The sequence below is a fragment of the Engystomops pustulosus genome, chromosome 1, assembly GCF_040894005.1.
Source record: "Engystomops pustulosus chromosome 1, aEngPut4.maternal, whole genome shotgun sequence".
Lineage (NCBI taxonomy): Eukaryota > Metazoa > Chordata > Amphibia > Anura > Leptodactylidae > Engystomops > Engystomops pustulosus.
In genome coordinates, this window is record NC_092411.1 from 260144496 (window position 1) to 260216584 (window position 72089).

The 72089-nt window shown below is 44.4% G+C and overlaps 1 protein-coding gene and 1 non-coding gene across 3 annotated transcripts; both read right to left on the reverse strand.

Moving 5' to 3' along the window:
* Positions 1–6142: 6142 nt before the first annotated feature.
* STIM2 (stromal interaction molecule 2) lies at positions 6143–59443 on the reverse strand. 2 transcript variants are annotated; one of them, XM_072125982.1, is made up of 13 exons: positions 58945–59443; positions 37235–37333; positions 35848–35978; positions 25341–25455; positions 17298–17409; positions 15506–15621; positions 15251–15428; positions 14075–14252; positions 12954–13121; positions 11586–11686; positions 10194–10432; positions 8700–8937; positions 6143–6858 (listed from the first exon to the last, which is right to left on the reverse strand). In XM_072125982.1, the coding sequence occupies exons 1-13, from the start codon at positions 59147–59149 to the stop codon at positions 6378–6380; spliced, it is 2361 nt and encodes a 786-aa protein (XP_071982083.1). In that variant the 5' UTR covers positions 59150–59443; the 3' UTR covers positions 6143–6377. The 2 variants fall into 2 exon arrangements, with proteins under 2 accessions (XP_071982083.1, XP_071982084.1); XM_072125983.1 differs by having other exon boundaries at positions 8736–8937; positions 58945–59439.
* LOC140087804 (Z30 small nucleolar RNA) lies at positions 40457–40549 on the reverse strand. Its single transcript, XR_011850035.1, has one exon. It is a non-coding gene; the product is annotated as a Z30 small nucleolar RNA (small nucleolar RNA).
* Positions 59444–72089: the final 12646 nt, after the last annotated feature.

A 72089-nucleotide genomic window follows, 5' to 3' on the forward strand; every position in this document is an offset into this window, starting at 1 on the left:
TTTAATAAGAATGCTTAGAACTAGGGACAGGTCCCGTTTTTGGGGCGATACGTCAATGAAGAGTCTTAGACGCTGGGAGGAATTTAAAAAAAAATTATCTTTTTACCCACCTGTGCTCGGCTATTGGTGCATCATAGAAAGCATTGAGCTGTGATATTTGGACCTTCATTTTGCTGGATCTTAGACATTGGGCAAATGGAAGGAAATCGAGTATCTGTTGAATATTAGGACAATTTTGGTTAGGTGGTTTGTCTTTGCACTGGGAACAAAAATTCTTCCAGACTTTAAGGTATTTGTGTAACAGGTTTTCTACTACACGTTAGCATATTTATTGCCTTGTTAGAAAGGCCTCGGTTCTTCGAAAGTGAGCCTTCTGCATCCAGGCTAAGAGTTTTAGAAATTCTGGGTCCCCATGAAGAATATGTCCCAGAAGAAGGACATTACTGGTAGGTGGAAAGGAGCATCTTGAGCCAATGTGGTATACAGTCATGGCCAAAAGTTTTGAGAATGACACAAATATTATATTGTCACATGATCCGTTGCCCTCTGTTTGTCAGATGTTTTTATCACATACAGAAATACAAGTGCGATCATATTATGAGTAACAAAAGCTTTTATTGACAGTGAGAATGAGTTACTGCAGCGAGTCAGTATTTGCAGTGTTGACCCTTCTTCTTCAGGACCTCTGCAATTCTCCCTGGCAGCTCTCATCAACCTCTGGACCAAATCCTGACTGATAGCCGTCCATTCCTGCACAATCACTGCTGCATTTTGTCACAATTTGTTGGTCTCTTGATGGTTGACCACAAGTTCTCAATGGGATTAAGATCTGGGGATTTTCCAGGCCATGGACCTAAAATCTCTATGCTTTGTTTCCAGATCCATTTAGTTATCACCTTTGCTTTATGGCAAGGTGCTCCATCATGCTGGAAAACGTATTGTTATCACCAAACTGCTCCTGGAGGGTTGGGATAAGTTGCTCTTGGAGGACATTCTGGTCCCATTCTTTATTCATGGATGTGTTTTTAGGCAAGGCTGTGAGAGAGCCGATTCCCTTGGCTGAGAAGCCGCCCCACACATGAATGGTTGCAGGAGGCTTTACAGTTGGCATGAGACAAGACTGGTGATATCACTCACCTTGTCTTCTCCGAACAAGCTGTTTTCCAGATGTTCCAAACAATCGGAAAGTGGATTCATCAGAGAAAATGACTTGACCCCAGTCCTCAGCAGTCCACTCCCTGTACATTTTGCAGAATATCAGTCTGTACCTGATGATTTTTCTTGCCCCAAGAGTCTCCGCCTCACAGTGCGTGCAGATGCCTCACACCTGCCTGCTGCCATTCCTGAGCAAGCTCTGCACTGCTGGGAGCCCCATCCCGAAGCTGAAACACTTTTAAGAGACTGTCCTGGCACTTGCTGGTCCTTCTTGGGTGCCCTGGAGCCGTTTTGACAACAATGGAACCTCTCTCCTTGAATTCCTTGATGATGCGGTAGATTGGTGACTGAGGTGCAATCTTTCTAGCTGCGATACTCTTCCCTCTTAGGCCAGTTTTGTGCAATGCAATGATGACTGCATGTGTTTCTTTAGAGATAACCATGGGTAACAGAAGAGAAACAATGATGCCAAGCACCAGCCTCCTTTTAAAGGGATCTCCAGCCCTGTCCTCATCAACACCCACAACTGTGTTAATGGAGCAATTACTGAAACGAAAAAGTTCATTTTCAAGGCAAATATTGACTTTATTGACTGCAATTAATTGCTGTTAAGCTGATCACTCTTTATAACATTCTGGAGTATATGCAAATTTCCATTATAAAACCTGATGCTGTAGACTTTGTAAAAATTAACATTTGTATCATTCTCAAAAATTTGGGCCATGGCTGTAGTTTGATTTTATGATTCACAAAATGTTATGGCCTCTCTAAAGTAGGCGGAGTTATCACAAAGATGGCCGCCACTGGAAACTACAAGTCCCTTGATCTTTTAGTTCTCAGTAACTCCTCCTCCCTCTTATGCTCTGCTCCCAGTGATGATATAACAGACTGCCCTGCTCTGTTACCATAGTAATGATGTGTAACTGCCATTATGGCACTGCACCAAAACACTGGCCATACTGGATGCACTGCAACCAACCTACTACAGCCAAACTTAGTGAAGATCACATGACCTGCCCAGGCAGGTGCAGGACATGTGATGTGGACATGTGACCAGCAGACTGATTAAAGCATTTTAATTCTTCATTACAGTGTATGTCCACAGCATTTTCTGCTATGGGGAGCAAAATTTTAAATAACTTATTACATATTAGCTTATATTTTACTGACTTATTTGCATATGAATTATCCAGAGACATCACTAACCATATGTCCTGGAGTCTTATGTATGATGTCAATCACAGAGGAGGAGGCGTTCAGAGCTCCCCATCTTGACTTCATTGTTAAACTCTCCACCTCCTTGACTTTATACAATCAACTTACATCTCACTTCAGAGTTGATTTTCAGGCTGATGCCATCATATTGGACAATTAAAGTAACAAAAATTAGAAGGTGTTATGTGTGTGACAATATACTGGTAGTGGTACGAGGCCAATAGCTGATGTCAGGTTCTCTTTATAGAAAATAAGGTTTTAAAAATCATGCAAATTAACCTGAAGGGCTCCAGGCTCCATGAACATCTATGGAGCCTGGAGCCCCTCTAGCTCATTTGCAGAATTTTTAAAGCCTTTTTTTTTTTGTTAAAACCAGGGCATAAAAAGGTAAAATAGCAGATTCTGCCAGTGGGGGCCACACCAGTACCAATGTTCTTGGTTTAAAATTCTTCATCCTGGTGGTAGATTCCTTTAACTTTAGATTTTTAAGAAAAAATCCAATAAGAGTCTAAGTAATTTCCTGCAGTTTACCGAGCAATCAAGCACTTCAAAAAGAATTCATATTGGAGTAAACTTATTACCTCAGATGGATCCCCATACAGATTTTTAGGGACGAGTGATTGTCTAGAAAAGACAAGTGCAACCATAAGTCCTGCATCATGCAAACAGTAATGCACCCGGAGACCATTCAGAGGGGGTGCGGGGGGGGGGGGTTCTGTTATCTAAGGGAGTAAGAGCTCTATCACAATTAGTCCCTAAAACCTGCAATGAATTTACGAATCGTATCTAAACATCCTCCAAGGACAACGATTCCCAACTATCCAGGGGCAATTTGTTATTTGACAAGGCACCATATCACAGACGATAACCAGGGAACTCCTCACATCGCAATCCCATAGAGAACCGTCGGTCAATGCTTTAAAAGGCGTCTCAAGTCTTTGTATAAACCTTATGTATATGGGGTAAGTTACAAAGAAGACAGCGGGAGAGCAGCACTCCGTGGTGATCAGTATTTATTCATACACCAGTGGTAATACAAGGCGACGTTTCGGCTAACTCCATGTAGCCATTCTCAAGCTTGAGAATGGCTACATGGAGTTAGCCGAAACGTCGCCTTGTATTACCACTGGTGTATGAATAAATACTGATCACCACGGAGTGCTGCTCTCCCGCTGTCTTCTTTGGATCTGTCTTGAGCCTTGAGTCGGGCCCACAGAGCTTGCACCCACCTGGATCTTAATCCGACTGCTTCACTGTGCCGCCCTTACCCCTTTCTTTCTGCTGCATTATGGGGTAAGTTATATATAAAAAATCTGATCTATTAGTAATTGTACTAGGCAACAAACTTTGTGAGAACCATGATTTATATCGGTCTCAAAACTTTTGGACATGAAAGTTAAGTGTTCAATTACATTGTGAGGTCTATAATGGTGACAAATCGCCACGTAAGGACATTGGACTATTGTCATACATGTTCCATCACTCATCGTTGTTCCAAAAAAAAAAATCTACCTATCTGTGGCTTTCTCCCTGAATAGTATATGAATAGTACTGTGCACAAATCTGGTTCCAATGTTCAATCTCCAGTGATCCCAATGATCATCCATGAAGAAGGCTACCTACCTTCAGGTCGTAAAGTTGATGGATTCCCTCAGTTCATGGATTTATTATTGAACCTGCTTACTTACATCATATCAGTTATGGCGACCTCTACTATATCAATGCCGGTTCAATAAATTCCCATAAAAAGAAATGGATAGAGGCGCATCAATGCCTTGGTATGCCATGTTTCTGGTGCTTGGGATGTCTTCAGCATACAAATAAGCCTGTTTCCAGCTAACAAGCTTGGTCCGCTTATAGGATTTCCCAGACCGAACGAACGTGCAGAGTTTAGTCCAGTGATTTGAGATTGGAAAATACTGTAAGTATGTGGAGCAAAGTTTCTCAGTCCGAGCTCACTTGTGTCCACTAACCCTAAACTAAACAAATCTTTGAAAACAGCTATTACACAGCAGGACAACTATCCCTATATTGTTATTCCCAATGCATGAAAAAGTTCCATAGTCCGTTTGTAAAGTTGACTCGCCAATTATGCATTTAAACCCACGTGAGTCCAATCAAAGTCTGGAATAATAAATGCCGTTCCTACTCAGCTGCACCTCCAGATCATTCTCCCCTACCTCAGGAATGAAGCAACTGAGAAGTCCTGAGGGAGGGGCGAGTAAGAGAGCCAATAGCTCTTCCACTAGTGACAGCCAGTGTCTCCCTCAACCCCCTCATTCACCCCTTCCTCAGCAATTCTTTTTAAGCGAGTCACACAGCCAGAATCTCTCTCATAGCAGAGTTGACTGACACCTTGTCAATCAGGAAGCCTGTGACTGGAAGAACATCAATATTCATTACAAATGGACTGTGCAACTTTTCAGGCATGGAGAGGAACAATATAGGGATAGTTGTCCTACTGCATAATAACAGTTTACAAGGTTATGTTTTAACTGACAGGTTCCCTATGATAAATGTATCTTTTTTTATAGTCAACTGTCGAATGCGTTTGTCATAAAATAAACTTTTGTCCAGAAATCAAATAAATTAGTTTATTGGAAAATTGTACATTTTGAAATGTAACAGATCTAGTGATTAAGATTTGAACAGGCAAAAAACAAGAGAAAAATATGTCGAAGTCTTGGCAAAAAGAGGGTAAGGGGGGGGATAAAACATACATCGTCTGTAGTAGCAAAAGTATTATTAGTTTTAAAAGTGGCATTGTGTATGTTACAACATGTACAAATCTCTTGTAGCAGAGAAACAAAATAAAATGCGAGTTAGAGCGGTAAAAGGCCCCCACTGCACGTATTAGTCGCCTGGGCGGTGTGAGAGGTTTATGGCATACAGTACATTCTAGCAATACCCATGGTGTCGGAATCGGAGCTATGAAAATGCATGTGTGTCTGTAGCACTCGATACGATAAGAACCATAAACGTTACTCGTTGTTAGCACATCTGCATGCTAATGTAGTCAGTGGGTCAGGCCCCGGGATACAGTAATACCTCCAACTTCAACATAGTAGAAACGTGAGCATATCCAGTCACCCTTTGCCTGTAAACAATCCTCGGCTTATGGGTTAACAGCACCAAATCTTAAGTGCCTTAACTCCCGCAACGATCCACAATCATCGCTTGCATAAAAGATTCAAGAGGGCGCCCTCTTGTTATACAATATCTACATATATCATACAGCTTGCAGCTCTGTGAAATCACAGTGAAAGCCCTGGAGAAAAAAACAAAAAAAAAACAAAAAACACGCACTCTTTACAGCAGGACGTCAATCCGTAACAGTAAGAATAGGTGAATCGAAACCTTCCCCCCCATACAAAAATGTATGAGTGTCTTCTTCTGGAAACCGTGTCGATTAGAAACTCTAGGCTCTACTTAAAAACCCAGTCGATATTAAAAGTGAAAACAGACCCTCTTATCCGCCATTTTACAAACCGTTTAACTTCACTTACAAATTTCCTTCAAATTTTTTTTCATCCCCCCCCCCTCCTCACACCTGGGGGGGGGGGGGAAACTACCCTCAAACCGTAGTGCAATTAGTTACTTAGTCCATAATGTAAAATGTTATAGCTCTGTGGAAAGATAAGAAGATGCTCCAGTAAACAAGAGATTGGGTAAGCCCCCGACGTAGGCTCAAGTAGTCTGCTATAGCGCTCAAGAAGTCCAAAGTGGCTTCTTTAAAAAAAAAAAAATAAAATAAAATAAGAACTTTAAAAAAAAAACCTTAAAAGCAGAAATAAATAGATAAAAGTGACTGTAAACAGATCCACTTTCCGTTGAACTTCAGTGATTGGCATGACCTTCACAGTCGGCAAAAAAAAAAATAAGTAAGACTAACCTCGGAGCATCGCACCCAGAAACATCCAGTCTCGAAAAAAAAAGAAAAAAAAAAAAACTCCACAAGGAGTTACATTCTTAAAAAACGTTAAGACGCTTAAAACCCTTCAAGTCATTCACTTGGAGATTTTCTTCAGCAGGACTTTGATTTTCGATGGCTTCTTCTTCTCGCCATTCTGCGATAGCTCGTGCGGCGTGGTCTTTAGCACGGGAATCCCATGAACCTCTTGGATCGGCTTGTTGTCGTTCAGGGACGGGGGAAATGGAGGGTGGGGAGGTTTGGAGTTGGGTAAAACACTGGAGAGTTGGTGTAAGCTGCAGGATTTCTCCAAAATCCCATTGTACACTTTACTGGCTGGGCTAAAGACCATGCTTTGGCTTTCCGTCAAGCCTGTGGTGTCAGGGGAGGTGGTTTTAGAGACGTCGGGGGTTACGGGAGAGTCTGTAGACAGAGACTCCTCGCCGGAGGTTTCCTCTTTCGAGATCTTCCGTACAGGCTGCTGCTGCTGCTGAACCTCCAGACTTGAAGGTGGGGACTGTCTTCTTCCGATTGAAGAGTTTAAAGAATCACATTCTGAGCTTGTATCTTGAGCTTCCCTGTGAATACACAAAAAAAAATAATTTGTTGAATTTGTAAAAAATTTGAGTAAGGCCCCACTGCCACGACTCTGGAAGGTCCGCCCCCAAACGGTCATAAAACGGAACAGAACTAACAAGGAGAGCACAGTTCCAATCGGACATTCCAGCAAACACACAATGAGAATTGTAAAAAAAATTTTTTTTTTTTAATTATGGATCTAAAAATATGCTCTTATTCAACAATTTAAAAAATTCAACACCTCTGCAGCATCTCACTTCAAAAAGAGAGCCTTTTTTTTTTTTTAAAGTTAGGGGAAGCCATTGCCAGACACAAGTCTCCCGTTTTGGGCATTGGCATCCTCGTGTTTTTAGGTGATGCAAGGTCACCCTCTGGTCAGTGGGAATAAGGGATCGATACCGAAATATCAAGAAGGGCAAGTGATGTTGGACACACATTACATCAACCCCTCTGCCCCTATTCTTAAGGGAAAAGTAAAATTGGTCATGGACTAGTAGATACTTCGGAGTATGAGACCTCAGCGCGGCCTCTTCAGCACCTACTGAAAATAGTCTGATTTACAGCGTCATACGATGCCTCCCTAGACGCGAGTGGGTAATAAAAAATAAAGACGCCGTGCCCAAATTATTATCCAATATATAGAACACAAGGGAGCGTTACTATCCAAATAGTTAGTGATTCTACACTAAATAGAGAGAGGTTAAAAAGGGAGGAAAATATAGAATAAAAGGCTGGTGAAAGCAAGCCTTGTCCATAGGTTGTGTCCAATATAGTAGCTCAGGCCAATGAAGCTGCAATACCGGATGCAACCTGCGGACAACAGTGGCGCTGTTTGCTGAAAATATATAGCAGACTTTTGATTTCTAATGCTTGATAATACATCGGAGTTCCTAATATTCATATACCACGTCTCTGACATCACATCAAAATCTGCCATGATAAACCAGGGACAGTTACTCATAGATCCAGGCACCGTGACTGTGGGCTCTGAGGAGTGCTGTAGCTTCAGACTATGCTACCCTGTGTTGGAGAACTTCCCCCTCCTACCCTGTGAGATTTTATCAGGCAGAGGGAAGCAGAAGTGCTAGGGGAGTGTAATAGCCTGTGAAGCTACAGCACGGAAGGGCTCTGGTAATGCCCCCCGAAGCCCTTGTAGCACATTAGCACATTTTAAAACTAGCTTTTTGAAGGAAGAATGCCATGGATAAGAAATATAAGAAGATTACCACAGTCACAGAGCCCGGATCTATGAGTAAGTGTCCCTGGTTTATCATGATGGATTTTGATGATGGCTTTCCTTTCTAGAGCTGCAGTAATCGGACTCTAGCTACAATGGCCGCCTGGATGTAAACTTCACAGATTTTTTGGCTTTGTTTACCCCCAGCAACTCTAGACGGTTAAAAACGCATCCCCTTGCAGGCTCCATTATTAATCAGATATTTTCAAATTAATTTTATTATATATTTTTTTTTTTATTATTTGTAGATGCCGAATCTCCCAGTTCCTTGTTTGAACCGTATCATGGGGGTCACGATCTGCAGCGCTATTTGCAGTTAGAGAGATTAGAAGTAGTAAAAGTCCACACAAAAGCAAGCAACGGGAAAAAAAGTTATTGCGCCAAACAGATATTTAAAAAATTTGGCCAAAAATCGCTGGAAACATGCAAATTGACCACCACATTTCAAAACGGACCACAAACCCCAATACCAGGTTGTGGTACGCGATGGTCACACACACACACGACTGTCTGATTTGTACTTGCTTGTGTGTAGGGCAGAATCCCAGGTAGGTTATGGAGACTATAGGCTAGAGGTAGGTGCACCTTAGACATACAATCTACCTTTTGGCCATATTAGCGTGACTTAATTTCTCATACCACTGCTTCTCGGCAATGAAATAGATGGCATCCTCCTCCTCCTCGGTGCGGTACAGCGCGGGGCAGCTCGATATGGACAGAATGTCTGGATCAGGTGACTGCAGGACGTGCTGAGACTGGGGGGAAGGTGGAATTACATTACGTCGAGGGCGACACATGCTGCTGCTTCGTGCCAATGTTCCATGAGTTTTCAGAATGGAACCTTCAGGAGACAGGAAGGGAATTTTAATCACACAAAAGAGGGAGAAAAGAAAACGGCTGAATAAACATGAGATCATGTGATTAAAAAATAAAAAAACACCCAGGAAGCTGTTTACAGGAAAGTAATACACGGCGTTCTATAAAAAGAATAAAACTTTACTGCCCCCTCCCCTGTAAACATTGGACATATTAATAACTAAATCATTAGAGCTTCCAATTCATTGCTGGACGCGCTCCAATCCGTGTTCAGGCTGCAGCTTCTGTGCAGCACATGTCATCGGGAAAGATAGACACCAGGGGGCGCTCCAGGAAAATTAAACTGTACTCTGTGTAGTACATGGAAAACCTCCATGACGGAGGGTCCGCATCTTGTATGTGAGTGAATAAGCAGCAGGAATATACATGCAAGTAATACATGGAGTTAGTAATTTTTATTGCAGGGAATCTTTTTCTTATAAAAGTTTTAATCAGAAAACTATTTAGTTGTATTGACAAGCTGCTTCCCATCACGAAATGATATGTGATGATAAGTGACAGGGGGGCGCTACACTAGACCAGATTTACCTTTTCGACTATACTGGAACAGTTCCTGCTTGTTAAAGGAAACGGATTATGATTGTTAAAGGGGTTGTACCGAATTATCTTGCTATCCCCTATTATAGACCAAGTGCCCAAACTACAACAAATATGAACTTATTTATAGCAAAGTGCTAACAAAGCAATTTAAGCAGTAATTTATTGTTCCCTGCTTTGTTACAATTTTCAATCGTATCGGCGTCCTGAGGACATCAAGGGATATCTCCTCATACGTTGTCTGGAGGAATAACAGAGGAACCACGTACTGCAAAATTGTGCACAAAGATGCTAAAACAGACACGTCAGGACTGAACAAGACTGAAGCTCAGAGGAACATTTTTTCTTTTCGAAAAAACCACCCGATCCTTAATCCTGCCTAGAGTTCAGCCAAATCTTTAGTGTACAAGTCTAGCATCAGGAACCAAAGAAAGAGTATTACTAATAATCCCTGTGTCTACAGGTGTCAGCGATCCAGCGGTGGACCCCTCCCTTAGTGTACGTGACAAGGCAGCATTTCCCAGAAGACCAAGTACATATAGCTGGGCTGATAGATACAATGAAAACCCTGAAAATATGACCAGGAGACCCCATATATGTGTCAAATGTAGTGTAGTCAGAGAACCAAATGCAGGGATATCCCCAAATATACAACAGGTTATAGGCTGAAGTCTCATCACCTACCATGGAACTGGGATATGATGGGCGGCGTGTCCTCATCCAGGTCGTCCACCCCACCCGCTATGGGGTAAGGAGGGATGGAGACCCTGGGCATCACCACCCAGCTGTGCTCCGAGTACAGCGTAGATGTCAGGTTGGGTAAACCAGAATTGTGCACAATCTGAAAACCACACATCTTCTCAATCTGCTGCCAACGATAAAGTCGCTCCCGCAGACACGTGGTTAACTCAGAAAGCGCTTTCCTGCAGAGCGAAGAGAAAAAATGGTTAATGCGTCCGACCATTCATGAGTGAAGACCTATAAATGTATCACAACCAATGAATGAAAAAACTTGCTAAAAATTCACGGACATTAAAGCCTTTTCATTAGTCTCAATTTTAGGAGGAAACAGTGTGATCAGTGGAGGTCCGACTACTGGGAACCTCACCAATCACCGGATCAGACCCTGCCTATCACACGATGGATCGGCAGGTCAGGTAATGTGTCCTGCTGCTCCATTCAAAAACAGGGTAGCTTCAGAAATTGCTGACCGAGCACAGCACTCGCCTATCTTGGGCACTCTTATAGACTGTGAATGGGAGTGTAGAGATACCTGGTTGTCAATTTCTGACACTTTCATAGTAATGAATGGTGAGGCGAGATGCCTGACCTGCTGCTTCATTATGTAGTGAGAACAGGCCCCATAATCTGGTGATGGGCAGTGGTGTAATCTCGTGATTGGAGAGGTTCCCAGCCGTCAGATCTCCACTGATCGCACCATTATCCATATAGGATAGGAAATGAGGACAACAGCAAAAAAGAGATTTAACCCCTTAATGACGAGACCTGAAAAAGCTTTAATTGACCGAGAATGTTTTAGCACATTTTTGTGCGTAGTGCTTTTTTCCCTTTTTTTGAGGTTCTTTACATGACACTAAGGGCTAGTTATGAGATATTGGATGTATTGCAGGCAAACGCTATTTTTTTTTTTTTCATATTGTAGCAGGGGTTTTTCTTAAAATTGGAAAATATTAGAGTAAGATTTTTACACATATATACACACACATAACATACTGTATATATGTCATAAATATTGGGCATAAGAGCAACAGTTACAGGGGTAAAGGACCCACTCTGGGGGCAGATGTCTGACTGGAGAATTATAGCAGATGTTTTACATTAATCCCAAGTGAACAGCAGGTACAGATAGTGAGCTTTAGGAAAAGTAGGGTGTCAGAAGCAGCAGCGCAGCCGGCCATGAGCAGGCATTAGAACAGGAAATATGGAAAATGAAGACAAAGATATTATAAATTTCTCAATGCTACACGAAGGAAAGTGTAAAGGTGTCATTGTCTTACTGGTATAATTGAACCCAGGCAGATTTCTAGCTGTTAGCGCTGCGGTGCCAGAACTTACTTTGCTTCTAGAATTTTATGGTCCACCTCATCCAATGAAGAGCTGTGTGCAACATGCAACGTCCCAAATACTGTGCTCCTCTTCTTCTTGATTTTCTCTGCCTGGAACATAAAATGATAGTTTAAAAAGACAATACTGGAATCACTGGCCAAATATCTGGACTACACACGTTTTGCACCACATTGTGTGTTCCGGACTTCTTATTTGCTTTGGATCAGAAGGTGCACGGCTTACTGGAAAGTCAATAGGTGGAGTACACACAGAGACTAGACTGATGTATTGAGCACTAACCCAAGTTTAGATTGTTTCACTATAAGCTGCTATTAGAATATCTGCCCTACTGATGACCGGGGACACTTAAAGGAGCTGACCCCTTATAGTAACCTGTAACAGGGTAAGTACAAGACTGTAAAAGAATGATCTACACTCACCGGCCACTTTATTAGGTACACCATGCTAGTAACGGGTTGGACCCCCTTTTGCCTTCAGAACTGCCTCAATTCTTCGTGGCATAGATTCAACAAGGTGCTGGAAGCTCCTCAAAGATTTTGGTCCATATTGACATGATGGCATCACACAGTTGCCGCAGATTTGTCGGCTGCACATCCATGATGCGAATCTCCCGTTCCACCACATCCCAAAGATGCTCTATTGGATTGAGATCTGGTGACTGTGGAGGCCATTTGAGTACAGTGAACTCATTGTCATGTTCAAGAAACCAGTCTGAGATGATTCCAGCTTTATGACATGGCACATTATCCTGCTGAAAGTAGCCATCAAATGTTGGGTACATTGTGGTCATAAAGGGATGGACATGGTCAGTAACAATACTCAGGTAGGCTGTGGCATTACAACGATGCTCAATTGGTACCAAGGGGCCCAAAGAGTGCCAAGAAAATATTCCCCACACCATGACACCACCACCATCAGCCTGAACCGTTGATACAAGGCAGGATGGATCCATGCTTTCATGTTGTTGACGCCAAATTCTGACCCTACCATCCGAATGTCACAGCAGAAATCGAGACTCATCAGACCAGGCAACGTTTTTCCAATCTTCTACTGTCCAATTTCGATGAGCTTGTGCAAATTGTAGCCTCAGTGTAGCCATGTGATTGGCTGATTAGAAATTAAGTGTTAATGAGCAGTTGGACAGGTGTACCTAATAAAGTGGGCAGTGAGTGTATATTACACCCTATAAAAGTTAGCGGTTGACCAAGAGTCACATTATGCCGGGGGGAACAGGACGCGGGACATCCGCACAACCCTCTGATATGAGAGTGGTTATGATGGAGGAGTCCGTATGGAAATGTGCTGTACTTCACGGAGCCTCATAGAAACCTCTGTGTGCGGTAACATGTGTTTTACCTCCTCTTTGGCGATTGCCAGCTGCATTTCTGCGTTCTGCTTCTTGATGTTGTAGTACTGCACCTCCACCTCATGTGTCAGCTGCAGCCATTTCTGGAGTGTATCGGGGACAGACCAGTTACTCCGAAGTTCAAACTCCTTTTCCGCTTTCTTCAGAGCCATACGAACCTGCAAAGTCAGAGAACAGCAAGAACGTTTATCAGAGCGGCAGACTCTTCCCAATATCGAGGGTGGGAATGGTGAGGCCCACCGATGTCTCCCCACAAGCGCTACAATATATTTATTGCAAAGTTTCACTTTTATGTAAAGTTTTATGCAGACAGCTACTTCTCAATTCCAAAATTAATCCAATCCCATAAATAGAATCCAAATATGCACCCATTCTTCTGGTACACACTGTACGGCCATATTAAGATTATTTACCACTCCACAACTGTTCCCATTATACTTCACTGAGGTGAACCCCAAACACATCCTTTGGTGAGAAAGGAGCAGGGGAAACCATACTTTACCCGGCGTTCTGAGCATGCGCAGAACGCAGGCCTGCGGCTGCGCAAGCGCAGAACGCCAGGTACTCGGACAAGGGCGCGCAGCTCTAAGATGAAATGGTAGGAGGAGAAAATAGGCTACTGGGGTGTGGAGTAGCAGCGACGTGTAGCCTCATGTCCGGCTACTCCACGCCCCAGTAGCCGCTTAAGAAAATACACATATCAGCGCTACAAAGTTTTCTAAAAGATAGCGGGAACGTGAGGATAAACTCTAAAAAGGGCCATCCTCACGTCCCATTCATCCACCTACCACCCCTTCTACGGACTGATTCTGACAAACACTGGTGTGAATTCAGCCCAAAGTTCTGCGGCCCTTGGAATGGTTCAGTGTGACAACGTGGCCAACAGAACAATAAAAGGTTATAGAAGGCCCTTAAAGGGGTTGTCCATAAGTGATAATGTTTGTGTAATGAAAAGTTAAACAACTTTCCAGTTTCTGTAACAATTCCTTAGTTTTCTGGATGTCTGCTTGATGTCATTCTATAGGAGGCGTCATTGTTTACTTCCTGGGAAGACTGAAGCAGACAGAGCAGGAGAGTAACAATACGACCCACCACTATATAATCCACATACCTGGACCAGCTCCTCCTCGGCATACTTCAGTCTGCTCAGCTCACACTCCGCCCCTTCCCTCAGTTCTCGGAGGCGATGAGCTTCCCGCTTGGCATCGCTAATTTCGTCCATGAGCTTCCGCTCCAAGTTTTGTTTCTCTACTGCGACGGTCCGATTTTCTTCTTGAGCTTTTTCTAACCTTTAATGGAGAATAAGGAAACACACGGATATCACTGCTATGTATTTACAGAGGATCGTGATATTAACACAAGGAACATAAGCCATGAACATCTTCGTAGCCCTGGCGCACCATCTACTAATGGACATGCAAATACTTTGCTATGTAGTAAGATGTAGTAAGAGAATCACTCCTGCAACACATCTAAGCCTATACCAGTTTGCAAACTATAAATGGGTTGTCACAGTCATTGATCGGTAAGAATCACAAGAAAGGGACCCTACACCTCTCCAAAGAACTGGGGTCCCATAATTACTAATGGATGGATCGGAAGGACGAGCATGCACCCTGCTGCTCTGTTATACAGAATGTCTGAATTACTGAGTACAGCTCTCAGTTATCTCCGACTGCCCCCGAATAAAGTGAACGGCTCGTGCTCATGCTGCAAATCCACTCATTAGTGAATATGGGATGCCCATTCTCTGGACTGCCGAGGGTCCAATTCTTGTAATTGGAGGGGTTTCCATTATTCAGACCCACACAGATCAGCTACTTATTGCTTCTCCACAATAAAGGGGATAACAAATACTTGTGACAACCCCTTCAAACTAAGCCACGTCATGCACAATGTATGGTCAAATGTGGGCACGATTCTGGAAACGGGTTTCAAACCTCGGACAACATCCCCTGACCGCCTCCTACTTCCTGTGACGCATAGGAAGTGACTGCCCAACCACTGATCGGTCACAGTCGGCACTTGTTGAGAAGGGGCCAAAAAATGATAAAGCATGACCCAAAGTATTTCAATATCAGAGTACTGCTTTTAGATACACCACATGTTACCGCATGTGTATGTCACGCGCCTTAGCTAAAACAAAAAACTAAATTTGCATCAGGATGGAATATTTTTTTTAAACACCATTTCCTCCATGCAAAGTGAAAGCTTAGAGGGCAGCGAGATCAGATACGATGGTGGATTTATTTGCATCCTTCTGATGATGACATTCCCCTTTTCTTACCTTTCCTGAAGCTCCAGGAGACTAAACTCGGCCTTCTGCAGCCCCTCCAAATCTTTCATCATCTGTGCTATGTGCTCCTTCGAGGTCTTGTTCTGTGTGTAAGCAAACCAGCAGCCGCCGACCCCGATCACTATAGAGATGGTCAGTACAAAGTCCTTCACCCAGTTATGAGGAGGGCCTGAAAGACAAGGATTCCCATCGGTCACACGGTACTATGACTACCCCCATCATCTCATAAAGAGATCTTGTACTCACGTGTTAATGGTCCAAACAGAACGACATCCAACGCCTTCAGGTGAAGCTTCTGTCGGTGGCTCCGGTCGGTGACCTTCAGTTGCGAGATCATAAACGCCGGCTCATTCACAGCTATCCTGTTCGTAAAATCGAAGAAAAGCAAAAGAGGAATATTAGTAAGGGATGAAAATGTGTGTGAGGGATCCGTAATCCTTATGGAAATCGATTCACAGGACACCTTTTCAGTTATATGGAGTCTTACAGACCATGCAAGCTCCATTGGGGATTCTGGGTAAGGAATACGTGAATAAAACTTTACCTCCGGTCCTACATTAAATGTCTGTCTTTCAATAAACCTACATGACGATGGTCTCTCACATAGCCAATCCAGCTCTCCATGCTGTACCGCGTGGATGCAATAACATTGAAGCGACCATCTAAAAGTGGGGAGACCATTCGTTTTGGGAAATACTTACTGATTTGGCTATTACCCCGTGTCATCCCAATACACTTCTTTGAAGTCAGCCATTGATGTAGAAGGAGCTGTCAGATTTAAGGTAGAACTGGTGGCATAGGTTTATTTTTCCTGTAAAACTGATTAGCATATTCCTTACCCAGAACACCCAATGCAGCGTGCTTAGGCTTTTACGACTCTGTATCCATTAAAAGTAAAGAATTAAAAGGCCAGTGGGGAGTAAGGAATATTCTCAAAAGTTTTACAGGAAAAATTAAACTATACTTCCAGTGGCACTTCCAATAAGGCAGCTCCCTCTACATCAATATCTGACTATTCACTCCCCTCGTTCCAATACAAGGCCAGCCCATAACCTACTCTATGCTCTGTGGATAGGCGGGATGCGTGTTTGAATGGAGGAGTTAATGAATTAAAAGACAAGGTGGTTCCGGTGACGTAGCCTTCTTAGGACGCATCTACCATCAGTTTTCCTTAAAGTTTGTTGTAAGTGGACAGTGCTGTTTCTGATGTTACTGCATCTCGTCAGTACAGCATAGGTAACTGGTTTGGTTAGATGAAAGACCATCGACGAGAGTCGGGAAGGAATTTATTCTCTGAAATGTGGAGTTGGGAAATCCAAATGCTTTATTTTTGAGAGAAAAAAAAAAAAAAGTCTTAAAATTATTCAAATGAGCCTCAGGATCTTCATTGACTTCCAAATATTCACACCTCTATACGGTGTTTATTTCCACCTCCTTCCACTTCTCCGCAGGCAGAGAGCAATTGAAGTCTGCCGGGTCTGACAATGGAACAGCAAGGGGCTCTTGTGACGTAAATAGTATAATGCACAAAGTACATAAATATTAAAAGACGTTTTTCTGTAGGAAGAAAACCAGACACTCGCTCATATATCCAGGCACCGTGACTGTTATAATCTTATATCTTATACTCTCCTTTCTTCTGAAATCAACTTTTATTATCATGCTTATGGAGTCAGAAGGGCTCTGGGGGAGTTACTGGAGCCCCTAAGTGCTGCAGTTTCACAGGCAGTTACCTGCTCCCAATGTTTGAGATGACATCAGCAGAGGGAGAAGGGAATTGTTAAGGGAGCAGAAGGGGGAGACAGTAACAATATGTGAATCGGCAGCACAAAGGAGGCTCTGGTAACACCACCAGGAGCCCCTTAGGCTCATTAACATCATTTTAAAAAGTTTAAAAATTTAAGGAGGAAGGAGATCATGGAGAAGACATGTAAGAAGATTACCGCAGCCGCAGGGCCTGCTTTATCATGTAGATTTCCATTACAATATCTGACGACTCTTCCCATGTTATGTAATTTCTCAGCAGGATGACTCTTACCTGGGCAGAGTTGTTCCTTTCACAGAGTTTTCTCGAAAGTTCTTCTCGTACTGCGGGAGCTCCACAAACTCAAACAACCACTGCAGCGTCTCCTCCTCCGTCCAGTTATGAACTGTAAGAAAAATGTCGCTCCGTCAGAACGAGTCATAGAACATTCCGGACAAATAGGAAACGCGTTATTATGTAGGAACAGAACGTTGCGAGATTTCCACCTTTACACCAGATACATTGTAGCTGCCTCTATGTGCGGTGTATGTAACGCGGATGTATAACCCATCACCCACATGTTAAACCAACATATAGAAAAAAGAAACAAAGGACGACAAAGGTCGCACTTACACTACGTCTTCTGCACGTCTTGGGGAATTGACATAGTCTCAGATTTCATTATAAGGGGAGAACACTACTGTCAGCTCTGTTATCCATCTTACCATGAAGGATATTCACAACCAAGGCCATTACCCAGAGATCACCCTGGGTGTCAGACATGAAGAGGCTTTTTTTCTTTTATTTTAGATCAATTATGGTCAAATTCAAATAATCGCAATATCATTGTGCCCGGCGCTGCACTCACAAGGCATCAGACCTCGGTGCAGAAAGCTCCCAGAATCCTCCTGGTCCTACAATACAAGCTCAACCCAAGTGTAGCCACTGTGCCTGATGACAGCAGAAGTGTGAGTGCAGCTCTGGAGCATAGAGAATTAAAGAAAATCCTATAAAAATAATCATGATAAATCAGGGACATTACTCACAGATCCAGGCACAGAGACTGTGGGAATTTTCTTATGTGTGTTATCCATGGTCTCCTTCTAAAATCAAAATTATGCTAATTATCCAGAAGGGTTCTGGGAGTGTTACCAGAGCCCCTCTGTGCTCTGTATTCATAGGGCTCTCGGCTTCCTTAACACTTCCCTCCATTCTGTATTCTTACAGTTAGAGAGAGGTGTTCCTGCACAGTGTAAAAGCCCGTGAAGCTGCAGCACAGAGAGGCTCTGTTAACGCATCATTTTGTAAGTTGATTTTAGAAGGAAGGAGGCCACCGGTAACAATTTTAGAAAGATTACCAGTGTCACGGTGCCTGGAACTATAAGAAAGTGTCCTTGGTTTATCATGATGGATTTTCATTTCCCTTTATAGGGAACCTGACAACAAACCACCCACAGGACCTTATCGACCAATGGTTTAGTGTCTAAAAACTACCCCTAAAAGTTAACCAAAAAAACCACAACATTTAGTGAACGCAGTACACCCCGGCATCAATGCACAAGCCGGGAAACCGGGATATTATCTTATTATGTTTATGATGATTTTTTTTCTGAGGCCACACAAAAGATGCTATAAAAGGTCGATTTAGGATCCCAAACCACTGGTCCATATGGACTTGTAGTGCTTTTACTGTCCCAAATAGATCGGACAGAAACTCTAAATTTTTAAAATTGATTTTGCACCAAACTAACTCTTTATCCCCCCCCCCCCCCCAACAAATATTATATTGTCAGTGACAGGTCACAAGAACCTCAAAAAATCTGACCACACAAATCGTGAACTGCTATATAAAAGTTGGAAGAGAATATCCCAAAATCCTTTCCCCAACTTAATAAATAGCAGGGGAGACCAAAATCAGTGTTCATAGCTTTTTTTTTTTAATTACATCACAATTTGTGGCTCAAGGCAAACTTTTTTTTTAAACTAATCCCACAAAACCCCCTTAAGCCCTCAGATAGGACTTTTAGGAGTTAAAATCCATATCACCTCTCCCCATCAGGAATGTGAACGGTATAAAGCGGAGCTCAATGACTTCTCTCACTGGGACCTTATAAGGAATAAGAGTTTCTCCTGTTATTCAATGAAATTGTCCACATCAGCGATTAGTGCCGGAGACTTCACGGGGGGAAATATTATTTTACAAAACATTCACTTTTTTTTCCTCTCTCTCAAACCGTCTCCAAAATCTAAATAGCTTCAAAAAGTGTTAAACATTTATCAAAGGGATGTGAAAGGTATTAAAGCTTCAGATTTATGAATGTATATGTGCCCAAGCTGTGAGATCCCTAGAAGAGGAGGCCGAGCTCTGAAATATATATATACATACAGGTAGCTTCATCGCAAAACACAGGGCGAGTCAAAAGTCCCAAGACACCCTTTTAATTTCAGAAACAAAATAAAACATGGCGGATCTGAATACCCCAGCATGTAACGGGTGAGGAGGGGATTACCGGTTAGGCATTGTCCAGAACATGGCTGTCATCTTCAAAGCCTTATTGGATCCAGGGCAGGAGGTGGATTATGGATCAAAAAGTTAAAAACACAGTAAATAGCAACAACCACCGGTAAAGTTCCCTGTGATGCACAGCTACAACACGGTATCCCGGGTGCTGAACAGAGAGTACAAGGCGCTGGGTCTAGTCGTTATGACCCCACTTCTAGGGAGGATCTCCGAGTTGATAACAATTGAAGCCCAAGTTTTTGTGAGACAATTTTGGACTGCCCACCAAAATATTGAATACTATGTTCTGTACAAGGTTGAGTGCGCCGACGACAAAATCACAAAATTGAAATCACATTTATTAACCAATGGAGGCCTGGATTTGGAGTCCCCAACAAAAGTGAAATAACACACTACAGGCTGATCCAACTTTAATGCAAAACAAGACAAAATGAGGCTCCGTATTGTTTGTGGCCTCCACGTGCCTGTATGACCTCTGTACAACACCTTGGCGTGCTCCTGATGAGGCTCAGTATTGTGTGTGGCCTCCACGTGCCTGTATGACCTCCGCACAACACCTCGGCGTGCTCCTGATGTGGCTCAGTATTGTGTGTGGCCTCCACGTGCCTGTATGACCACCGCACAACACCTCGGCGTGCTCCTGATGATGCTCAGTATTGTGTGTGGCCTCCACGTGCCTGTATGACCTTCCGTACAACACCTCGGTATGCTCCTTATGTGGCTCAGTATTGTGTGTGGCCTCCACGTGCCTGTATGACCTCCGCACAACACCTCGGCGTGCTCCTGCTGTGGGTCAGTATTGTGTGTGGCCTCCACGTGCCTGTATGACCTCCGTACAACGCCTCTGTATGCTCCTTATGTGGCTCAGTATTGTGTGTTTGGCCTCTACTTGCCTGTATAACCTCCCTACAACACCTCAGCGTGTTCCTGGTGAGGTTGCGGATGGTCTCCTAAGGGATCTCCTCCCAGACTTGGAAAAAAGCATCCGCCAACTCCTGGACAGTCTGTGGTGCAATGTGACATTGGTGGATGGAGTGAGACATGATATCCAAGATGTGCTCATTCATAGCTTCAAAGGCTTCATCTTGCAGGAACCTCTGACACACTCCTGTCACACGAGGTCTAGCATTATCCTGCATTAGGATGAACCCAGGGTCAACCGCACCAGCATATGGTCTCATTTCAGTATCTAATGGCAGTCAGGCTGCCTCTGGGGAGCACATGGAAGGCTGTGGAGCAATCCTGGAGCATCTGTTCTCAGAAATCCTTGTTGTGCAGATTCCCCAATATTCCTCCTCCCGGTCACAAACCATAATATCACTTTTACACCGGTACCGGCTCAGACACAAGTCTCCATCCTAAGAACGCAGATTAGGGGGGAGAAATGGGAAGTATTTTGTAATATTTTGGTCTCAAAACAGATTTTTTTTGTCTTGTTTTTGGTGTGGAAGTTAATCCCCTCAATAACACAAGCCGCGGCTTGCCCAGATTTAGCGACCGAATAATCACTACAATCATTCATTGTACGGTCTTTATCCAGATTAATATTCAGGACATTTTTGCGGATCACACTTACAAGCTGTACTTCAGCTGGGGGTATATTTGGTCAGCGTGGATTTCCTTTCATCTTGGAAGTCGTTCTTCCAATTTTTTTTTTTTTTTACTAGAGGAGCGTAATCCGTTGTTTATCGGAAGGCTGGGGAATGGAGAGTTAGGAAGTGTCAAGTCCCGCCAAGTTTTTTATGGTGACATTCGGGAATAATATTTTTGGGTAAAACTAAAACACAAAATTCAGCTCTCGTGGAACATGAGTAAAAGCAAAATAAACCATTATGAGCCGCTCGCTGGTCTGCGGGGCTAAAAATACGTTTCTATATATATTGAGGGTTTTATATTTTGCAGCGGTGTCAAGAGCCCAATATAAAATTATAGGAACAGCTTTAGGCCGCGTTCACACTGTGTGCTCGAGACACAACCCAAAGGTGGTGCTGTTCTGAAATTGAGGTAAAACTGCGTTTCCGCTGCATTTGCTGAACGGATGTTTAGCAAACGCAACGTGATCACGGGGTGGGGTGGGGGAGCCTTTGAATTGCATCTCAAAATGCACTGTACGAACGCAGCCTGAAACACAGGGGTTGCAACCATTTAGATGTAGAAGTACAAGTTGTTCCTTATAATCCAAGAGGGTCTTGGCAGCTAAAATCAGAGCGATCGCCTCTAACCAGCGGATGAACCTGCAGATGTCTGATCTCAGTGGCCACTGCTGGAGGGATGTGGTATTACATCTGCATCTGTCCATTCTCTCTGGGGATTCTGGTGCCGGACCCTCACCTATTTTTAAGCAAATCAAACTACTGCCAAGTTCTGGAGTCTGCACGGACAGCTCCAAAATACACAAACATTATATTAATCCGTTCCTAAGAGGCGATGTATATTGGATTACCGTTAAGCAGGAAGATTACACATTATCTTCATATTTGGAGATGTCCTTTCTTGCTTATCTTAGCTACAATCCCAGTGTCCCCGCTGACCCACTACAAACTCTAAATTATATATGCCTGGAATAGCCCTTTAATTATGCATTATGATCAGACAAGTTTTCTAGTAACGACTCAGATGATGAGTTCGCTTACTGAGGGCGGCAGACGGCAGCCGTGTAGTTGGACACGAGTCAATATTGATGAAGGTTTTGTCTGCAGACAATGTCCGAAACAAAATATTGTCATCTCCTTGTATGTAACACGGGAGCGCAGCGCTGATATACGACCCCTATTGTACGGGCCACAGAGATGGTACATTAATGCAACCGGAGAAACTAAATCTTCCGAAATATCATACAGTAATAAAAAAAATAGTTTTGTTGTGCAACGGAAACTGATGGAATTCAACAACGAGGATTAGCAAAAACTGGGGGGGGGGGGAAACAAAATAAAAACAAGAAACAATTGAGACGTTAAAAAAAAAAAAAAAATTTAAATGGGTTGTAAAAAATTATATCCAAATGGACTCTACAGAGGTCACTTCATGCTCCTGCAGTACCTCCGCCTCCTCCAACTGCTTCCTGTGGAGAAGGGCAGCACCCAGGAAGTGGCGAACAGCTGAGAATGGGAGCTCTGTAACAGAGGTGAGGGGTAAGCAATCTATTTTAGCTTAATTATTCTGCACCCTGTAAAGTAACATACAAGTCGGAAATTGGACTCCAAGCATTTGACAATTCAGCTCATCAAAGAGGTATGAAAGTACAGAAGCAGCACCGCACATCACACAGTGGGCATGAATGGTACTGCAGGGGGGCCTTATGGTAGATTTGTGGTGATACGTGAACCTCAGTAATACCTTGTACCAGAGCAGATACTAAACATCGTGTCAGGAGTTCCTGAATGTTCCCAGCTCTGTGGGTTACCTTTAAGGTTAGTTGTATGACGGGAAAGCGGATCAATACGTAACCACAGTCCACACTGCACAACACAAAAATCAATGGCCTCCTAATGCTTCAACCCTCATAGACTATTCTTATTAGTTATATTCAGAGGAAGATCTCCACTACATATAAAAAAACTGTAGAAATATTTGGACAGATATATATCAGGATTTTCGTTTTTTTGGGGAAAAAAAAAAAAAAAAAAACCATGAGGGTTCAAACCCCTCCTATGCTTTAAGAATATTACTCCTCATATTCCATCACAAATTAAATCTATACATACACACACATATATATATATTATATTATGAATCCAAATAGCTTAACTATTTTTGTTTATGTAAAAGTATTTTTTTTAAACTATGCCATTCTTAAAGGGGTTGGCCACTGTTTTACACAAATTGCCCATGTCCCTTTACCACATTAATAAGAATCCCTGTTCCCATGTTCATCAAGTGATTCAGCAGTCCTGCTTCTTACTTTAGTGCTGCCTGTAAACTCTGAGAATCTTTGTTTGCATGTCTGAGCTCTAATGAGTAGGAGGAGCTTCAGCATGATTATGACTCCTTCGGCTCCCTCCCCCTCCTCTGAAAGCGATAGCAATTTTGAGAGAAAGATGCAGAGCGTGACACCCCATTAGGACGGCCTAGAGAAGTGAGAGAGGGGAAGCCGTGTATACGTGCAAAAGGCCAGCATGGTGAGAACAGGGAAAGGCTGAAGCTATCAAAGGAGGCAAAGACATGTCTAATGGAAGAGATTTATTGAAAAGTGGCCAACCCCTTTAAGAACATAGTCCCTTACCAAGCACAGTGCTGTAGATGGTATAGTGGTCGTGCTTGGTACCACAACTGCACACAATTTACACAAAATGGGACTGAGCTGCGAACAGGCCATGAGAAAACAGAGATAACCCTGCTGATTGTCCGGAGAACCAGGTGTTGGACCCCAAACATGAATACCAGAACATGTGCATCGTTGTAAGAGCACCGGCACTGTTACTTTATGCTGCATGCAAGACTTACTAGCAGAGCCCTGTCTGGAGAGCAGACACGTCCTCCATAATAATGTAGTTTTCCACACTGGAGGTCACGTAACCTCAGCATACTCTACAGTGGGATTTGTGGTTTGTGAAAATGTAAAGTAATGTCCCCGTCTGCAGCCCCCGACCCTTGTAAAATATGTAACAGAAAACATCCTGGAACAAAACCCGTCATAAACCTCGCTTCAGTATTGCACAACACGACAGACTTACACCACTATCTAGAGATAAAGACGTCCAGCGCGTGTCCGAGGGTCAGGCTTGGGACATTTGTAGTGACTTGCCATTATACATCTGATTATACTCTTAATACTGAGGACATATCATGAGCAGATGGTCACCGGCACCAGTCACTTAAAGGGGCACATCACAGTCTGGCTTCTTATACTTGTGCCAGCATGGCCATATCAGGTCTCAGGGGTTGTTCCTTAGTAATAGGAGGACAACATCTGGGTAGTTCCCACCCGTATACTGAAAAAAAATCGTTATTTGCACAATTTGGAAATTAGGACCCACCAACAGGGAAAATCACTCTAATGGTATAAAATATGCACAAAGGAAACGTCTGGTTTTCACTCTTTCAGATGAAACTGCATTAAAAAGGGTCAATTTCAAAATAGACAGAAAGTGGTTGTCTGTCCAATAAATAAAACAATATAGGGCGCAGCACGCAGATTACGACAAAAACTCATTTTAAAGAAAATTCATCTTTTATTCCGATGCACTGGAGGCGGGGCCTGTTCTGCTTGGTGCACTCGTTTTCTTTCAATGACAGATTTCAATCACTGAATAAATTGGTGGCGCTGTATAGTAAGGGGTAGCAAAAGAAGACAACAAGAGCAGCCACAGCCCCACCCCAGGTGCAACAAGAAGACAAATTTGTAGAAAGATAATTTTATCCCAAACCACGGATCAATGGTAATCTAGATATGCAGATTATAAAGAGTCCTACACACTGCTGGTTTTACCTTTCAGCTTATTAAAGAGCTGGCAGACCTTGGGGCAGCACCTTTAATTATTATATTCATTGTAAAAAATAAAAAAGTTAAATATATCCTGTTCACTTTCTGTTAAAAAAAGCCTTTACTTTACCTGTTGTTCAAAGCAAAGTACACGTCCACCACAGCATTGAGTGGACGCACATGCTCAGTCAGTTACTCCAAGCACAAGCTCACCACAGAGCAGCCAATACACAGAGCTACGTGCTCGGCTTCTCATAAAAAGTGCAGAACATACACAATTGTCTGACAGTAAAGTGGAAAAGACTCCTCCTCCCTGTAGGCTACTAAACCTCTCAGTTATGGAATAACCCTTTTAATCTAATAAGTGTAAACAGCTCGAAACCAGTTGCTTTACCTTCGGACGTTTTCCACCTCTTCCACAGGTCCTCCACCGTGATGTGTTTGTCCTCTCGGTGTAAGTGGTTGTGCTTGTGAGACGCATCCTTGTAGTTCATGTCTTCACGCAGGAACTAGAAAACAGGACAGGCCGCGCTTGTTAGACAAAATAGAAACAACAGGAATAACCAGAGATTCAACTAAAGAAAAATTTATTTTCAAAACCCCCTGCACGGGGGTGTACATAGACTGGTTGGGAAGGAGGTCTTGGAGCAGGACTTCTAAATAAAAAAGGGAACCCACCAGTAGCTTTTATCACATTAAACTATTAGCCCCCCCCCCCTCATGTAGGGGATAAAATGTCCTTTCTAGAACCTCAGCTGAAGGGACCTAAAAGATGAGATTCTTATCTTTAATATGACACCAGCAGAATGTTTCTAGGTGCCATAGAACTGAAGGTAGGGGCTTCTGCCTCTGATGCCTCCCCTGGTAAAAGACATAGTAAACATTAAAAGGACATTTCATTCCGTAACCAAGTTACCTTTGGGAAGGGGGGGGGGGAAGAGAAGTAGTTTAATAGGGCAAAACACCATTCCGTACATAGATTATCAATCTGCAATACGCAGATATCTACAAATGTCTTTTACTACTACCCATCATTGTAATCCTGCGTGTAATAGTAATGAGTCAACTTACTCATAGATCCGTGCATGGTGACTGTGGAAAACTTCTTATATTTGTTATCCATGGGCTCCTTCCTTCTAAAATCAACGTATAAAATTATGCTAATGAGCCTGATGGGAGGGGTGCTACTCCGTGCTGTAGTTTGTCTGCCCACCACCCCGGCCCTCCCAGAACTTCCCCCTCACTATGCATGATGTAATCTCACACAGAGCTCCTACACAGCATAACAGCCTGTGAAGCTACAGCATGCAGGGGCTCTAGTAATGCCCCAAATAGCCCTTCCAGCTAACTAGCATAATTTAAAAAGTTGATTTTAGAAAGAAGGAGGCCATGGATAACAAATACAAGATACCAGGAGTCCCAGTGCCTGAAATCTAGGAGTAAGCATCTCTGGTTTCTCATGATGGATTGTGATGGTAGATTTCCTTCAAGTCTGGTGCAAGCAATACAACAGGAGACTGTACAGCTCAGATTAGGCACGGGCTCCGAAACGAGTGAATAAAATATTTGATTTTATCTGCTGCACAATTCTGACTATACGCTGCAGATCTTCCTGCACGGTGTTGTAGTTTAATAGACTTCAGCAGCACAAGGTCAATCAGCAGCTTGTAAGTCCAGCAGGATATTGTGGTGTACAGGAACAAGTAAGCTACATCTCTACTTTCCAGCGTACTGGTTTGGCCTCATCTAGTGTATGAGGTTCAGTTCTGGGCACCGGTTCAGTGACTGGATGTACTGGAATCAGAAAAGGTTACAATGAAGGGTACAAATCTGATAAGAGACAGTGAGGGTCTCCGTTATGAAGAGATTAACACGATTATACTTTTCATAACTTGGAGACACATCCCTGAGTGGACACCATTATATAAATGCCACTTACAAAATGAAAAAATATGTATAAAAAAATCCCCAAACGACATGGGGGCCACACTCCCTGTTCCAAAAGCAAGCATCTTAGAAGAGCCTAGCTCAGGAGCTGGTCACAGCAGTACAAGAGGAGATGCCTCAAAAAGAAAAAATAATATTTATCCATATACTACTGTCCAGATTACTTGCTCCATAAATCTAGGGATGGACAATCAAATCAATTTGATTAATTCACCCAGATCTCTGTTATTCTGAATCATCTCATAATTGGGAAATCAAATGTCAGTTCCTCCCCAGAGGGAAGAATGAGCATAGCTCCACCCCCGAGGAGCCAGAAATTGATGGTTTTTGTTCCAATGCTTCTCCCTACCGGTGCCCTAAAACATATAATTGATGTCAACTTTATTCCTATGGGCTGAACATCGGTATTTATGAGCTGATGACTTCAGTAAGTTGGAGCAACACAAAAAGAGAGGTTTGTTTAAGCGAACAAAAAAAAAATTGATTAAAATCGACTTTGGTTTGAAAACTCAAAATCCCGCAGAATGTTGTCTTCTGCCATGTTATTTCCCCATCCTCTGGTTCAACTAGATGGACATAAGGCTTCTATCACCTCTATATGACACCCATACCCAGGTCATTAAAATGACTTCGATTTAATAAAGAGTTAAAGGAAACCTACCATTTCAAATGGTAGGTTTAAGCTGTAAACACCGAGCACCAGCTCAGGGTGAGCTGGTGCCGGTGCTTAGTTTCGTTAGTGTTAAAACCACGGTATCGCGGTGTTAACACTTTTTAAACTTTATAGCAGAAGCCGCTTCGGCGCTGCGCGCAAAGCCTGCGGCATTTCCTATGTAGGCGCGCACGCCGAAGCAGTTTCTGCTATAAAGTTTAAAAAGTGTTAAAACCGCGATACCGCGGTTTTAACACTAACGAAACTAAGCACCGGCACCAGCTCACCCTGAGCTGGTGCTCGGTGTTTACAGCTTAAACCTACCATTTGAAATGGTAGGTTTCCTTTAAATGACTGCAGCAGAACGCCTACAGCCACATAAGACGTACAAAAATAAACAGATTTTGGCGCATATTCAGACAAATATTAAGAAGCAATGAAATTTCAGGGAGGTCCACTTAAGTCGTCTTAAGCCTCCAGGTTTTAGCAAGATTCCCAGGAAATAAGTCTGCACTGAGTTATCCCTTCATGGCATATGGGAGACAGACGGCCAGCGAGTCCACGGAAGGGAATGAGGCTTCTTTCCTATTGTCCAATAGAACTTGAGGTCATTATAGAGGAGATAGGGAGGGGGGGCTCAAGATTATGGCCCCCTCTATCAGCAGAATGAAGACCTAGTATAAAGGAACAGCTCCCGCTCCGGCAGGACGATCCCTACAATACATACTGTATATACAGGGCTATATTCTACTTCAGTAACAACGTATGGCAAAAAAACTGAAACTTTCCCCAACAGTTACAGCCGTTACATGAATAAGGGGCTTCCTGTAATCATCAGTCCCCAAGCCATCTAAATTTCTAAAAATGTAATTTCCTTTAAAGGGGTTTTTCCCACAAACCAAGTTAGGTCCTATCCACTAGATAAGTCCTAACTTGCTAATCAGTGGTGGTCTCAGTGACGAGACCTCCACAGATCACAAGAACAAGGGGTCCGATAGGGTCCTAGGTACCTCACTCGGACCCCTCGTCACTCCAGGAGAGTAATGGAGCAGACGGCCGCACATGACCACTCTGCTCCATTCACCTCTACGAAGCCGACGGAGATTGCCGAGAGCGATCTCATAGAGATGAATGGAGCAGAACAGTCACGGGCGGCCGTCTGCTCCATTAACCTCCGGGATCGACGAGGGGTCCGAGTGAGGTACCTGGGACCCCATCGGGCCCTCGTTCTTGTGATCTGTGGGGGTCTCATCACTGAGAACCCCACCGATCAGTAAGTTAAGTCCTATTCCCTGTGGTTAGGGCCTAACTTGGTTCGTGGGAGAACCCCCTTTAAAAGGAAATCTACCAGAACCAATTATGATAAACCAGATCTAAAATAGATCAAGGCACCAGGACTGTGGAAATCTTCTTATATTTGCTATGGAGGCCATGGATAACACACACCACAGTCACAGTGCCTGGATCTATGAGTAAGTGCCCCTGGTTTATCATGATGGATTTTGGTGGTAGATTCACCGGCCTCAGTTGTGGCACAAGACCACATTTTTGCTTTATTTGCAAGCCACATCTATAGGATATAAATGTCCAGCTTATGCACTATACATCCTAGTCCTGGAAAATTAAATATGGTGTATAGCACAAGCCCAGCAATTCATCCCCCTATTAACAGCATGAAATACAGCCAAGAGCCAAGTTAATGATTATTAATGGCTTTTTTCCAGCCGCATAAAAATCAATAGCACTTCTGGAAAGTCTGTATGATACTTATAAAGAGGCGCTCAGCAGTAATAACAGGAAAGCCAGTGACATCTGCGGCAGCTCTGTATCATGTCACCATCTAGCAGGCAGGAGACGGAAACATTTACATCCCCGCGCTTCCTCCCGCTGTACCATGTGCACCCGTCCATGTACCCAGAGCTGACTGACCAAAAATATATCCCCATACAAACCTACCACTGTCCTGTGACATAAACCACATGAAAAGTAACTTTATGCAACTGCTAAACTAAAAAAAGATAGAAAACCTCAATAATAAAAATATATACAAACCAAGAAAACATTATACAGAGCCATGAGATATAATCGTAACACTATACAGAAGGACACGATCCGGGGAGCACAGACACACAACACAATGAGAACTTACTTTGTGGCTAGCTGGGAAGCATGAAAGGGAAATCAGAATCAAAGTATAAATATCACAAAATGTATATACAATTAACGCAAGAGAGAGGCCTAGGGTGGGGACAAGGAGGAGGGGGCCTAGAGATCAGAGGTGGGAGCGAGGAGGGGGAGCCTAGAGATCAGAGGAGGGGGAGCCTAGAGATCAGAGGAGGGGGCGAGGAGGGGGAGCCTAGAGATCAGAGGTGGGGGTGAGGAGGGGGAGCAAAGCAAGGAGGGGTTGAGGAAGCGAGCCTAGAGAGCAAGGGATGGCGAGAAGGGGGAGCAAGGAGGGGCAGCCTAGAGATCAGAGGTGGGGGCGAGGAGGAGGAGCCTAGAGATCAGAGGTGGGGGCGAGGAGGGGGAGCAAAGCAAGGAAGAGTTGAGGAAGCGATCCTAGAGAGCAAGGGACGGCAAGAAGGGGAGCTTCGGGAGCAAAGGGGGGAGCCTAGTGATTAGAGAGGGGCAAAGAGGAGTGCATATAGATCAGAGGGCAGCGATGAAGGGAGTCTAGAGAGCAAGGTGAGGGGGCGAGGAAAGGAGCCTAGAGATCAGAGGGGGACGAGGAGCAGAGACTAGTGATCAGAAGGGAGCAATGAGGGGAGACTAGCAATCAGAGGGTCAGGGAGGGGAGTCGAGAAATCAGTGTGGAAGGGGGGGGATCTAGGAGGGTAACCTACAGATCAGACTGAGGGGGGGGGGGGGTGGCGGGATTGAAGAGGGGAGCCTAGAGATCAGAGGGGCGAGGAGAGAGAGGGAACCCAGGCAAGGAGGGCCATCGATACACACAAGATGAAAATCAGCCAAATCCACAAATATCAGCAGATCACAATCTGATGGGGCCCTCTAAATGAAAATATCTAAATTAATAAAGATCAGGCAAATTTGGAATACAACCACATGATCATTATGTTCAAGGGAGACAAGTCTAGCTTTCTCCATTTATTTACACATGCTTTTTGGGCATAGCCAATATTAGTAGGTGGTAGGTGCCAGAAGATGACAGGAAATTTCCATAGGCATATGTCCCATGAAGATATGGACATATTCAGGCTGATGTAGGTAGTCCTATACAAAGAATGAAGCAGCAGTGTATAGCATGGTGTAAACATGAAGCGGAGCAATGGTGAACCATCTTCTGGAAGTCCTGGAGACATGTTCTATCTAGTCGACGTGTTATGCCCCCTCTCCCCAGCCGTCACATTGATGTTGGGGGTCTTAGAGATCACATGTAATTATATATAGTACTATACTATATACGGTAAGAAATCTTTACAGCAGTCATTATGTGCATCCTTTTATGACCTCATTTGCATTTTACTAATCCCGGTGCCAACAGGTACTTCATATTCTGAATGACTAGTCTCCATGAGTCAGCCACCTTTATGGGCGCATTACTTCACCGCCTCTGATTCATATGCAATGCCTGGCACGGGGGGACATGGAGGGGAGCGGGACGCGCAGTCTGAGGAGCCAGCCGAGAAATGAGCATAACAAAGTCAACCACACGAGAGAGCCCAGAGGACGGCGGGGGGGCTCCCGACACAGCCCAGAGGACGGCGGGGGGGCTCCCGACACAGCCCAGAGGACGGCGGGGGGGCTCCCGACACAGCCCAGAGGACGGCGGGGGGGCTCCCGACACAGCCCAGAGGACGGCGGGGGGGCTCCCGACACAGCCCAGAGGACGGCGGGGGGGCTCCCGACACAGCCCAGAGGACGGCGGGGGGGCTCCCGACACAGCCCAGAGGACGGCGGGGGGGCTCCCGACACAGCCCAGAGGACGGCGGGGGGGCTCCCGACACAGCCCAGAGGACGGCGGGGGGGCTCCCGACACAGCCCAGAGGACGGCGGGGGGGCTCCCGACACAGCCCAGAGGACGGCGGGGGGGCTCCCGACACAGCCCAGAGGACGGCGGGGGGGCTCCCGACACAGCCCAGAGGACGGCGGGGGGGCTCCCGACACAGCCCAGAGGACGGCGGGGGGGCTCCCGACACAGCCCAGAGGACGGCGGGGGGGCTCCCGACACAGCCCAGAGGACGGCGGGGGGGCTCCCGACACAGCCCAGAGGACGGCGGGGGGGCTCCCGACACAGCCCAGAGGACGGCGGGGGGGCTCCCGACACAGCCCAGAGGACGGCGGGGGGGCTCCCGACACAGCCCAGAGGACGGCGGGGGGGCTCCCGACACAGCCCAGAGGACGGCGGGGGGGCTCCCGACACAGCCCAGAGGACGGCGGGGGGGCTCCCGACACAGCCCAGAGGACGGCGGGGGGGCTCCCGACACAGCCCAGAGGACGGCGGGGGGGCTCCCGACACAGCCCAGAGGACGGCGGGGGGGCTCCCGACACAGCCCAGAGGACGGCGGGGGGGCTCCCGACACAGCCCAGAGGACGGCGGGGGGGCTCCCGACACAGCCCAGAGGACGGCGGGGGGGCTCCCGACACAGCCCAGAGGACGGCGGGGGGGCTCCCGACACAGCCCAGAGGACGGCGGGGGGGCTCCCGACACAGCCCAGAGGACGGCGGGGGGGCTCCCGACACAGCCCAGAGGACGGCGGGGGGGCTCCCGACACAGCCCAGAGGACGGCGGGGGGGCTCCCGACACAGCCCAGAGGACGGCGGGGGGGCTCCCGACACAGCCCAGACGACCTTAAGTCCATATGTTTGAGAGGATTGGGATTATTGCGCTTCCCGATATCACAAATATTCCTCAATGCCAGACTGATCAGGAGCGCAGAAGTAATGGTTTATTATTTTTTCTTAAATCCACCGGCACATTCTGGCCCCGCATGCGATGGAAACATTCCCCATTCCTAGAATATTCCTTACTTTCAGCGAGGATCCGGCGAGGCTATTTTAGGAAAGTTTGCATACAGGTAAATATTTGTTCAGGTGGATTTTACCAAGCATTTTATTTGCATAAGCAAAACTACAACACTTTCCAGAAATGATCAATGGGCGACACAAAGCGAATGGGACATAAATGTGGAGACTATAAAGTATATATGTAAATTGGGCCATCCTACACCAATCACTGTTCACCCCATTAATAGGGTCATATTTCAGGTAGCACCACACACGTTAGAGGCGTCCCACTACTGTTCCCGTTTCCTGTAAATTGCCAGGATCCACCTAGTGTCTTACTTACAGCTACAAAGGATCATAAACAGGTAGGTAAACAGACTCTGTATTATGTCTGGACTTCACTCATGTAAATTGACGCACGATGCAGATTTTTTTTTTGTGACCTCTGACTAGAGATGAGCAGATTTGTGTTAAGGTTTCACTGCACAACCCAGACATTGCCAAGTGGGCGGACAAACAACCAATGCGGCAAATTGACGCCTCTAGCAACTAGCCGTGGCCACGATTGGCAAGAGGAACACTCCTAATTGCTAGGGGCGTCAATGTGTCGCATTACGTCAGAGTCACATGTTCAAAACCCAAACATCTACAACACTACAGCAGTTATAGATATAGAACAGGTTTTTAAATACGTTTTTCGAAATTTTAATTTTAACTAAAATTTGCTATGTCTACAGTTACCCCTAAAGCAATTTTTTCATTCAATACCATCACTTGTAAAACTCTGGAAGACCTTCTACAATGTGACCCAATATCCCAAAAGTATTTATATTAATTATTGTCATTATATATTACCGGTATGTACTCTGCAGAGATCTGGAACAGCAGGTTTATGAGACTGGAGCAGATCCAGAGTATCATTTTTAAGGAGCGAACACACCCAAACATTACAGGGACGGCACCCAATTTTTCAAAAACGACGTTTCCTCCAAGAAATCAGCCGAGATCAGCAACTCATGACAGAAGGGACTTTCTAACAGTTTGATTAAACTGCAGCACCTCCGGAGGGGGAAAGGAGGTATTACATTCCCGATTATTAATCAATTGATACATGTATTCCATGACAGACTATTTGTAGCCACTCTCTTCTATGATAAAGATCCAGGATAAAGTAAGTTTTAAAGGGGTGGTCAACTTTCAGCAAATAATTGAAATTGTTTGGGTAATAAAAAGTAATACAATTTTCCAATATACCTACTCTATCAACTCCTCACCGTTTTCTAGATCTCTGTTTGCTCTCCTGCCATAGAAATCTGGTGTTTACTTCCAGTGGATAGAAATCAGTCTAGGGTCATGTAATGGACACGTAGATCCACACAGCCCATATCACACAGCTCTGATAACTCTGTGTGTGATATAACCCATGTGTCCGGCACAGAACATGGACAGATTGCTATCCACTGGGAGTAAAACATTGAAGCTTTCTATAGCAGGACAGCAAGCAGAGATCTAGAAAACAGCGAGAAATTGATACAGAAAGTATATTGGAAAGTATCGAGGAATTGATACTGAAAGTGGACCACCCCTTTAATTTCTAATTAGTAGGCAAGAACATGAAAATGTAGACACCCTCCGGTTGTGTTATCAAGCTGTCAGAAAACTCGGCACTGATCAGCGGGATTTCACCCGATACACGCCAGATTAGATTATAATCAGTCAATACACAAAGATTACGTGTACAAGATGTAATATTAACTTTTGTCATCCCGATTTATGTTACCCACAACGTTAGCGTAGACTGCGAGATGTTATGGGTTATTTTCAGTACGTGGAGGGAGGGCGAGGACTGCGCCGAGATTGTGCATCGGTTTTATTAACACATGCTTCATGCACCTTTAATATTAAACTCTATAACCCGAGCGTTTAAAACCATAAGCTCATTTGCGAGGCTTAAGCAAAAACATATTGTAGACTTGGCAGCGCACACCGCAGTAATCTGTAAAGAATTTTCATTTTACCTGTCACTGCCTGCAGGGAGCCGCTTACATCAACACATTGTGTGAAATCCGGCAAGCAGGCGAGCCCCCCGCACCTCGTGCGTCTATCTGCATCCACTCGTTACCGGGTCTCCAATATATACCACACACCTAGTACTATGGGGAGTGTGGTATATTATATTGGAGATGTAGGTCTTTTTTTTGTTTTATTAATATTAGATAGGAAAGAAAAAAAAATACCCCAAAAATACTAAAAAAAAAAAAAAAAAGCAAGTTTTCCCAAGGTTTTAAATTTAAAAGTTCGCAGACTCGGCTTCTTAATGGTAACAGACAGGATACCAGTTTTATGCTGAACAATTCTTAAACCTTAATATCTATTCATCCCGACTTAACAGAAACCGAGATAAAAGAAGCATCAGACTACATAGAGAGTTTGTTGTCTGTTACTATGGAAACTGACAGCCTGGAACTGAGCTTCAGAAATAAAATCGGAAATTCTAACGCCAACTATTGTGCAAAGGTTTCAGTTTACAAACATCACTTCTACCCATCCTATTAGGAGATTTCAGTCACACAGAACTTGGCCACGTGCACACGGACTTGGGCTGTGGTCCCTTGCTTTCGGCCAGTCTCATCAGTGGGTGAGCACAATTAACATTGATGAAAATAGAAAACATATCGCAAACCAAAAATTATTTTCTGTCGGCTTTTGTCTTCTGCCATGGATTCCTTTGCCCTGTGCATTGGCCGACTGTCCATGGCAGAAGACAAAAGCCGACAGAAAGAAACGGGGATGGGGGTGCTAGCCGCTGAAACAACGCCAGCCGCTAAGCTGCACCCCAGCAATCCGGGTTCCATTCTCCTGTAGCACCCCCACAGGAGAATTAAAGCATAACAGGGTTCCCATTTAAATGCTGAATTGCTATAGCAAGCCACAATCAGAGTTCTCTGTTAGTGTATTCCTGATGGTAGGTTACCATTAATACTACTTCTGGATCTAATCGAAATGTCACATTTTTATTGAACCGGACAAATCATTTAAGTACAAGTCATAGTATAATATTCATTATACTATAATCATTTATTATATATACATTTCATTTCATAATGATTGAAATCAACCCGCATCAAAATCCAGCGAACATAACTGAATGTTCTACATTGGGAATGTTCATTCCCAATGTAACAACCAAAATTCAATGGACTTGGATTGAGACCAGGTGGAGAGCAAAAAATACCACGCCAATGTAACCAAAGACTAGTTTCCTGGCAATAAAAAAAAAACCCTAAGCTCTTGAACATACGACAAGTTAAAATGTCAACTTAAGTACGATGCTCACATCAACGCTTTCCTCCACTTCGATGCCACCATCTTTATCATCATCCATTTGCTTATGAATTGTTCTGATGGCTTCCAAGCTAGAGCGGTCCTCTTCTGTAAGACATGGCGGACTCAAAGAAATCAATGGATCTGCAAGGCAAAAAGGAAAAAGATGACAATTAGTAAAAGTCATATGTTAATTGTTAGCAACAAGATTAAAGAGAACCCGTCATGCAAAATAACCCCCTAAACTAAATATATTTTCATAAACTGCCATTAGAGAGCATTGTCTCTATCCCTTCATTGTCCCTCTACATGCCTGTAAACCTAACCAATGAGGTCCTAAAGCTGTATGCAAATGACCTGTGAAATGTCCAATGAGTCATTAGCATATTCAAGCTGTCCACTCTATTCATGAGTGGGAGGCACAGCCACACCCCCAGTGCATGACTGACAGCTGCTCCATGTGCTTGTTGGTGGCCACGCCTCCTGCAGCCTGGGTGTGCATGTGTGTGTATGTGAAAGATACAGCAGCTCCAGGCAGCCATGTTATAGCAGAACATGTCAGGTACTTGTGTAGCTGATGTCTGTGTCTCTGTGTATTAGGAGGATGCAGCATGTCAGCAGATACACTAACTATGCTTTACTATACATTACACACAGACATGAGCAGGGGGAGGAGAGGGGAGGGGTAACAGGGGTGACATCACTGCCTCTGACCATGTGACCAGCCTCATTTACATAATAAAGAATAGATGATTTTATAATGAATAATGTATGAAATAACTAGATAAAGGCTGGGATGGGATCCTTGTGAGCTGCTCCAACAGGTAGTAGTGACAGGACAAGTGACACAGACCTGATGACAGGTGTCCTTTAAGCAGGACACATTACACCTCAATTCCCTGCCCATTGGTTGGGATCGTAGTCAGGTGCCCACAGAATGACAGCATAACCTAGTGGAAGTCTAAGACTTGTACAACTTTCTCCTGCCAGAAAGTCTTCTCCCCTTCTTTTAGATGTAAATATTACCTACATAAAGTTACCCAGTCAGACCTCTTATGCTGCATTCACACGACATTATGGGGGACGTATGTACGGCCACCAACTTGCGGCCATAAATACGTCACTGATAGAAAGCAATGACCGCACGGAGCGATACCGTACCACTCCGTACCCGGGGAAAATATAGGGTATGTCCTATCTTTTCCCGGCGTTAGGGGCCATACATAATGTATCGCAATGGAGAGGGGACACCCCCTCCCCTCCATGGCACCAGACATATGCCCCACAGGTATACATTCGTGTAAATGGAGCCTTACTCTTCTTGCAGCTTTACACACAATCCATGTTAAATGTTGAACAAAATGAAAACTTTTTGTGAAAATAAGTCAAATAAGACATACCTGCCCCTTGTGATCCAGCATTGGTGTTCTGGTGTCTGCTGCCGCAGTCCGTCTCCTTATTACTCTGTTCGCCATAAATAAAGCCCCCAGTAAGTTGCTCTGCAGAGAGATAAAAATGGTATCTTTGAGTGTGAAGAAGCTTAAACAAATACTACTTTACGGCTCACATTAATATTATATTAACATTTATATTCAAAAACCATGGTCTTTGTGTTACTACCGCTAAAGGAAATAATAATAAATAATGTAACTGAGCATGTGCGTCCACTGACACTCTGCCCAAAAAGGTGGACGTGCACTTAGATATAACTCTATAAGAGTAACTCTTCATTGTGTAATACGTCTTAAAACACATTATTGGCTTGTGACAGCTCCATTCTTTGTGTAATGGCTGGCCTGAAGAACTGCAGATTAGCTCAGATTCGTGACTTGCAGTATCAATCACAAAAGTTGAGTGGGGGGAGGGGCGGTGGGTGGCGGAAGACATATTTCACCAGTCCTGTAGCCAATTTCTGACAATGCAAAAAGGGAGTCAGATTCTAAGGGTGCAACCACACGGTCAGTTTTTTTAGGCACAGTCTTTGATGCCTAAACCTGGAATGGAGTAAAAGTAGAATTAGGAGCAGCAGCTTTCAATCATTTTTCACAACCCGTTATCATCCACACCTGCTTTTGGCTTCAAAAACTGCATCTGAAAAACTGAACGTGTAGACACACCTATAGTGTGAGTGACCTCTTGTCTTTAGATTTATGATCCTTTAGGTCACATAGACTTTTCTTCCGATTAACAGGCAGCACAGTGGCCGAGTGGTTAGCACTACAGCCTTGCAGCACTGGGCAAGCCCCACCCAGGTCAACATCTGCAAAGAGTTGGTATGTTCTCTCTGTGTTTGCGTGGGTTTTCTCCGGGTCCTCCGGTTTCCTCCCACATTCCAAAAACACACTGGTAGGTTGATTAGATTGTGAGCCCCACTGGGGACAGGGACTGATTTAGCAAGCTCAGTGCAGTGCTGCGTAATTTGTTATGATGAATTCAGTCCATCACATATAGCTGCTCCCTCCCATAGAACATCAAACATCTGGTAACATTAAATGTCACTTTCATCCAGAATAAAAACCTATCGTGACCGAAGCCTGCAACAAAGAACTTACTGATCCAGAAACTTCTCCGGTCACTGCCAACAAGCAAAAACGTTAAGGTAGATCCATAGTGGAGAAGGGACGACCTAACCTTCTAGCTCACCTTCATGATTGCCGATGAAATAAAGAGTAAATGCTTAGGAGTAACAAACAACAATCTGACTCATTTATAGTACAAAAAACAAAAATGCAACTACTCTCCAACAAGACCTGAGTAAAAGACAGACGAGAACTGAATCTCTATAAATGTAACACCATTGTCATATTTTGACTCAAATTTGACTCAAATTTGACTTGCACCACCTTATGTTCAAAGCCTACATCAAAATCATGTCAACCTACTACCGCAAGCGGAGCGCTGGTGACACACGTGCTCCATCGCTGATCAGACATTGCGGGGTCTGCACAGAAATCCATCGTTTACAGCAGCGTAGACACTGGCTATCACTTTTTGCCCTGCTTGTAAGGGAAGGAGCAGAACAGTCAGCTGCCAGAGGGGGAAGCAGACTGATAATGTAAAGGAGATTTTGAAAAATGACAGCATATAATCATATGGTCTCCAATGCATAACTGATCTGTCAAAAAAAAAAAAAATATTACGTAGTTACATAATAAGTTTTTATATGTAAGCTTGCTAGAAATCTTCTGTGCTTCCCAAACACATATACAGGCAGTCCCCGGGTTACGTACAAGATAGGGACTGGAGGGTTGTACTTAAGTTAAATTTGTATGTAAGTCAGAACACCAGCGAACGCTTCCTTAGTTACCTGTACCCCACGATACTTCCGGCAATTACTTACTGTATACATCGGCAGCGGATCCCCGTCACCTCCATGGCGGCGGCAGTCTTTAGCTCCGCCCAAGGAACCCCGTCATCACCCGCCCGCCCAATGAGGACGCGCAGCACGTCAAGCAGCGCTACGAAACCATGAGGTGGACCCGCCTGCCCGATGAGGACGCGCAGCATGTCAAGCAGCGCTAAGAAACCAGGAAGTGGACTGCCTGTACAGGCAAGTACAAAATAGGTTCTGTAGGTTTGTAATTCAGTTAAACCAATATATATGTATTTGACAATTGGATTTTCAATATTTTGTGCTATCATTGGAACAAGGATTATCAATAAAGCCTCATTACAGGCATTTTACAGCTGATCATTGCAGTCTGGTAGTAACAAAGCATCCAGAGACTTCACCAGAGGTCACAGAGGGCAGAGAGGTCCCTCTGTAACTAGGGGTCGTCTGTAACTAGGGGTCGGGTACTGCGTGCGTGGATAAGCCTTCAAGTGAAGACATCTCAGGCTTATATATACACACACATTTTATATTATATAACCCAGTCCCATAGCAGGTTTCCAGGTGCTTGGTTTCCCAGCCCATTAGCGGCCAGGATCACTAAAAAAAAAAAAATATGGAGTATACACGCGCGTTATCTTATCATTTTACCCAAGATACTCTGAAGTTACTTTTCCCAGCAAGTTTTGAGAAACAGCAGGGCAAAAACACCGCAATGTCAAAAAGAAATGGGGGAACTTTCAGCGTAACAGAGAATAATGAGCTCATATCCAGTGTCTCCCCGTAACAACTTCTGGATGGGATTTCATGTCATCGGGGGCCAGGCTCACAGCAGCGGCAGATGAGGGGCCGGGACTCGGATGTTTGTTCATTCAGAAGGAAATTGGGGATGGAGGAGGGTGTAAGAAATTTGCAGAGACCCCCCCCCCTCCCCCGATGCAGCAAAAAAAATCCAGGATTAATAAATGAAGCTGTAAAGCCTAAATAATAGATCAGTTGTCAAATTACAAACCCGGATGATAAATGTTATCTATGTAGACAATTTAGTTTGTGATATGACCAAAAGAAAATAGTGATTTGCATAGTGGAAAATATTATACAAAATTTTGGTGGCCACACAGAGCCCCTGCACACGGCCGCGCCTGGCGCCACAGCTTAGTTATAGTCTGGGGGGGGATCTCTAGAACTGGACATCAAAAGAATCTAAAAATTTGAGATGTGGCCGCCCCCCCCCCCCCCCTATTCTATCACACCCATGGGACCAGAATTAGAGTCCATGTCCCATTAGTCTCAGCTCAGAGAGAAGATTACGTGTTCATCTACTGGTCAGTGCAGACGTTACTCTTGCAATACCAGCTCATACTAGATCTCAGTCATCACAGCTGAAAAAATGGAAATACGACCTTCTCCAATGCCTGCCCCCAGCGTGGGCCCAAGATAATAATAATTATTATTTATTTATATAGCGCACACAGTGCGCAGTTTTAGATTGTGGGGGGAAACTGGAGGACCCAGAGGAAACCCATGCAAACAGAGAATATACAAACTCTCTGCAGATGTTGACATGGATGGGACTTGAAACCAGGTCCCAGCGCTGCAAGGCTGTAATGCTAACCATTGAGCCACCATGCTGCAGGGATAGTGCTTCTGCACAGTATAACAGCCTATGAAGCAGAAGGAGGGACTCTGGTAAAACCACCAGACACCACCTGGCTCATCTTATAAATATTTTTCTTCTTAAATCTATTCTTAAGTCTAAAAGACTATTACCACAGTCCGGGTGCCTGGGCCTATAGGTAAATGCCCTTGGCTTATCGCTGCTAGATGTTGATGGTGGATACATGGCACATTCATAACTCATATCTCAAGCCACTCATCTATGAAAATTTGATGTACCACCCTACTGATTGGTTCATAAATGGTAAGACTATGCAATAAGGGGTGCTAAAGGCCCCAAAAAAATTTAAAAAAAAAGGTGTCCACAAGATGGCATTGTTTTCACTTCCAAGACCTCATTTAAAAACCAGCTGTCAGCAGGAATGTCATTTTCATCTGGTGACATTATGGCATTCTTCCTCTACTCCACACCATTCCCCTCCCTGCTCAATGGGGAAGATGGGGATGGAGCTGCATGAGTGTGTAGGAGAGGAGACTGACACAGGCTGAAGCTGCCCTTCCCCCCCGGGACTCACTACACACTGCTGGAAGGGAGCCAGTTAATGTGGATTAAACTTATATGAAGTACTGAAATTATTTAGACTGCTGACGAAGGCATTATTAGAATCAGCATAGTATAGGCTTATAGAACTGGTCGACAGGAATTTCATTTTAAACCGTTGACAGGTTCCAATAGCCATATACTATGGTGGTTTAAAAAAAAAAAAAGTCATCATTCTGAATCATTTTAGCATTTGATACGATTTTAATTCGCACTGCCTGGCTCCCTGCCAGAAGTGTGTGGCGAGTACCTGGGGAGGGGAACCACATCTCCTTGTACAGACAGTATTTTCCTTATTAAGGCCAGAAAAAAAAACCTATTTGCACTTCCTTTCCCATGAATGTGATCAAACATTCACTGTAAGGTGATGCTACCCACATTAATCTTATGACATTGAGAAAGGTCACGTTGCACGAGAACACAAGTGCGGCAGCTCCCGGGAACATCCCAGGACGATGGATCGCAGAGCTGAAGGTGTGCTCCTTTAAGGAATGCACTTGCCTTAACAAATAGATGAAAAGTAAAAAGTATTACTTTAAAAAAAAATTAAAAATAAATCAACCCCCGGTCCTGGAAACTGCACGACTCCTATACACTGTACACCCCTGTACACCCCGCAGCGTAGCCGGCACATAATCCACAACAATTGGATTTCAAGGAATTGCCTCCCAGTATTGTCCCGGACATAATGAGCGCATTATTCTGCACGATGAAACCCTTGGTGCTGAAACAAGGCAGCGCTCCGGTGCCAAGCAGAGGAGCCCAGCACAGCCATGAAAGGCAATACTACCACAGGTTATGTAACTGGTCCCATGGCAGGTCACGGCACGTAAATACCTTTCATACAAAACTCAATTCTGGGATGCGTCTTCTTAGCCGAGCTCACAGCTTATTGATATTGTTTGTGCAATGAAGAGTTATAAAATCTTCCAATATACTTTCCGTATCAGTTTCTATTTGTTTTCTAGAACTCATCTCATTGAATGAGAATCTTCATTGTTTACTTCCTGTGGATAAAAGCCGGACCCTGGTCATGTGATGTCACACAGGTGCACGGCTCGTTATATCCCTGGTCATGTGATGTCACACAGGTGCTCGGCTCGTTATATCCCTGGTCATGTGATGTCACACAGGTGCTCGGCTCGTTATATCCCTGGACATGTGATGTCACACAGGTGCTCGGCTCGTTATATCCCTGGACATGTGATGTCACACAGGTGCACGGCTCGTTATATCCCTGGACATGTGATGTCACACAGGTGCACGGCTCGTTATATCCCTGGACATGTGATGTCACACAGGTGCACGGCTCGTTATATCCCTGGTCACGTGATGTCACACAGGTGCGCGGCTCATTATATCCCTGGTCATGTGATGTCACACAGGTGCACGGCTCGTTATATCCCTGGTCATGTGATGTCACACAGGTGCACGGCTCGTTATATCCCTGGTCATGTGATGTCACACAGGTGCACGGCTCATTATATCCCTGGTCATGTGATGTCACACAGGTGCACAGCTCGTTATATCTCTGGTGGTGTGATGTCACACAGGTGCACAGCTCGTTATATCCCTGGTGGTGTGATGTCACACAGGTGCACAGCTCGTTATATCCCTGGTCATGTGATGTCACACAGGTGCACGGCTCATTATATCCCTGGTCATGTGATGTCACACAGGTGTTCGGCTCGTTATATCCCTGGTCATGTGATGTCACACAGGTGCACGGCTCGTTACATCCCTGGTCATGTGATTTCACACTGGTGCACAGCTTGTTTTATCCCTGGTCATGTGATATCACACAGGTGCGCGGCTAGTTATATCCCTGGTCATGTGATGTCACACAGGTGCACGGCTCGTTATATCCCTGGTCATGTGATGTCACACAGGTGCACGGCTCGTTATATCCCTGGTCATGTGATGTCACACAGGTGCACGGCTCATTATATCCCTGGTCATGTGATGTCACACAGGTGCACAGCTCGTTATATCTCTGGTGGTGTGATGTCACACAGGTGCACAGCTCGTTATATCCCTGGTGGTGTGATGTCACACAGGTGCACAGCTCGTTATATCCCTGGTCATGTGATGTCACACAGGTGCACGGCTCATTATATCCCTGGTCATGTGATGTCACACAGGTGTTCGGCTCGTTATATCCCTGGTCATGTGATGTGACCGTTGACATCACAGGGATAACAACCAGGGATATGTCACCCAGGTGCATGACTCGTTATATACCCTGGTTGTGTGATGTCACATAGGTGCACGGCTCGTTATATCACAAGGCTCTCATTACTCTCTGTGATATGAGCTTGCACCTGTGTGACATCACATGACCAGGGACCAGTTTTTATCCACAGGAAGCTTTCTGTAGAAAGAGCGGAGATCTAGAAATGATGAGGAAATGATTACACCAACAATCAATTATTTGCTGTAAGTAGACGACCGCCCCGGGGCAGCAGTGATTCCTATAGCTTGTAATGTCAGAAAACAGGACAGTACGGTGATAACCAGTCCAGTCACAAACCTAGTCCTGTAGTCATCCAAATAGTTAATGCCTTTTAGGTGACTGTCACCCATTAGCCCTGGGTCCTAAAGTAGCAGGAAGCAGTCACTTATGATTCCTATGTTCTGGTCCAGTCACTATCAGGCCCGGAGCAGACATGTGCAGTAAATCAGAGGGACCCCATGGCCTTATCTCTCCTCACATACTTCCTGCCGGTTATCAGGGCTCCACAATAACGGGGGCCGACCAGGAACACGAGGCGGATAAGCCGCATATAGTCTATATCACAGACGTGTACAGTACATAAAGCCTGCGCTGTGCCCCACATGTGAGGACATTGGTGTAAGATACTACAGTCACTGGTTCCGGATTATCACATTCTGATACATGGCGCCCCCACGTTATACATGTACACACAACACGTTTATATATAGATACACCGCTTCCTGTTTGGTTTAGTGGCTTCCACATAGCGGAGGAAGACTGTGGGGTGAAAAGCTCAACCCCTGCAGCGAGCGAGGAGGCGCGTGCGTCACGAAACCTCTGCAAACGTGTACTGGTGTGCCCGTAGTGTGCAGAGCTCGGCGATGGGTACTAGGCTGCGGACCAACCGAGGGGGGAATAATATCCTATCATACCATATTGTACCTACCACAAGTCCCTTAAAAGGCATTTTCCTGGATTTAAATTTTTTTAACTATTGGCCATGGAAGGAACTAATACTTACCTTGATACAACCTACAGTCCAGGGTGAGGCCTCCCATCACCGCCCCCTCTTTGTTAATATGCACAGGCTCATCGTGACAATATGTCGTCCGCTTGCACCCGCTGCCGCCGCTGGTAGAGACTTGTATTAGGCTGTAGCAGGTACAAATGGACCAGAGGTAAGTACTGAGGTAGGCATTAGTTCCTATATGGAACTAGCACAACCAGTTTAATCCCAATCACTGACACTCGTGCCCAGCCTACACTCCATTCCCCTATATTAGACTTTGGTCCATTAGAAGGGACCAAGAACAAGTTGGGAACATAAACAATAACTCCATTTACATGGGACACTCCAGTGGACATTAAGAGCCTCATTCTCCACATCACTGGGACTCTCCAGAGGTTATAGAAGATGTCCAACACACAGACAATATCAATTATTTAGTGAAGAGTTAAAAATGTTCCCATATACATTGTGAATCAATTTCGTAGGTTTTCTAGATCTCTGCTTGTCTTCATTCAACAGAAAGCTTCATTGTTACTCGCTAAAACCCGGTCCCTGGTCATGTGATGTCACACAGGTGCACGGCTCGTTATATCCATGGTCATTGGATGTCACACAGGTGCATGGCTCGTTATATCCATGGTCATTGGATGTCACACAGGTGCATGGCTCGTTATATCGCTGGTCATGTGATGTCACACAGGCGCACGGCTCGTTATATCCATGGTCATTGGATGTCACACAGGTGCATGGCTCGTTAAAGCGCTGGTCATGTGATGTCACATAGGCGCACGGCTCGTTAAAGCGCTGGTCATGTGATGTCACACAGGTGCACGGCTCGTTATATCCACGGTCATGTGATGTCACATAGGCGCACGTCTCGTTATATCCCTGGTCATGTGATGTCACACAGGTGCACGTCTCGTTATATCCCTGGTCATGTGATGTCTAACAGGTGCACGGCTCGTTTGATCAAGCAGCTCTCATTACTCTCTGTAATATAAGAAGTTGTGACCTATTCACCAATTTTCCCCCCACATCTGGGCTTTCCCCCTGCACTGGCCGTTCTAGAAAGACTCAAAGATCTCCCACATCCTCGGGATCAGTCGCGGTTTTTAAAGACGGATGCCCTAAGACCACAAAGTCAGCCATATCCCAGCAATTTAACCCATTACAACCAAATCTATTCTATTCTATGATCCTAAATGACTAGTGAGGAACACAACTTGTCATGGATGGGTGTTAGAAATCCTATAACTGTGAAATTATAAGACCTCAGTCCATCTGGGGCAGGACCGTGTCTCCCGACTCAACATCAGCAGCCATAATATTATATCCAGACGCCCGAGATGGACACATCGCTATAATTATGCTCTCCAAGAAAACCCAGAGTGACTGGAGACCGAAATTGTAGGTTGTCTTCAAATGAGATTATCCCCCCTCCCCCCCTTATGCAGAGAGAGGGGGCACTTGTTTAGGCGTCAATCATCATGTGCGTCCTCGCTACAAAGATGTCCTGACCCAGTAACCACCACAATTTCCGTTACATCAGGAGATTACTGAGCGCGCCGGAGCCGATGAGGATGGACACTTGTTATTAGAGAATTCGTAGACGCGCTGTACAGTCTCTGACAACACCAGAAGTTCTGGGGCTGCACTAACACACCGAAATACTAAAACCTGCAATGAAACTATTTAATACACAGATTTCTACATCAGCGCTTCAGGCTCCTCACACACTACAAGTCCCCTTCTTACTATAACATAAGGGAGGACACCACAGACCACGGCTACGTGTCCTCCCTGCGCACCTCCTTAATGGTGCGATGGAAGAACAAAGTATCCAAAATAACAAATCCTTATTTCCTCTGGCTCATGTGTCTGTACTAGATACACGGATACTGCAGAAGGACGACCAATCACGCTCAGAAGTCTTCTATAGACAAGGTGCTCAGCTCCTCCTGCTCTATAACATGCTGCCTGCATACAGGACACTATGTACAATCTGCTCAGCTCCTCCTGCTCTATAACATGCTGCATGCATATAGGACACAATGTACAATCTGCTCAGCTCCTCCTGCTCTATAATATGCAGCCTGCATACAGGACACTATGTACATTCTGCTCAGCTCCTCCTGCTCTATAACATGCTGCCTGCATACAGGACACTATGTACAATCTTCTCAGCTCCTCCTGCTCTATAACATGCTGCCTGCATACAGGACACTATGTACAATCTACTCTGCTCCTCCTGCTCTATAACATGCTGCCTGCATACAGGACACTATGTACAATCTACTCTGCTCCTCCTGCTCTATAACATGCTGCCTGCATACAGGACACTATGTACAATCTACTCTGCTCCTCCTGCTCTATAACATGCTGCCTGCAGATAGGACACTATGTACAATCTACTCTGCTCCTCCTGCTCTATAACATGCTGCCTGCAGATAGGACACTATGTACAATCTGCTCAGCTCCTCCTGCTCTATAACAGGTTGCCTGCAGATAGGACACAGTGTACAAACTGCTCAGCTTCTCCTCCTCTAACATGCTGCAAGTAGACAAGACACTTTGTATATTCTGCTCAGCTCTCCTTGCTCTAGAACAGTGATGGCGAACCTTTTAGAGACCGAGTGCCCAAACTACAACATAGACCCGCTTATTTATCGCAAAGTGCCAACACAGAAATTTAATATGTGATTTATACTCCCTTCTCTGTCACAGTTTTCATTGATACCAGCACCTGAGGACACCAATAAAGCAGAAAATAGTCCCAGGTAGAGCTGTCACTTTAAAATAGCTCCGTGCACATCAAGTCCTGGGCTGTCTGGGACTGCAGGAAGTTACCTGGAGTCATCTCTGGTGATGGCCTGGGTGCCCACAGGAAGGGCTCCGAGTGCCACCTCTGGCACCAGTGCCATAGGTTAGCCATCACTGCTCTAGAACATGCTGCCTGCAGATAAAACCCCATCTACAATCTACTCTACTACTTCCTCCGTATAACATGCTGCCTACAACAGATAGGACACCATTTACTATCAGCCCTGTCCCTCCTGCTCTATAACATACATAGTGTATAACAAGCTTAAATCTCCCTTCTGTTACATACTACCTGCAAATAGGACACCAAGTATAATAAACTCTGCTCCTACTGCTCTATAACATGCTGTTTGCAGCACACACCATTTTTTTAAAGGCGACGGGTTCCCTTTAACAAATACCGACAAGAATACACAATATGCGGGGAGCAGCTTTAGCTTTTATCAACTGGAATAGGATATGAAACATTGTGAAACGTGCTGTGCCAATAGTCCGCCTAATGTGACAAGCAGATGGCAAGCATTCCCTCGCAGCGCTTACTCATCACAAGTCCTACTGCAGAGCATAGCCACACACACACACGGCTGGTATCCAGCACTGCCAGACAATAAGAGGAGCACATCGCCAGCTCTCTACGTCATCCAGAGTATTCTCCGTATACCACCATATTCCCAGGATTTCTCTGCTATTTCTCCAGCCCGGGAGACCTGGATGAGATATTGAATAGGACAACTACAGCCAAAGATAATAAAAATTAAGTTTTATCAAATTATACTTGTCACTTTTTATTTGCCAAAACTGTGCAGATTCTTACTTTGGCCACTAAAGCCTTTCAGTTCTGTAAAGATCACTTTTCAGAAGACACTTGGTTATCATCGATAACAAGGCGGATATGTTGTGACACATAGAAACCTGCCTCCCTCCGATTGCATTTCACTTGTACCACTTGCTTTGAAAGACGCTCGCTAAAATCCAAATTAAAAAATAGCATGACCCAACATCAGGCGTAATCTGCACCGATTAATTGGGGCTTAAAAAACGTGCTTCAGAAATCTACATTAAAAAACAAAAAAAAAAAATGAAAATTAGGTGAACAGGTCTCCAATCACACACACATCTCTTATTTAACAGGTCACATAGCACGCTGACAACCCTCTCCCATAAAAGAAAATGGTAACACCCATTGGCCAATAAAAACACATTCTTTTTAAAATTATATACAGGTGGTCACCGACCTAAGGACACCCACATAAGCACGCCAGGTGGGATGGAGAAGAGAAACTGCTTGTTTGGAGGGACAGTAGTAGAGGAATGCAACAAAATAGGACCCAGAGCGATATCACAAACATGTGACTTATCACATGCGACTTATATTGTCCAATAACAACCTGCTGTCCCGATTCATATGAATGCCCCGAGTGCTCTGGCTTCACTGCCCTTAGCTGACATCACAACCAGGAAGAGCCGCCCACTTCAGTAATAGCTGAATATGAATTTATAACAAGAGATGATAGCTATATGAAGCTATATCTCAGGATAGGAAGAAGCTAGAACCATGTTATAGCCATTGTTGAAATTGTTATCAAAGTCTCTCTCCAGCTGTGCTCTCTCCAGTAACTTTACAGTTACGCTGAAAGTACAAACCTAAAGTACCTATCTTGTATGTAACCGGGGACTGCCTGTGTATATGTATAACAAATGCTCCTCCGAGTCCTGTCTCAGCTGTCGTATATCTGGAAGCCTCTTATGCTGTACACCTCAATCCAAGATCCATTGTCGAGTCCTGGATCCCATCCATGAGAAATATTCATGCACTTGCTGCGGAAAATACATTAAAGGAGCCAAAACGTGGAACAATAAACACTACAGGACTCTTTTCTATAGTAATATAGTGCAGTGGCTCCAGCAGCTCCTCCAGTCTCCATGTACTGACCTCCATCGGTGGGTGGGTGACCACCCCCCGTCACTGGAGTATCCCTTATACAGTTTGTAATTTCTACCTATATGAGTGAACTGTGTTTGCTTTGTACACAATGTTGACTTGTATCCATGTTGTCCCCAACATTGACCTTATTTTATGGTACTAGGGGATGGTGACCAGATGGGGCAATATATTTTTGTGGTTTTAGACATGGTTTATAACATGTTTTGATGGTTTGACTTGGATATTCTTGTGTGTAAGTAAAGTGTTTTGTGCAGATAAATGGGAGATTATTTTATTGTATAACTGTATATTCTTATTGGTATACACAGATTATTTGTAGTAGTATATAGATATTATACAGTTACTCTTTGGAAAGCACTTTGTTTATTGATGGGTATCAACTAAGGAGCTTCATTTTGTCCTGATCCTAGGTCATTGCTCAACCTTATTCTGCCACCCTTTGCAAAAAATTAACAAAAAATGTATATTTTTTTTTTAATAGAAACCTCTCCTCATCAATGCCAATGGGATCCACCAATCATTAGCCAAACACCCATGATCTCTTCCTTGGGCTCCTCAGTCATGTCACTTGTCCTTCAGGACTGCAGTTATGTCCATGGGGAAGGTATTCCTCCTAGTGATGGGTCCACAGACCAATGATTTCCAACTGTGGCTCCTTAGTCATGTTACTAGTCCTTCGAAATGGATGTTATGGCGGAGATATTACACCTAGTGGTGGGTCACAGAACGATGATCTCTTCCTTGGACTCCTTAATCCTGTTACTTGTCCTTCAGGACTGCGGCTATGAACATGTGGTAGGTGTTCCTCCTAGTCCTGGGTACCAGAGTCCCATGATCTCCTACTTCGCCTCCTTAGTCATGTTACTTGTCATTAGGAACGTTGCCTGTGAATGTGAAGGGGTACTCCTCCTAGTTATGGGTTCACAGCCCAATAGTCCCCTCCATGGGCTCCTTAGTCATGATACTTGTCCCTTCTAACCCAATAGATCTTATTTCCATCATGTTCTTTTTCCCATTGTAGCAAGGATAGAAAATTTGTGGGGTCACATCTATCGCCGATAATCTTCCTGCATATTTGGAGCTTTATCTGGATCACAGACTATAAGCATGAGCTGGCTGCGGAGACTCAGCTGTCAAGTACAACAAATGGTGGGGTCCAAAGGAAGCGGCTCTGCCAAGACATTCTTCTATGGAAGGGAGGGTGATTGCTAAAATTCTCACTTAACTCTTAATAGCACACACCCTTCTTGCTCCAGGGTCATTTCTATTAGTTTCCCATGACATTGGTCACTATCCTGCCAAGCAGGGCAGTGCCCTCAGATGCCACGCTCACCCTTTCTGCAAAAAAACCAGGTAACAGAGATCCGGGGAGGGGGATAAGACTTCAGCGTGAATGAAGCCTCAGTTTGTTTCTTGCACACTGGCCAACGCAGAGGAAAGACGGGACGTTGACTCTCTAAAGACAGACGTGGTGTGGGCCAGGATACAAGAAGTAGCTTGTAAAGCTTTTCCTGATCCCATTTCCACTTAATTCCGGTCTACTTTATATTGTTGCATTTCCATATTCCCAAATTCCCTCATGTGCCAAGGCTGTTTATGTAGGAGAAGCATTGAGTCTAGTAGATATTGCAGATCGCTATGTTGTATGGTGTGTGGATGCCCGACCCTTAAAACTGTAGATCTGTGTATGCACCTGCAACTTAATTATACGAGTGCCGAATTTCTACGGGTGACCACGGGGCGATCAGTAACATAGCCAACAGCCAAAGCCATCACAAAAGACAGGACACGGGATAGACATCCAATAGCTGGTGGGCTGCAGGTGCCCTTCATCAGTCCCATAGAGATGGGATCCTTCAAGCTTTCCTGGAGAGCTCAGTCCCATAGAGTTTCATCCTTTACCCCATACATTTCTATAGAGTAAGACACAGGACCGGAGATATCTCAAGTCCCAGTCTCCATAGGGGAAGGTCAGGAGAACCTCCAGATGAACCAACAGTATCAGACAATTATCTTTTATCCATTGGGCTGCTGAACGATTCCCTTTTTAGGGGTTGATCCAAGGAAAAATTATTCTTATCCAGAGGTCCCCCACCAATCACGAGAACGAGGTACCCGCTACCAAGCCGAACAAAGCTGAACGTCAAACATATTACTTACGGGATATTCATTCTCGATGCTAGAGATGGCCAAGTGCTGTACAGGCAGTCCCCGGGTTACATACAAGATAGGGTCTGGAGGTTTGTTCTTAAGTTGAATTTGTATGTAAGTCGAAACTGTATATTTTATAATGGAAGTTCTAGACAATTTTTTTTCTTTTGCCCCAGTGACAATTGGAGTTTTAAAAATTTTTGGTGTAATTGGACCAAGAATTATCAATAAAGCTTCATTACAGACATCTTACAGATGATCAGTGCAGTCTGGGACTATAGTAAAGCATCCAGAGAGCTTCACCAGAGGTCACAGTGGGCAGAGGGGTCCGTCTGTAACTATGGGTTGTCTGTAAGTCGGGTGTCCTTAAGTAGGGGACCGCCTGTACTTACTAGACCGTAACTAATTTGGCATTAAAAAAACAAAAAACAAGTACAACCGGTCACACCGGGCCGGCATCTAGGGACAATCTGCCCAAAATACAATTTTGTCATCCAAAAACCATAAAACTTAAAAATTGTGTTTTCCCAACTATCAGCTCTGTGTTAATTACATACTTTCTAACTTTCCCATGACTTGTCACAAAATATTCTCCAAAGGCAGACGTTCTTTTGGCAAAGATGATTTTAATCCTTCCTCCAGTTTGCAATTCTTGGATATGAACCAGGAGATCAATTAAGAAAAAAAAAAAAAAAAGACTATGGATTATTGCAGTGTAATTATATATTCAGTGGAGGCGGCAGTCTTCAGAGGCGCTGCGTACCTCTTGAGCCATGTTCGCTTCCTCTCTTTGTATAGGAAAGTTTGTTGTAATACTGCTTTATCATGGTGTAACCGATTTACTACTTTATCATTTATATGATTGGTTACAGTCCGTAAATGCGAATATTTGTGTCAGAGAATAGTTTTGGTCCCACTTGAGTAAAAAGGCATAAAATGGTGTAAAATAATAAAGGTTATACTGCGACGAACCGATCTCCATAACTTCTGCTCTTGATGCTTCTACATCTTTTTCCTTGTCATACAGGGTAAAACAAGTCACCCAAAGATGTGCCCACAATGCACATTAAAGGAAATCTACCACCAGGATGAAGGATTGTAAACCAAGCACAAGGATATACTAGTGTGCGCCCCCTCTGGCAGAATATACTCTTCTTTTAGGGTCTTATGCCCTTGTTTTTGCATAAAAAGGTTTTAAAAATAATGCAAATGAGTCTTAAGGGCTCCAGGCTACTTAGATGTTAATTGAGCCAGGAGCCCCTCAGGTTGCTTTGCATAATTTTTTAAGTATTTTTCTGTAAAAAAAAAAAAAAAAAAAAAAAAAGCTAAAATATTCCGTCCTTGTTCTTGTACGGATACCATTCCATACATTGATAAGAGACTCAAAAATGTGGAGGCCAGTGATTGGGTGCAGTGATGGGTGTACAGAATCCCTGCAACTGGGATTACCATAGCAGGGGAGAAACGTTAAAGGAAACTTACCATTTGATTTGATGCATTATGAAGCACACATACCTTGAGACTGCTGTAGCTACACTGATGCAGGATCATATCTTGGTTAATCCCTGAGCTTGGTGGTTTTGCTGATAAAACAGATATAACATTATGATAATGAAGCTCTGTCACTTCTATGGCTGGTTCAGCGCTTCTCCTAGCACCCGAGTTATTCATTGCAGGACAGTACGACATTATCCCTGGTTTGTGCCTGAAGGAAGAATAATCAATTGCTGCACCATCCCCCTGCGTATGAGTCATTCAGATTAGGTTGATTAGTCATGTCTTGACTAACCTCCATGTCCAATGCCATGTTCTGGGTGTAATGTGTTTATGTAAGCAGCCATGCTGACTCAGCTTTCCCGTGGTCCTAAATGTTTAATAGTTTTTTCAGCAAAACCACTCAGCACAGGGATTAACCAAGATATGATCCTGCATCAGTGTAGCTACAGCACTCTCAAGGTATGTTTGCTTCATAATGCAACAAATCATATGGTAGGTTTCCTTTAAGGGAAATGTTAAAATGGTTATTGAATACTGCACTGTGATTGTCAGAGAGTCTGTGGAGGCTCAATAACCTCTGTGCATAGACCAACTACAAAATACCTAACAACCAAATCTTATTTGGTGAAGATGAAGTCCTGATAAGTTTTGATTTGCTCCCACAAAACATAAAAATACCAAACAGGATGCAGCGTATTATACAGCGACCGTGCACTATGTATAAATATGTAGAGGGTTATGGATAAAACATTGTAACTACGGAAGGGGATATGACGCCAAACTTCCTGTGTCGCTGAGAAACCGGAGGCCACTTCTGCCTTTCTCAATAATGTATAACACTGATTCTCAGGAGCCTCATACATAAGGCACTCCCAGCTATAAAGGGAACCACAGCCAGGCTTAACGTGAACCTGTCACCAGGAATGTCATTTTTAGCTGGTGACAGGTTACTATTGCCTATGCCATGCAGATCTTAAAAATGTCAGAATACTGAATCATTTCAGTACTCTATATAAGTTTAATTCACATTGCCTGGCTCCCTGCCAGCAGCGTGTGGCGAGGCCCAGAGGAGGGGGAAACTGCAGTCTTTGTGCCTGTGTCTCAGTCTCCTCCTCACTCATCCAGCTCTCTCCCTCCACCCCCATTTCCTGTCATGTGCAATGAGCAGGAAGTGGAGGAGGATGGTGTGGAGGAGAGGAAGAATACATGAGGAGACACAGGCGCACACAGGCTGCAGCTGCCCCTCCCCAGGAACACATCACATGCTGCTGGCAGGGAGCCAGGCAAAGTTTTATAAACTAACTGAAATGATTCAGAATGCTGACAAAGGCATTTGTATAATCAGCATAGCATAGGCTAATGGAACCTGTCACCAGCTATAAATGACATTCCTGGTGACAGGTTCTCCAAGTACCTGAGCAGTCTTGGTGCTACATTGATCTGCATCTTTCTTTCACGTACAAACATGTTAGAAGTAAAGTTGTATAGTTGAACAAGTTGTAATTCAAAATCTCTGTGCTGCTGTAGGTCCCCAGCACCCGTGGTCTACATGTGGCTAAGGGGCACCTAAACTATAAATGGGAAAACAACTTCTGGGAGTCCATGGGATTGGCAGAACAAGGGTCCCCTCAGGTAGAAATGTGTTTGCAGGACTATTCACTTCTATAGGACTGACGTAACGCTGATCTTTATTACTGGCCCCATTACTACAGGAGACTCCTCTAACCCTTGTATAGGAAAAACATGTCATTCTATATTATTAAAAGGGCTAATCCAAGACTTTCCTCTGTTCTCGCCTCCGATCCAAAACGTAACCCCCCCCCCTCCACCCCAACCAATCACCGCCAGTCTCTATTTTGTATACAGAGACTTCGGTGGTGACTGTAGCGTCCGCTGGCCACCGATAGGCTGACTCGGGTACGCGCGGCCAACCTAACATCCCCTCTGCAGCCCAAGTATACTAATAGAGACTGTGCATGGCCACGGAGACCTCAGAGGTAACCATTCTTTTGGTTTTCTACATCATCCCCTACTACTAGTTCAACAAATCATCCCCTTTATCTCCATCTTATTTATTTTATTAATATTTGTAGGATATTGTTTGTTAGATTTATAATTAAGCTTCTTTTTTATTCAAATTATATTTATAATTAACACCCGGAAGACCGATTTTCACTGTATTGTGTATTATATTTGTATACTATTGATATGGTTTCTGTCTCCGATTTTATGTTGGCAGCACCAACTAAGCTCAATGGGGTCGTCCGTTCAAAAAAAAAAAAAAAAAAAAACAAACAATTTCCTCTAATAATCAGCCAGTGCAGTCGTGTGGCCGTCAGCATATCAGGTGAGGATAGAGCCTTTCCCTGGATGTGATGGCAGCGGCGTGTACATACACTCAGCACTTTCCCTGTGAAACCTAATCATTTGCTTATGTCTCTCCGCCTGCCGCTTCCTCATTCCTCCCGGAGGATGCTGACAATTACAGCGAGGACGACAAAGGGGTTGCCTTCCAAGAAGGAATCCTGCAGCCAGGGACCCCCCTCCGGTGTCAGGAAGCCCCCTCCCGGCCATCCAGCAGCTATTCCCCACTTTGCTGAATACCGCATTGCTGCTGCTGCTTCTTCTCCCCTCCATGCAGTCTCACATAGCAGAGTCCCCTACAGACCGACCAACGCCGAGATGCAGCGTAATAAAGCCACCGCATCGTTTCATCATCAGCCGGGGGAAAAAAAAAAAACAATTAGGGCAAAAAAAAAAAAAAATACTGGGAAAATCCATTTTGACAGCAGGAGGTTCCCAGGAAGAAAAAAAAATAGGCAGCCTCATGCTGACACATCTACCACAGCAGAGCCATGCTGCATTCACAGCTCAACTACTCCCCCATGGATCAGGAGACCACCGATGCGTATTAAAGGGAGGGGGGGGGGGGTAAAATCTGATCTGTAGAGGAGATTCCATTACACGGCCCAAACATAGCCGAGTCCTATTAGTGCCCCTGAGGCAGATTAGTATATAGACTGACTCTTCAAGGGGGGCACCATCTGTGGAGAACAGGGCACACGTACATTGGGTTGTCAGCGTATTTATGGGTGTAAGATGCCCCCAAGATCCATTCTCAGATGTATATAGGGCCCCCCTCAGTCAACCACTCGAGTGTATCTAACCCTTTAGGCCCCTCAAGCTTCTAACATCAAACATCCGTTCCATGTCATATTTAGGGGGTTGGTAACCTTCAGGCCCCCAATCTAAAATACGTACAAATAGTTAGATACCTCCAGGCGTATATTCTGATGTTTGTAGGGATAGGTACCCGGAGGCATCCATTCTTGATAGTTTCCAACCCTAAAAACACCACCAAGAGTTCAACCTAGAGTAAGATACCCTCAAGCATTTATCCTTGGTCACGCAGGTAGTTAGATGCCTTAAAGGGAACCTGTCATCAGCAATTGTACTAATAAATCTCCACTAGTATATTGTCAGGTAATGTAATACCTTCTAGTTATGGTTCAGGGTGGAGGCATCATTGAGAAAGTCAACTTTGAAGTGAGATGTAACTTGGTTGTATAAAGTCAAGGAGGAGAAGAGTTTGACACCAAAGTAAAGGCGGGGGAGCTGTGAGCGCCTCCTCCTCTGTGACTGAGGTCATGCATCAGACGTCAGGAGGTCTGGCTAGTCATGGCTCTGAATGCAGGACCCTCAATTTTCTGAGGCAGAGAGAGCTTGACTTCAGTGTTAAAATCTCCGCCTCCTTGACTTTATACAACCAACTTGCATCTCGCTTCAAAGTTGATTGTCTGGATGATTCCACCATATTGGGTCATGAAAGAAACCAGATATTGAATGTGTTCAACTGCTTGACAACATACTGGTAGTGGTTTATTAGATCAATTTCTGATGACAGGTTCCCTTTAAGTTCTAGGTCACACTCAGGCATCCAATCTAGGAAGCAAACAAAGAGTCAGATGCCTTCAGGCGTATATTGTGAGCGATAAGTAACCTCACGCTTCCATTATTGAACATATCTGACCAACAAGTCTATACTAGAATGTGCACTGTGTCTTCTCAAGCATCCATACCAAGTTACGCAAGGGATTAGATACTCTGAAGCATCAGTTCTAGGAGATTTATGGGTACATTAAGGGAAATGTTGGTAGGACACCCATTCTTGGTGGTCTACATGGTGTCAGATACTCTCAAGAGCCGGTTTTATGTTGTGTACATAGTGCAAGGTACCCTCAAGCATTTAGTTGATGTCATGAAAAGTGGTAAGAGATGTCCTCAGACATCCATTCTAGGCCGGATACAATGCTAGGTCCTATGAGCATGGGGGTTGGATGACCAGAACAGATACTTTGTATAGAAGTTTGTCATACTCCAACAGGTTCCTTTCTAGGTCATGGACATGTGATGTAGAACCAGGTTGGTGTTTTTCATAAATTCATTCCTGGACTAAGGCATTGTGAAGAAAAACACTGGCCTGACACCAGAGGAGGACATCATCCTCTCCTTGTCCAGACTTGCCAATCATCACCTGCAGGATCCACATCTCCATAGTCCATGGTGAGCTGTAATATAAGCACCTTGTGATCACATCTACATCTACAGCTCCACCATAAACACAGGAGCAGAAAGAGATAAGTGGCTGCCAATACGTCCATCGGGCTGGTCAAAGCTTACAAGCCCCTGACTAGAGGAGAGGACAAGGGTCTACAGGATGCACAATACCGGAGGTGGTGGGAGGAGAAGCCGCATCCATCACTGCTGAAGAGGAAAATATAGAGGACCAGAAGCCAGAGTAAAAGTGTCTGCTAGTGGTTGGCACCAACAGTCAGTACAGAAGTGCCCACCACCACCCGGGGGCACTCACCTACCTGTGCCCACCACCACCCGGGGGCACTCACCTACCTGTGCCCACCATCACCCGGGGGCACTCACCTACCTGTGCCCACCATCACCCAGGGGCACTCACCTACCTGTGCCCACCATCACCCGGGGGCACTCACCTACCTGTGAGCACCGCACCATCACTCTGGAGAACTCAACCTCCGAAACCCAACACACTATTACCATCACCATGGGGCACTCACCTACCTGTGCCCACCACGCCATCACCATGGGGCACTCACCTACCTGTGCCCACCACGCCATCACCATGGGGCACTCACCTACCTGTGCCCACCACACATCACCATGGGGCACTCACCTACCTGTGCCCACCACGCCATCACCATGGGGCACTCACCTACCTGTGCCCACCACGCCATCACCATGGGGCACTCACCTACCTGTGCCCACCACGCCATCACCATGGGGCACTCACCTACCTGTGCCCACCACGCCATCACCATGGGGCACTCACCTACCTGTGCCCACCACACCATCACCATGGGGCACTCACCTACCTGTGCCCACCACACCATCACCATGGGGCACTCACCTACCTGTGCCCACCACACCATCACCATGGGGCACTCACCTACCTGTGCCCACCACACCATCACCATGGGGCACTCACCTACCTGTGCCCACCACGCCATCACCATGGGGCACTCACCTACCTGTGCCCACCACGCCATCACCATGGGGCACTCACCTACCTGTGCCCACCACGCCATCACCATGGGGCACTCACCTACCTGTGCCCACCACACCATCACCATGGGGCACTCACCTACCTGTGCCCACCACGCCATCACCATGGGGCATTCACCTACCTGTGCCCAACACACCATTATCATGGGGCACTCACCTGTGCCCACCACAACATCGGGCACTCACCTACCTTTATCAACCTAGTACTCACCCTCCAGTTACCAGCACCACCTACCTCACCCTAGGCACTCAGCTCTACCACTGTGTATCCTTCTCACCATCCTGGGGCACTTACCTCCCTGTACCCCGCATCACCCTAGGGCACTCACCTGCCAGCAGCTCCGGGGTGTCCCGCCTCCTCCGCGCACCGTCCGCCTCACACAGCGTGCACACCGAGGCCGGGGGAAGCAGCAGCAGCACGGCGATGAGGAGCGCCAGGCACACACCGGGGATCTGCCTCCAAGCCCCGGGCGCCCCGCCCGCCGCATCCCAGCTCCTCATGGCTGCAGCCCGTGTAGCCGCCGCCTGGGTCATCACATCTCGGGCACCGGGGACTCCGCTCTCACCCGTCACACACTCACACCCGCCACCGCGCGCGTACACCCGGCTTTCCCACACGAACGCGCCCACACAAACACGTAAGCAAGAGAGGCGGGGACTCCGCAGTATGTGGGCGGAGTGAAGAGGAAGAGCAATAGCGTCGAATGCCTAGAAATGGGCGGGGCTCGGGCGAGTTACTGAAGGCCTGGCTGAAAGGAGTTGGAGGAGGCCGAGGAAGGGGCGTGGCTTTGGGAATGGGAGGGAGGAGCCTGGTGGCGGCCGGCCGGCGCCCGGGACTTCACTCATTTCGACACTTAGTGGAGTGGGAGGTGCGGGCGGCGCTGCTGAGCATGAGCAAGGGCTGAGGAGCTGTCACCGGACATGGGCGGGAAGTCACTGACAAGCGGCCGCTGAGCTCATGTCCTGGGACTGTCCCGCACCTCCAGCAGATCCCCCACAGTATAACCAAGTCACAATATAATAACTCCTGGTCACAGATCCCCCCACAGTATAATAACTCCTGGTCACAGATCCCCCCACAGTATAATAACTCCTGGTCACAGATCCCCCCACAGTATAATAACTCCTGGTCACAGATCCCCCCACAGTATAATAACTCCTGGTCACAGATCCCCCCACAGTATAATAACTCCTGGTCACAGATCCCCCCACAGTATAATAACTCCTGGTCACAGATCCCCCCCACAGTATAATAACTCCTGGTCACAGATCCCCCCACAGTATAATAACTCCCGGTCACAGATCCCCCCACAGTATAATAACTCCTGGTCACAGATCCCCCACAGTATAATAACTCCCGGTCACAGATCCCCCCACAGTATAATAACTCCTGGTCACAGATCCCCCACAGTATAATAACTCCTGGTCACAGATCCCCCCACAGTATAATAAATCCTGGTCACAGATCCCCCCACAGTATAATAACTCCAGGTCACAGATCCCCCCACAGTATAACTCCTGGTCACAGATCCCCCCACAGTATAATAACTCCCGGTCACAGATCCCCCCACAGTATAATAACTCCTGGTCACAGATCCCCCACAGTATAATAACTCCTGGTCACAGATCCCCCACAGTATAATAACTCCCGGTCACAGATCCCCCCACAGTATAATAACTCCTGGTCACAGATCCCAACAATATAATGAATCCTGGTCACAGTGCCCCAAAGTCTAACCAAGTCCCAGTATAACTAAACCTGATAAAAGAGCCCCCACAATCTAACAAAATGTAGGCCCCTATCCAGGGTTGGCGCCAGCACTGGGCATACCTGGGCAAGTGTCGGGGCCAATAGCTGCTGGGGGGCCCACATAAGGCTGAACATAAGGAATCCATAGGGAGCTGAATCCAGGGGGACTGTATCTATTGAAGCCATAGGATGTGAGGGGGATATAAAATAATCATGAAGGGGCTGTTTGGTGTGATAAACTATGGAACAGGAGACTGTTTTAGTTTCTAAATTGTTAATGCCGTCATGTGAGACAATACGTTCATCCATTTGAATGGACATATTACCCACCACACAGCACCGTACGAAGGAAATATAGCTTGCTCTAAATATGGAGAGGCCCGGGGCGAGAAAACTTTTGTGTGAAAGAGGCCTCAATTAAACATAGACCCAGTACCTCCACATTATAATAAAACCTAGTCACCGCGCCCCCAGTATAACCAAGTCACAGTTTAACGAAACTTAGTCACTGTGCCCCAAACTATATCTAAACCTACTCACAGTGCCCCACACCATAACTAAATGTAGTCACAGTGCCCCACACCATAACTAAATGTAGTCACAGTGCCCCACACCATAACTAAATGTAGTCACAGTGCCCCAAACTATATCTAAACCTAGTCACAGTACCCCACTGTATTAATAAACCAAGTCACAGTGCCCCACAAACATTCCTCCCAACCTATGGGTCAAAGAAAGAGGGACAAAAAGATTTATCAGAAGTGATTGAGAGTAAAACTGTCCTAGTTGCCCATGGCATCCAATCAGAGCTCAGCTTTCACTTTCCCACAGCAGTTTATAAAATGAAAGCTGAGCTCTGGTTGGTTGCCATGGGCAACTAGGACAGTTTTACTCTCAATCACTTCTGATAAATCTTTTTTCTGATAAATCTCCCCAATTGCCTCTATATCAGTGGCAGTCACAGCACCCTCATTTCTCAGCCACAATACAGTGCCAGCCATAGCACCCTCACCCCCCGAGACACATTACCTCCATATCAGTGCCAATCACAGTGCCCTGGCCTTAGGGACACTCATAACAATGCAAGTCATGGTGCCCCCATAACAACAACAAGAATAATAACACACACAGTCACAGGACTTCTATGCCAATCTTACCTGGAGGAGATCACCTCCTTGTTCTGGATTATCCTACAATCACAGACAATGGTGGGGAAGCAGAAGTGTAGTGTATTACGGTATACTGCTTGGAGGTCAGCCTGGGGGTCTGATGCAGGACTGATCTATAGCCGGGCTTCTAGGTATAGTAGCCATACATCGCCTGTTACCGGTAGCTACAAATAGTACAACAACTGTGCACAGCGCTGCACCTGCTATCTGCGGGGGTCCTGACTGACAGACAGCTCCACAACTAAAACTGAAGGCGTATGCTAAGGATAGGGTCTCATTTTTATAAAAGAGGATAATCCCTTTAATTGGTCAGGAACTTTTCCAAAAATTTGTATAAAATAGTACTTAGAAACCTAGTTATATATTTTATCTATACTTCCCCCGATTGCTCCATGTGCTGTCTATGGGAGACATCATAGTAGCTGGTGTGCACCCATGTCCAGGATTTTGAAATTCATAACCGAAGATCATAGATCATAAATATCAAATCGGCCGTGGTAAAACATTCCCCGACACCAGCAGAGCCAATCAGTAAGTGATAGTTACATTGCAATACCTGATTTGGTCATTACATCATGGGGGAGATGTATTTATGTGTCTACGCCAGAAAACTGAAGTAATTGGCGCCTGATATGCCGTGCGCCACATTTATTGAAGAATTTAGACCATTTTTAGGCAGTTTCCGACTGCTCAGTAAAACAGGCGTGTCCTCGGTAACTAGGGGGCATGTCTAGTTTCCAGAAAATTCTATTTTAATTGGTTTTTAATGCAATATCTACGTGGGTGAATATAGGCCCATTGTGTTTCACCTCCTTGCCGGAAGATACTTCCCGCACCTAGACATTCTATCATAGCCAGCGTCTGGCATCAACTCACAAACGGAGCCAGCACCAGAAGCAGCGGGTGTCAGCTGTATATCACAGCTGATACCTTGCTCCAACACCCATGATTGGTGCCAGCTCCAAACACGAGGGTTAACCCCTTCAAGCGTCAAGCATGGCCGCAAAGTGTGAGGGTCTTCCGCAGAAGGATTAAACCCCTCCGTACCGATTACCGAGGAATTCGATCCTCTTCAGGGCAGCCCAAGTGCCCAGTTGCTTGCCGATGTCTCCAGCAGTCAGCCCCCCCGGGTCTGACTGTAAGTGGTCTGCGCATGCGTCTACATGCTAGACAGTTTACATTGCACTACAGGCGGCTCCCTACTTAAGAACACTCGACTTACATACGACCCATAGTTACAAACGGACCACTGAATATTGGTAATTTCTTGTACTTTAGTCCTAGGCTACAATAAACAGCTATAACAGTTATCACAGGTGTCTGTAATGAAGATTTATTGTTAATATTGATTCTTATGACAACCCAACATTTTTTAAATCCAATTGTCACAGAGACCAAAAAAGTTCTGGCTGGGATTACAATGATAAAATATACAGTTCCGACTTACATACAAACTCAACTTAAGAACAAACCTACAGACCCTATCTTGTATGTAAGCCGGGGACTGCCTGTACTTTGCATTTGTATTGCAGAGCAATGTATTGGACGTTCAAGTCAGAGCATCGCTGGTTCAAATCCAACTTTGTATGCTTAAAACATTAAAATAAATAAGTAAAATTCCCACACAAACACTTAAGCACAAAAAAAGCACAAAGACAGAAAAAAAAAAGCCCCACGTATTTGGTATCACTGCGTCTGTAGCAATTTGTCTAATAAAACAGAATCCTTATTGGACCTGCACGTTCTAAAAAAAGTTTTTTTTAATTTAATTCCCTTAAAAAAAATACTCCAAAAAGTGATAGCAAAAAGATACTCGCTCCAAAATAAGATCGCTAAAAAGAGCAAAAAATAAGCTCTTAACCAGATTTGACAGCTAAAAAATACAAACAATGAAAAGACGGTGATGCTAAAATTTACAAGATTTTCTCCAAATTAGGTTTTTATTCAGTAAAAGAAAAAACTTAAAAAGCCATATAAAACTATAAAATGAGTTTATCTCTGCACCAACCCGGACACTGATTGCTCACAGTGATATATTAGTATAACAAAGAAACAGTGGAAGTGCTAAAGGTGTAATACAGGTGTCTATCTATATTAAAACGGAAGAAATTGTGTAAAAAGCGCACCAAGCACCAATTCACACTGCGTTTAAAATGAACAGTACTTTTATTGGAACCAAAAAGTAGTATATACTATAAATATGCTATGTGTATTTTATGGTTTCCTATTTGTATAGGGATTTATCGGGATTTATAGTATATACTATTTTTGGTTCTAATAAAAATACTGTTCATTTTAAGCGCAGTGTGAATTGGTGCGCTTTTTACACAATTTCTTCCATTTCCGTAATCATGGCAACACAAAGAATAAAAATAACATATTATTTTTATGGTATGGTGAACCGCTAAAAAATAAAGCAAAAAAAAAAAAAAAACCTTACCAAAAATTGATTATTTTCATTTCCTCCACCAACAAAAAAGTTAATAAAATCTTGTCAATTAGCTATAGATGCCCCAAAATTATGTACCAGTTAACTGCGCCTCATGTGGCAAAAACAAGCCCCTATATGTCCACATTAAAATAAAGAAAAAAAATTATGGCCTGCACAATTTTACAATGTAAATCTGCTCTGGATGGTGCGCCATTTATTCTATGCCCGGCCGTGCGCCCATACAGCAGTTTACCACCACTTATGGGGTATTGGTAAACTCGAGAGTAATTAGGTATCAAACTTTGCGAATGTTACAAAATGCCCAAAATGAATGTATTGGCCAAAAACATTAAGTGAAATTTCTCCAAATTACCTCAGCAAATTAACATCTAGAATGCCAAAGGTTTGTAATGCTGGAACTGCAGCGAAGGGAACATTCTTTGATTTAGGCTACATTCACATTAATGTGTGCCCACCGTACCGTAGCACCTTTGGCACACATCAGTGCCGGGGAGAGGAGTGCTGCCCCTCTGCACAGAAGAACATTGCGCACGGCGCCGTATTCCGGAGATGGATAGGACATGTCCCATTGCCACGTGCATTCGCTGTATATATGTCGGCCGTATATATGCCCCCCATACGTTCGTGTGAATGTAGCCTAAAGCAAAGTTTGAAGGAGCAAATTATTTCAAATGAAAAAAAATATATATTTTCTATTTATTTTGAATCTCATTCGAAAAATAAAAGTTCTCATGAAAAACACAAAATTGTCAAGGTGACCCCAAACTTTTAAGCGTTAGTGTACATATATATTTACATATTCAAAAATACATATATCTAACTAGTCAAACATTACACAGCAACATATAGGCAGTCGTGTAAACAAATTGTAAATACACAGCAAAACAATGTAAGGCAAGGACATGCCGGGGTATTGAAAGCCATATACAAGGTTACAAGGTGAATAAGAAGGCAAATGACCCGCAACAATGAGGAAAGACTAGGGGAATCCCGCGCTTGACATGTTATTTTGTTCGGCTTACATTTTGTTTACACAAATTCCTATATGTTGCTGTGTAATTTTTTTGCTTTGTGGACTGGATATATGTGTTTTAGTTTATGTATGACAACTGTACCCTAAACTCGCCCCTGCAAGTTTTACATCAAGTAGTGCCCCTCACATTTTAAAACCAGCTTACGCAAATTTACATTATCTAGTCACATAGTTATTGCATTACATTACAACCCAAAATGCCTGACAAATCTCATGTGATTTAGTGTAGTGACTGCATGGATCGATAAAGTTGCCACTAATTCCCTTTATGTATACACTCACCGGCCACTTTATTAGGTACACCATGCTAGTAACGGGTTGGACCCCCTTTTGCCTTCAGAACTGCCTCAATTCTTCGTGGCATAGATTCAACAAGGTGCTGGAAGCATTCCTCAGAGATTTTGGTCCATATTGACATGATGGCATCACACAGTTGCCACAGATTTGTCGGCTGCACATCCATGATGCGGATCTCCCGTTCCACCACATCCCAAAGATGCTCTATTGGATTGAGATCTGGTGACTGTGGAGGCCATTTGAGTCCAGTGACCTCATTGTCATGTTCAAGAAACCAGTCTGAGATGATTCCAGCTTTATGACATGGCGCATTATCCTGCTGAAAGTAGCCATCAGATGTTACAGGGTACATTGTGCTCATAAAGGGATGGACATGGTCAGCAACAATACTCAGGTAGGCTGTGCCGTTGCAGTGATGCTCAATTGGTACCAAGGGGCCCAAAGAGTGCCAAGAAAATATTCCCCACACCATGACACCACCACCACCAGCCTGAACCGTTGATACAAGGCAGGATGGATCCATGCTTTCATGTTGTTGACGCCAAATTCTGACCCTACCATCCGAATGTCGCAGCAGAAATCGAGACTCATCAGACCAGGCAACGTTTTTCCAATCTTCTACTGTCCAATTTCGATGAGCTTGTGCAAATTGTAGCCTCAGTTTCCAGTTCTTAGCTGAAAGGAGTGGCACCCGGTGTGGTCTTCTGCTGCTGTAGCCCATCTGCCTCAAAGTTCGACATACTGTGCGTTCAGAGATGCTCTTCTGCCTACCTTGGTTGTAACGGGTGGCGATTTGAGTCACTGTTGCCTTTCTATCAGCTCGAACCAGTCTGCCCATTCTCCTCTGACCTCTGGCATCAACAAGGCATTTCTGCCCACAGAACTGCCGCTCACTGGATGTTTTTTCTTTTTCGGACCATTCTCTGTAAACCCTAGAGATGGTTGTGCGTGAAAATCCCAGTAGATCAGCAGTTTCTGAAATACTCAGACCAGCCCTTCTGGCACCAACAACCATGCCACATTCAAAGGCACTCAAATCACCTTTCTTCCCCATACTGATGCTCGGTTTGAACTGCAGGAGATTGTTTTGACCATGTCTACATGCCTAAATGCACTGAGTTGCCGCCATGTGATTGGCTGATTAGAAATTAAGTGTTAACGAGCAGTTGGACAGGTGTACCTAATAAAGTGGCCGGTGAGTGTATATTACTCCCTTGGCACTATACGTTCAAAATGGTTGTCACCCAATGGCAATGCACGAAATTCATTATAATTAGCCTATTCCCACTTCCGACTTGTCCACTGACTCTTCAATGACGACAAGTCACCGACAGGTCATTTGGTTTGTTGGCCGTCACAACTTGGTTATGCGCTCCATGCCCCTGAAGCATGTCGACGACTGTTCTGCTCGGATAGCAGGAGCCTAGACCGTGGTGACATTTCCAGAACTTGTCTATTGTCACTGTTCTACATAGTGCTCCGGAGGTCAGCCTATGCACCAAATGTAGCACAGCAGAGTAGTATTTTTGACACTACATGATCTTACTGAGCATGTCTACATGCCTAAATGCACTGAGTTGCCGCCATGTGATTGGCTGATTAGAAATTAAGTGTTAACGAGCAGTTGGAGAGGTCCAAGAAGTATGATACGATGCTGGATTGGTAAAGCTAATCTAGTTAGAGAATGGTTAAGTGGCCTTCAAGTAGCACCAACTATCTTCCTTCTCCAGAATTTTCACTTTCTTCCCATGCTGTTCCTTTGTTTCCACCTTGAGAGCAGATGTCCACCATGAACACCTGTTCTACATAGTGCTCCGGAGGTCAGCCTATGCACCAAATGTAGGACAGCAGAGTAGTATTTTTGACACTACATGATCTTACTGAGCAGGAGCAACATTGGGTGCAGGAAAAAATTCCACTGAAAAGTAGTCCATCTGGATAATGGCTTATACATCCTATCCAGTCGTGCTTAGCACTTCCCTACTACCACAACACAAACAGTCTCTGCTTGGTGGATTAGAAAAAAAATTCTTGCTACAACAGTGGAGGCACAAAATTTTCAACTTAAACTAAGTGAAAAAACAACATCCACAGCATTATCTTTCCCCAACTACTTCTGGTATAATAAAATCTAGTTGGAAATGTTCTCCAGGCATTTGTTAAAATCAGACTCAAATCGTCAGATCACCATCCGGCAGCTTAAACCTCCCCATTTGGGGTGTCTTATAATGTTGTCTCATTACTTATCCTAGGAAACCCAATCCATAAAGTTCAGAAGTCGGGAAGATGCCGCATCAAAGGTCAATGTGGAACTCTGTAATGGGGGTGCAAGCAAGGACATTGTGATTCTTAGGAGGCATAGACTGAGGAGTTTATAAGTCTATGGTGCATAACGGCCTCAGGAATTGGTTGCAATTTCGCAGAAACATCACTTTTGAGTACGCGCACTTCTGTTTACCTGAGACTCCTGACTAGAAGGAACAACAAAGAATTTTTTTTTCAATTATAGCGAAATATCATTCACTGTTGGCTTCTGGTGACTACTTCCTCCAGCTTATTTCTGCCGAAAAGACTAATGACTGCCCCTGGACAGAACCTGGTGGCTGCTTTTACTGCACTTCGAGGAGCATAGTGTAAGTAAGTAATTAATTACAGTTTTACTGTAATGTACAGGCGGTCCCCTACTTAAGAACACCTGACTTACAGACAACCCCTAGTTACAAAGGACCTCTGGATTTTGGTAATTTACTTAACGTTAGCCTTTGGGTACTATAAACTGTTAGAACCGTTATCAACGTTGTCTGCAATTAAGCTTTATTGTTAATCCTGATTCTTATGACAACCCAACATTTTTAAAATCCAATTGTCACAGAGACCAGAAAAAATTTCACTGGAGTTACAATGATAAAATATACAGTTCAGACTTGCATACAAATTCAACTTAAGAACGAACCTACAGAACATGTTCCTTCTTCCTGTTTGCTTAGAACATCATTACAAGACCGCACCGGAAAATTTAGTCACAATTTATATGAATCTGATTTGAAAAGTAGAAAAACAAGGAGAGCTGAAACATGTACTAAAACTCTCTCCAAGTCTAAGGCCGGTTGTAAGCGAGTTTTTTTACCTGGATTTATTGGCAAATGTAAAACATCTGTACTGACACCCAGTTCACACATAGTGGGGCACATTTACTTACATGCCACTGTGCCACTGGAGTCCACCGAAAGTGCATTGCATTGTATTACTGTATAGACTAGAACAGCGATGGCGAACCTTTTAGAGACCGAGTGCCGAAACTACAACAAAGACCCGCTTATTTATCGCAAAGTGCCAACACAGAAATTTAATTTGTGATTTATACTCCCTTCTCTGTCACAGCTTTCATTGATACAAGCACCCTGAGGCACCAATATAGCAGAAAATAGTCCCAGGTAGAGCTGTCACTTTAAAATACCTCTGTGCACAGCAAGTCCTGGGCTGTCTGGGACTGCAGGAAGATACCTGGAGTCATCTCTGGTGATGGCCTGAGTGCCCACAGAAAGGGCTCTGAGTGCCACCTCTGGCACCAGTGCCATAGGTTCGCCATCACTGGACTAGAACATGAACATTGAGAGACATTTCTGACTGTGTATTTGTATCACTCAGTAATCAGTCAGTAATCTTCCACAGATTGTTTACCAGACAAGCAGACCGCCTGACCTTTAGAATGACAGGTGCTGCCTGGAAGGTTGTTTACACTTTACAATCTTGATGCCATAGAATATTATGGGGGCTCAATGTAAGTTATTGGGAAATGCTTGGACACTGTTTTGGTGCTAAAATGTAACCACTCCTCCCCTGGTAGAAGGTATATACAGTACCTTGCAAAAGTATTCGGCCTTCTTGAACTTTTTAACCTTTTGCCACATTTCAGCCTTCAAACATAAAGATATAAAATTGTAATTTTTGGGTGAAGAATCAAAAACAAGTGGGACACTTGAATCTGTGGAAAGAGATGAAAAACTGCTGTTCACAACCGCTCCCCATCTAACCTCACTGAGCTCAAGCTGCTTTCCAAGGAAGAATGGGCAAGAATTTTAGTCTCTCAATGTGCACACCGAGACTTGATACCCCAAGCAAATTGTAGATGTAATCGCATCGAAAGGTGGCACTACAAAGTATTAACTTAAATTTTGTTTCACTTCTCAGTTGTGCTCCACTTGTTAAAATTACAATTTTGTATCTTTATGTTTGAAGCCTGAAATTTGGCAAAAAGTAGAAAAGTTCAAGGGGGGCAAATACTTTTGCAAGGCAATCTATGGAGAATAGTCCCAGTCCTTGGTGTAGAAGACACTTGAGCATCTAGAAGAAGCAGCTGAGACGGGGATACTCTGCCATAGACCCTGGGCTCCTAGTCTGTGACCAAGGGAACAGCCTTCTAAGAAAGAGAATGACAGCTAGCCCAGGCCTTTCCTTCTTCTACCAGGGAGGAGAAGGAGAAGTCAGCTCTTTGATTTACTTGTATTGCTTTGCACCTGAATTTCTACGGTAAAGAAGGTAACCGTTCACGGCCTGCCCTTGGGGTGCACAGCACCTTATCATCTCTTACGGGGAGCAGCAACACGTGATGACACCTCGATGGTGTCTGGTGGACTCTACATAACCTTGGGGCCACCCCTAACCCTAACACTGCTCATACCAGACATATTTACTGTGTAATTTGTCATCTGTATTATTAATATGAAAGGAAGGCCACTTTCCCAGTAACTTTTAAATCTTTTTTTACTCAATAACAACAAAGCACAGTACATGTACCTTGTACATTATTAGATTCTCAGGTCTAGAAGTTTGTGTAAAAGTTCCCAGGGCAAAATACCAGCTATCTTAAATTAGTTCTCTTAATATGATGTAGAAATCGACCTTTTCAGGACATTAGCCAAAATTGTCTTCCTGAACGCATCAGGTATTACCCTATGTAGTCACCCTTCCCACCAAATCATATAAGAGTGTTTCAGGGAATTAGACATTAATTGGGGCAGGACCCACCTCTAAATGTAGGTAACAAGTCATTTGGAGAAAAGCTCTCTAAGGCAGTTTCTCAGAAGCCATTAGATCATTTATCGGAGCAATATCTAAAGATGTGGGGGGATGTGGGTGCTGCTTGATAGAATTCTGGTAGGCTGACCTCAGATCATCTAATGTCAACAGGCGTCTAGAAGTAGGATGGGCTAGGTCCCTTATGTGAAATACATTTACTTGTTGCTAAAAAAAGATACAAATGAAGAGGTTGTGCTTTGATTTAAATGGGGGGGGGGGGGTTATGAGAAGGGGGTCAACCGAGAGTGGTGGGTCTCTAATTGGAATGTCAATCAAATACTTTTGCCATATATGCCTGGTAGATGCCATCGGTCTCAGTAATTCAAATATCAGTAGAAGGTCCCCAGATCAGTACAGATGGGGAAGAATGGGGCCAACCATACCTTTTCTACTTCCGTGATAATATAATTTTTATGTGCATTGTAATTTTACTTAAGATTTGTACAAAATCCAAAAGCTTAAAACTTTGTTAATGCAACTATAAAAATGCATCGTTAGGGGACAGGTGGAAACCATACATATCACATCACGCTAGGCAACCGTAGTATGGACAGAATAGACTTTTATTTCCCCGATAAGGAAGTGAAAACTGGTTTCTTGAGCTCTGCCTTTGTATCTTTAAAAGGATTCTTAGAAACTTGATAATACAATGCTAAGAAGCACGAAGTGATACAGTAGTCAGCTATTGTTTAACAGGGTTGACTACCGTAACAGAACAAACATCTCGTGTCTCCAATTCAAAATGGAAATCATTTTTGTCCTTCCAGGCAAACAGGTTTTTGCACTTCAATTCTTGTTACCGTACAAAACTAATGGCCAATGGAGCTGTTCACGCATCAATGATGTGTTTGTCGTATTGGATACATGTATGGCAGCAGAAAAGTGGACTATCTACATTATTTTTGTCCTTACCAGGAGCTTTTTGCGTGATACTGACTCACATCCTTCAATGGGTTTTCCAGAAAACCTTAATATAATAAAATATATGCATATTTGTTTTTTTTTAAATAAATATTATAATAATAAATATAGGACTAAAGGCAAAACAACAAACATGAACAAACACAAACAGTAAGACAACAAGCAAAGTGCAGGCCAGCGGGTCAGAATATGTTCAAAATTAAAGTTAACCTTTAATATGTGAAAAAAAGAAAGGAGAACAGAAGAAGATGAAAAAGTGAATGGAGAAGGGGAAGAAAAGTTAGCCAAGTTTTTAGAGGGAGAGTATGGAGGTAACAATTTGGCAACAGTCTGCATTTGCGGAAGCTGTCCCCTGAAAATAAAATTATACACCCTAATCCAGTGGTGGCGAACCTATGGCACAGGTGACAGTGGTAGGACTCAGAGCCTTCTTTTTGGGCACTCAAGCCATCAACATAGCACAGAGTTCACCAGACAGGACTTAAAGAATCATTCTGCAATCCCAGGCAACTCAAGAAATGCTGCGCTCAATGGTATCTTACAGCAACACATTCTTGATTGCTTTGTACTGCAGGAAGAGGTAGAACTTTTAGAAAGGGGTGGATTATCTTTAGAGCTCCTGTTAGTTCCACGTTTCTTCCTGGGGCTAGCATGGGGACCTTGGTGAGATGCTACAACGATAGTCTAAATTTGCCCTTCTTTTTTTTCAACTGTTTTCTTATCCTCAAGAGGCCGATTTGATTGAAAGTTGTGGTATAGAACAGGTAGCAATA

Bases quoted from the DNA above. Each gene is read 5' to 3' on its own strand.
- STIM2 (XM_072125982.1), bottom strand. From the start codon at position 59,149: ATGACCCAGGCGGCGGCTACACGGGCTGCAGCCATGAGGAGCTGGGAT. The intron at 25,456-35,847 runs GTGAGCATCGTA...CCTGTTTTCTAG, and splicing joins AAGTGGAGGAAAGCGTTGAT to TTCCTGCGTGAAGACATGAA. The intron at 10,433-11,585 runs GTAAGTTCTGGC...TTCGCTCTGCAG, and splicing joins CATAAAATTCTAGAAGCAAA to GAAAGCGCTTTCTGAGTTAA.